Below are 60,948 nucleotides of genomic sequence, written 5' to 3' on the forward strand. Positions count from 1 at the left end.
TGAAAAATTACAGCACTATCCAGAGTGCTTTAGATGAGATTAGTAAAGGTCATGATGAGTATGCTGCAAAAGCTAATGGAATGGCATCAAAGATGGACAATTTTGATACTTTTTTTGGTCTAAAACTTGCATATCTCATATTTTCTGCTGCAGAACAGGTATCAATAAATATTCAAGCAAAGGATGTCACTGTACAAGAGGCAGTTCGTGGTGCTCAACTTCTCATAACGCATTTAAATTCCATGAGAAATGAAGCAAGGTTTAATAGTTTTTACAGTGAAGTGATGCGTGAAAGTGTCAATTTAACAGCAGAACCGACCCTTCCACGTCAAAGAAAAAGGCCTAGAAGAATTGATGATGGTGCAAGTTCCCACATTTATGAAACTCCAAAAGACAGACACCGTCGCATGTATTTTGAAGTAGCTGAAGCAACTGCTGGTGAAGTTGAAAGAAGGTTTATTCAAAAGGATCTAGGAATTGTAAATGAAATTGAATCGATTCTTATTGAATTTTCTAATGGTAATGCAGAAAAGAGTATCTCTCCAGATTTAGAGATGTATTTGAAGAATGATTTTGCATTTGAAAACTTGAAGACCCAACTGTCAATGCTACCAGATGCAATTAAAACAAGTTGTTTAGGCATAAAAAAGGTAACCAATGGGAGAACAATAGCAAGTGTAATGAACGAGAGTTCAATATACAAGGGCATGCTACGAGAGGTTGATAAACTTTTAAAATTGTATCTAACATTTCCAGTGACAACTTCTACTGCTGAACGCTCCTTTTCTTCCCTCAGACATGTGAAAACTTATCTCAGAAGTACTATGACAAGTTCCAGATTAAATAATTTGTTCCTATTATATATCCACAGAGACATTACAGATTCACTTGACTTGTGTAACTTAGCTAAGGACTTTGCATCTGCAAACAAACGTAGAATGTATTATTTTGGAAGGTTTTAATAATATTGTGTTGTGATTATATAGCTAAGTATTTTTATAGCTATAGCTATATATGTACATCTTATTTATGTACTTTTCTAATATAGGAAATTAATTCAAAAACATGCATGTTCACATGCATGGTATACATCATTGCTATCAGACTCTTTATTTAACCATGCCTGTAATCCGAAATAATGGTTAAATTTGCTTCCAGATTCAGTCTTATAACACTTATTTTTCAAAAATTTCCTGGGGGGGCATGCCCCCAGACCCCCCTAGAAGGAGAGCATGCTTTGCATGCTCTGAGTGCGCTTCGCGCACTATGCATGTTCCCACAAGTACATAACTTCACCCTCCCCTCTTATACCAGTACATGCATGCATGGGCCCCCCTCATATTTTTTGCCTTGCTACACCCCTGCAATCCATCCCCTTATCACTGTAAGCATAACGTGTTCATTCCTATACCACAAGTGGTTCGATTCTTTGCAGCAAAAATTTATAAAAGGAGGCAAACACTGTCCAGTGGCTCTTCCACTGCCTATCACTGTTATTTGCTGTTTCTGAGGTCTGGCAGTGGACCTTCTTTTGCCCTTTTTGTGCTACTATTTTGTTGGGTGAGGTCTAGGGGTACACCAGTTTTGTCCAAGTTGTAAATGGCTTCTGGGTGATTCCAAAATCACCTTTATCAAAAACCTGGTCAAAATAATTAGCCATGTTCTGTTCATTTATTGTGTCCATACTGATCCCTGCAGTGCAATCACCTGATCGCCAGCTCCATGAGAGATTTCTTTTCAAAAACTTCTGCCACCACCCATGAGTTACCCTGACAGCCCATGGAGACACATCCTCCTTTTGTTCCACATGCATCTCAATAATAGTTAGAACTTCATAATGAGTTTTACCATAGCCATTGTTTGCAGCACCAATCAAATGGCTCCTCTTACTCTGTTGCAGTTAAATACGGCTTTGGTCCTGGCTTAGTCCCATGCACAACTCATCCACTCAACCTATCCTTCAGAGTAGAACAAGGTGCACCATGCTTTGTAGCAGCTGCAGTAGGCTTAAGGTGATCACTTAAAACATCATCAATCATGCCTTGGATTTGCTGGTTTGTCCATTGCTTCTTCACAGTTTTGCAATTATTCTGTGGTGAACTGGAACTGGGTGTGGCTATGCCACTGGCCCCTGCCCTTGTTAAGCATGGGGTACATGAGGGACCTGCAGGGAATGGCATGTGTTATAACAAACTACACTGTACACATTCAAAATACAACAAACAATTTAACAACCAACCTTGTGTTGTCTAATCAAAAATAGAACAGTTCTAGGACAATTACTGTATAAATGGCAGAAACAATAAAGATAAGTATATAGCATGAGGGGAAATAGTATAGCAAACTTCTATATAGTTTACCGGATACCAAGCCTAAATATGGAGCCAATTGTAGATGTTGTGTTGGCCGATAAGATGTTGGTTGATATTTGATTGCTTATGCAAATAAGGCCATGTTAAATTAATCATATGTTTCATGGATTATTTACCCTCGTTGACTCAGCAGGTATGGAATTAATTTGAGCTACACCTAGCTGACTACTTTATTAGAGTATATATGAATGCTCTATTGGAGTATCTTGATCTTTTCAATAGACGATATGCACACTTTATTACTCGAACGAAAAATGGTCAATTAAGCGTAGACGGCGCAAAACTCGACAGTGCAAAAGAAGTGTATGGCAAGCGAGATGGCCTGTCCTTAGCTCGAGTGGTGAGTTATTGCTCGAGCCGCATTTGCTTCCCATACTTTTGTATGGTACTTCCGCTTTTAAGTTACCATCGAGTTTTGCACCGTCTACGCTTAATTGATCATTTTTTCGTTCAAGTAATAAAGTGTGCATATCATCTATTAAAGCCTTATCTGAAAATGAAGCGAGGAAACTATATTTCCCTGAATTCCTTTCTCTCTATTGCTATACCTATGACTGCTTGCACAGTATTCATGAGTCTATAGGTATACAGCCATTTTAACACTCTTTAAGAGATCACATGATTTATTTCTATTTTGGAAAACACTGCATCTGTGAAACATGAGATTAATTTGTTAAGGCCTAATAGTTGCTAAGCTATCTGTGAAGTTTCTGATTTTGTCTGTGGTATAAACATCATACAAACTATACGAAATGAATAATATAGAGCTTGAATCACACTTTAGCCTTTTCTAATTTCTGAGCAGGAAAAGTACTATGCAACAGCTAATGTTAGTGATGGTTAATATGCTTCAGAGTAGAACATCAGAGTGTTATAACTCCAATACCAAGCTGTTAGATAGTTCGGATAAAGGCTGCTGAGCTACGTATATTGTGCAAGCTTTTGAAAGTTATAATTTAATATTGGGTTACAATTGTACATATGTATAGACAATGGCTCAGGGTACAACTCCAGATATTGTACGAGGTCTTGTGTCTCTGCTGGTTATGAAAGTTTTTTTTTATGGTTAACGAATTCCCTTGTATGTAACATTGCAAGTCACTTAAAGTTTTGTATGCATATCAAGACTCACGGTAGTGAGTCGCGCAGCCAGTAAAGCAGAAACGCGCGCTGCAGACAATAAATGACGCGACCACTACGTGAGGATTTTACAGGAACGAACGTTGTCAAATTTGGCCTTCCTGTAACTCACCCGCCACTTACGCTATCCCTCTGAAACTCTAGAGTTGAACTCATCGTGTCACTAGTAACTACCACACAAGCAGTGAAGCAAATCCATGCCGATTGTTTCGTGATCGAGTTTGCCGGCATCAAAGGGGAAGTTTCATTTTTTATTATTATTATTTTTTTTATCGCATGCGGTTAGACCCCAGATTGTTGTTTTCCGAAATACTCGCTTGGCATGTAGTGCAATGTGTCTTTAAACTGTTCTAAAAGTTTCGTTCAGATTGAAACATATGTTTTCGAGAATGGCTAGTTTGAAATTTGAATTTAGTCGCCCCCACGTCATTTGCTCTCTATAAGAATTTTACTCGGAATTTAAAGAATGACGCAGAGCACAACTGCTGTCACTGGGTATTGATGAACTGGCGCTCTATGTAGTTAATCAGTGCATATAGCCACAAAGAAGTGTGCTGCCATAGATTATAGTCCACAGATATAATCTATGGTGCTGCATACCATCGTTCGTTTTTAAATTTGAATTAAGTCGCCCCCACCGTGACGTAATTTGTCCTCTAAGGGCGCGGCTTAAAGAATGACACAGAGTACAACTGCGGTTACCAGTTGTTGACACGAGCTGCGAGTAATTAGCACATGTAGCTAGCCAATTGTCACCATGCATTATTGCATTTTATAGCACCCCCACACAAAATCTACACATGTAATTACAACATACAGAGGACACATGAATACCAAACACTTTTCACAACAATAATGTAAGAATTGTACAATAATGACTGTAATATAACTGCTATGAAAATGTTTTCCAGTGGCCCGCCATGGTAGCAAGTCTCACATGACGGCATGTATATTCATCCAAACACAATGGGAGTAACAAGTAAGTACGATAACAAGTTGGTATGACTGCATTTGTAGAATCCAGATAAGTGGGTGTAGCTCCAGTATGTCTAAACAGTTAACAAACATTCCTGTTATAAATACGTGCTAGAGTTGCAATATAATAGTATAGTATTTAAATGCAACAATACATAGTCTCCATTGCATTACTATCAAACGACACTAAGTGGAGGATATTGTTGCATCTCTAGTATGTACACTCTATCAGTACAACCTGTCTTAATGGCCACCAGTATAGAAAGACAACCTGTCTTGAAAAGCCAATTCCAATTGAGAATTTATACACTGTTACCTGCTTATTGAGTGAAGGTGGCAATAAACAAGTTCCACCGTAATTTATACACGTGATCTGAACTGTATATTCTGTCAGTGGATGAGATCCTCTTGGCCAGGACAAAATGTGACCCAAATGTCCTGGATGATCCATACTCAACCCACTTATGACCCAGTGGCACAATGGAACTGAGTATAGAGAATTTATGTCTAAGATGTGTGGATGTGTGGACACATTACAACACATTACATGTACATACAAGACATGCTATGTACTGTTTTAGCATTTCAAGTCACCACATTATGTACGGACCAGTCAACAATGCTTCATAGTGCCCATCAGTAAACCTGAAGAAAAGTTACGAAAAATAAAAATTCACATAAGTACAATGAAACCTCATTAATATGGCCAGCTGTGGAACCAAAAAATTTGGCCTGAATAACAAGGTGGCCTTATGAATGAGGTCATAAAGTACTGCTTAGCTATATTTGGGATCTACTAGAGGTGGCCAATATAATGAGGTGGTCTTATTAAAGAGGTGGCCGCTAAGTGAGGTTTCACTGTACATACAGTTCACAATGGTGAACAATATTAATGGTTAACAATATTATACTGAAACCTGCAGGTCACTTCTTGCGGAAGATTGCTCTCTACACAAAATTACACATTCAGAGATTGTATTTAGATGGATGATACAGTAACGCATTGTGACTTCAATACTCGTGATGTGTCACTGCTAGGCAGCAACCATATACACGGCACTGCCAATGCACAACATCGCACTTGCTCGCGCACATAATTTTGCTCAAGATTTTATAAATTGATAATTAAGGGGTGTGGAAACTAGCTGTTCACTCGAAAGACTGTGTGACAGTTGTTTCCCTTCTGTACAAGTGGCCACCAAGACAGGTCCACTGTGGATGAAAGCCAGGCATTAGATATTTGGTATTTCATGTGTTGAAGGCATTCCAGGGCTTCCGGTAGTCTCAAATCTCACCACAGTTTAAGTCAGGCAGTGTTGTGGTCACCACTAAACCACTGAAATGCTGTGTTATGTTCATCTTATGCTTGGCTACTATATTGTAGAACTGAAATAGATACTCTGAAAAATATATCCTATGGATAATGACTTCATCACTTTCTTCATCAGGAGCTTATAAGGACCAATAGTGAAACTTTTTACATTTTAGGCTGACAGCCAACTGCCTAAGTCTGAAGCAGTGCCTTTGGTGCTCTAACAGATTGGCTGCCCCCTTGCTGCCAGCACTCACTGTCTCATACGCTGTCACACACTAAATCCATCTCTATAGCCAGTTAGAACAGCATGCTTCTTACCTTTTTAAAGGCCGCAAAATGCAGCCACCTCTTTAAAAAGCTAGGTCAGAAAATTTTGTCCCTACGGCATGAATAATGACCAGTTTTCACTGTACTATTAGTGATTAGTGATCATGGAGAATTATTTATTAAGATACTAAGATATACAAACGCTACCTCTAAATATAGCAGTAAATTTTTTACCCTGGTCCAATGTCTAATAATCGTGAGAGACTCTACTGTGACAAATACATGTTTATCATGATATGTGCTAATCACCTTTTTACAATTAAGTTTTACAACACAAATACATATATAGTTAAACTCACCAATTGTGACTAAATCCCTTCAACATGAAAAGACAAGTAATGAGACAACCTTGGAGACGACAGCCTCACAAGCCTATTCTGGTGTGCTTATTTAGTAGTAATATAAATTTTAAAGGCGTTTATTTACAACAGGACATAATTACGTGCCCCTCTATTGTCTCTGTACATACTTGCCTTTTCTTTACTATTCTCATTTCATTTCACAAGATCTCTTGGCAGGGGCGTAGCTTCTTCGCTTGAATTAGTCAATGCTTGCAGTAGATCGAGATACTCCCTCTAGAGCAGTCAACCACTCTAATAGAACAGTCACATTTCTACAAGTGCCATATTTTCATATTGTAAAGTCTGTAAGTAGCTACTAATTTAAACTATACAATCCAATGCTAAGCAGAAAATTGTAACTATGCTAAATATTGATTGCTGTGTTACAGCTATTTTGTGACTGCTCTAATAGAGTATCTTGATCGTTTTAATGCAGTACAAGATGAAAGGCAAAGTGTTATTAAGGGTTTACTAGTTAAAATGGGTGTTAGTTGGCTGCAGTTGCATGCCACTAACAGGGACGCCCAGAGAAATTAGGGGGCCCAGGGAAAAGAGTTAAAGAGGGGCCCAGGGGCAAGGAAGGGTCTACATCCTGACTGCTCTATTAGAGTATATCGATCTTTCTTTAAACAGGTATTCAAGGGGCTCCTTTCGGGCTGGGGCAGGGGGAAAATACCCCAGTTGCCCCCCCATGTGGGTGGCCCTGGCCACTAAAATTACAGTTATATTTTAATATTCTGTCACTGTAATCTGGGGTTTCTGTCAAAACCATGGAAACTCACCTACTGTTATCAACAGTGCATTGCTTATTCTAACAAAAAGTATTGAAATCACATCCAAAAACAGCTTATAGCTGTAAAAAAAGTGTGCGTCCAAGTAAAGCAGAGTTAACTGCGACAAAAAGTAATGATATCATAATGCGGCCATGTGCGAGGTGTGCAAGTTGTAAAATTAATATTAGCTAATCAGATAATACAATGTTATTGTTAAAGTGTTAATGAGAACTATGTGATGCTGCTAGTTTTTAAGTGTGTGAGCCTCTTCATAAATGCCACACAAATTTAATTCTCAATAAAGCAATGTGTATAGATTCTCTGATAGCAATGAATAGTTTGAGTTTGGCCGCCTTTCCTGTATACGGCAATGCTACGAACAAAGGAAAGGTGGCCAAACTCAAACTATTTATTGCTATCAGAGAATCTATACACATTGCTTTATTGAGAATTAAATTTGTGTGGCATTTATGAAGATGCTCACACACTTAAAAACTAGCAGCATCACATAGTTCTCATTAACACTTTAACAATAACATTGTATTATCTGATTAACTAATATTAATTTTACAACTTGTACACCTCGCACATGGCTGCATTATGATATCATTACTTTTTGTCGCAGTTAACTCTGCTTTACTTGGACGTGCACTTTTTTTACAGCTATAAGCTGTTTTTGGATGGGTATGTATTTACACCTTTACATTCACTTTACAGGCAATACGTTCAGCCAGTAGAGGTGAAGACCCAAAGGCACTGATGATTGGAGCAATCATAGCAATAGTACCTAGCATCTTTGTTGGTATCCCTCTGACTTGGGTAACTGTTGTGTTAATATATAGTCGGTGTTGAACTGACAATTGATTGACGGTAGTGATGTTTGACTGTAGTGATGTTTAATTTTATGCTATTTTTTGTAGTACGAGGTAATTTTAGGGTATTCCTTGTAAGTACAGGCATAAACATGAAGTAGAAATTTTATAGTCAGTAGTGAACTCACAATTGGATGATCATGGTGACTGTAGTTATGTTTTAGATTTATGCAATTTGTAATACGGAGTATGTGTTTTATGCTAATCCTTGTGTATACAGGCATGAACATACAAATTAAATTTGTTCCTTACCTCTGCACTGTTGTTGGACAGTGATAGGAAGTGATCGACAATCATCTACAGCTGCACAAAATTAATCCATTCCCTTAGTTTATTATCATGAGCGTGCATGTATATTATAGCGTAATCTAGATGGATAGTTTTAACAGCATAATTAGCAGAAAATTTACATGCATTTTTCATTCTTCATTACAATTATAATTACCTACAACTTTACTACCCGGTAATGTAAAATGTGTTTCATTATGTTTACTTCGATGAAATATTTTAAAAACTGCATATGAAAACAGTTTCATTGAATGTTCATTACTCATGAAAAATGTATGAACTAATTTTCATTATGTACAACAAGTTTCCAGTATTCAGTTTATGGTTTAGTGTATCAGTGTTATCCAAGTATTTGTATTATGTGGCTTCTGCATAGTTGGGGTTCACAACCAGATATATACTGCCAGTTGACTGTAGCTTAAATCTGAATTGTTCCAGGGCTGTTGTCTTTAACAGAAACATCTTCAATGTCAGTAACTTCATGTGTATATGTGTAACAGTAGTTAAGACCACATAAACTTAAATTATTAGTTTCTCATCCCCAACTCACATTGTCATTTTCCTTACCGCATCAGCATTTTCGTATCACTGGTGGCTGAAAGCAACCTTGTTTTGCTATTAGCTAGAGCAGGCTAACACAGTTGCAATTAGAATCATGTGAGCTATATAGAAAAATAGAATAAAACCTGCCCAGCATTGCTATATTGCACATTGGAGAATGAGAAACTATACCTGTAATATCTTAGTAAAACCATATTTTGCTCACTATCATTTGCTTTATCAACAAGAAGCAGTAGAGAAGAATCTAATACCTCAGTCCTCCTACAATTTAAATCATGATAACTAGTGTTTAAATTCTGATGTCAAAAAACTAAGCCATTACAATACTAATAAAGCTGAATAGTGCTGTCTGCATTCTTTCCTTTTAACAATGTTAACTCAGCAACTAAAGTATGCACACATTGACATGACATTAAATTTCATATTCATCATCCGGCAACTCCAAGTTTGGTATTATAAATTGCTATATGTACAGTGCCACAAAAACAGGAGTGTTGAGACAAAACTTTTACAAACTGTTACGTAGAAGTTGTTAACTGATTAAATGTTCAAGGTCAGCGTTAAATAGATTTGCAGCTGTCTGTTGGTATGTACAGTTGGCTAGTCAAATCGTGTTTCATAATCATGATGTCCTGCAAGGGTGATGGTCCTAATTCGTGTTAAGTTCAATTTTTTAAAATGTTGTTTAGCAAAAAAGCTTCACAACAGAAAAAAAGTGTGTATCAAAGGTTCTGAAAAATAAGGAAAAAAAAAGTGCTTGAAGGGTGGCTAATTTTTTTGTGGTACCTTTTGCTCTGATTTTAACATGTTTTAGTGCTAGTAATACCGCTCCATCTTGCACAAAATATAAAATCACTTTCTGTGTGGTTATCTATAAACGAAAGCATCTGTACAATGGCTATACCTCCTTAGGGAGGCATAGCGGTTCAAATCAGTGATCATTAGTGAGATCTGCAATGCTGCTATACTCAACATAGCGGTCATTAGTGATGTGTGTTGAGTTAATATTACCTCTCTTATGTTTCACTGTGTAGTTATTACCTTGCTTTACTGCTAAAGATAATAAGTAGGATATAGAACAGGAGTGTAGGTAGCTATATAGCTGCACCCATAACACTAGTCATACGTATGTGTACCAGTATTTATATAATACAGTTTCATGCTTGACTTTGTCACTGGTTCACACTGGAACTAAGTAGCTATACTGATCGAGTGCACTAGGGCGATAAAGTTCTGTATGTATAGGACAGGTATGACTTTCTTTTTCACTGTGTTTAGCAGCTTTCATGCCATGCACCATTTTTTGCCATTGTGTGCCTATACCTTTTTCATAGTTTATAGTGTTTCTTTTGTACTTGCTTGCAATAAATGTCACTGAGTAATAGCATGCTTCACAGCATGTTAATAGACAAGATGTACAGCAGGGTACACATATAGACTAGCTATATAGACAACACATGAGATCTAGAATGATATACTGCGCCAGTAGTGTGCCCTCAGCTGCAGCCATTTAGAACTAGTTTTAGATCCTTATCATTATACTGATACATGCTTATAGTGATTTTGTCACTAAAAGTCACAGGTATACTATAGTTTGCATCTGTGGTCAACACATTGTAGCTTTGCTAGTGCTATATTTAGCTCTGCTGTGCATCCACATCATTCAGTAGTGTAAGAATCATTATGGTATTTGTGACCATCTCCACATTCTTACAACCTTGCTATACTTTAATCATAACCATGCAACTTTGGGAGCATGCCATTTTTTAACTACAACCAACATGCATGACCATATAGCTTTATTCGTACACAGACAAGCCTGCATGTCTAATGATGAAATATCTGTGTAATAATATTATGAACTTGGACATGAAATTGCAATTAATACTGAGGCAAACAGATGGCTATATGAAGCATTTAACATGTAGACAGTTAGCTACAGCTATATACAGTAAAATAACTAGCACTGCATGCAGTATTGCAGTTTATAATATTATATAGATTTTTCATCATTAGACAGGCAGACTGTGTTATGGTCATACATGTTTGTTGTAGTTAAAAATGGCAAGCTCTATTTAAAGTCGGTTATGAATTAAAGTATAGCAAGGTTTCTGAGGTCATTTCCAGAAACTGCTCTGCCTCAAGCAAGATAGGATATAAACCCTCAGGCAGTCACTCTAATAGAGCAGTACAGTCACTCTATGACAATAGTTGAGTATATTATAGTATTTAACTGCTGAAAGTGCTCTCAAAGTTAGCTTCAGAGGTCATACTTCTAACAATTTTCCTGCCACAATAAAGGAAGAATGGTGCGTTTTGGTGATTTTATGTTTCAGATCCCCCATGCACCCACATTGTAATGTCTCACAAAATTTGGTTAAAATGCAAGTTCTCACCATCATCTCAATGCTTAATGATAGTGTGAGAGTAATAAATTAACTTGCTTACATAGCAGATGAAGGCCTAGATGGGCTAAATTAAGGCAGGTCTTTTGCCTACAGATTATATTATTGAAGCTACAGAAGAAAAGATTGGACAAGAAGCTATTTTTTGTGATAGTGTTGGTTACACCACCAGTGTGCAGGCTTATCATGTTCAACAAACTACGTAAATAAAGCCTTTTTTGTCCCCAGTGTCGTCTTACTGTCTCAAATGCTAGAGTTGAAGTGTCAGATGTTGCTCCTAAATGACAGAAGTATAAAGTTACTGAAATCAGCATTTTCACCCAAATCCCAGAAGTCTCTTATATTTATACATCTGCACAGATACATGTCTAAGTAATGGTGTAGCATTATTCATAGTAAATGTGACCCGGTCTGTAAAAAGAGGTCTTACAGCCTTTCCAAATAATAGTCAAGTTAGACTAATCACAATTCCTCATGTTTTCAACCTATCACCTTCATATTACACCAAGCCATAGTGCTATGTTAGGGGTATAAGGGTCAAGGGCGGATTTAGGGGGATGCTTGGGGGGCTGAAGCACCTCCCTCCAAAATATTACAATGAGCAAGCTAGGAAGCTTCCAGAAGCTGTAGTACAGGTGCAGTTGCATTTTATACACATGTATGGGTAATGAAAAGATGGAAAGCGCAAGGGGAATAGCTAACCTTATCCAAGAATTACTAAGAGGGGTTCAAGATTATACTTTTGGAGTAAGTTTTACGTTAGAAGCTGCTAAAATCAAAATACTCTAATAGAACAGTCAACTACTCTAATAGAACATCCAGCATTAGAATTAGAATTTTCAAGAAGTTACCTTAGTTTAAGCTGAAATTAAACCTATTCTTCTAGACCTGTGCACTGCTACCCTCACCATTGTACCAAACATCCTGCCATATACCAATCACTTTAGGTGAAAGATTTATACCTTTAATCAAGAGTACATAATATATATATTATGAACTCTTGCTTTAATGTATGTACTACATTGTATAATCATCATTACTTGAAAATCTATTCTGAAAACAACCTTTTCTGTCAAATAGTTTAAGCGTTTTCAGGCTTTGCTACAAACTTGATTCTTTGGTTAAAATGCTTCTCTTGCAAGTAAAACAATAGTTTTATATAATAGTGAATTTCTTAGCATTTATAACGTTCACAAGGCTGTGACATCTGAGAGCTATTTGTTTTCATTTCCCTTACTTGATCAAATCCCATGCTACATTTATCATTGTTGTGTGCTAAAAAGGGGTTAGTTTTGGCCATAAACTAGTTGTATTTGTAGACTAGTTACAAAACAATTATGGTGATGGATGAATCCATAATTTTAAAAGCAACCTGCACCGCAGATCTAGAACAGTGGCTATATTGAATCCTGTGTTTTTATTTAAAATTAGTTAAATTATGTCCAACTGAACTCATTCATCTTGTACCCAAATTTGGTTTAAAATAGCTTCTAGATTCAATCTTGTGATAGTTATTTTCCAAAAATTTCCAGGGAAGTATGCCACCAGAGCCCCCTAGCTGGAGAATTTTATACATGCTGAGTGCACGTGCACCCCACACACTGGTGAGTCTACTTGCCCTTTCCACTCACACTTACCCTCTCTACTGTTTGGACAGCTAGTGTAGTTTGAGCCATGAGACTGTAAATTATGCTATGCTTCAAAACACTAAATTTGATCATGTGCAGCTGATACCCATACATTTCCACTAGTTCTTTAAGATGTTAGACTAAGATTGAATTTTATCTACTGGCTGTGCCCTTTGATTGTATCACATAAACAAAGTAACATCATTTTCACTCAAAATTACTACCAAATTCAACCTCGGTAGGCCAAATTATCAAAATTTTCCTGTGGGGGCATGCCCCCAGACCCTCCTAGATAGAGCATGCTCCACATGCTGAGTGTGCTTCTCACACTAGTTGTATCAACTTTCTTTCCACATATATAAATGTCCATGTTAGCACCCCCCCCTTCTGAAATCCTAGATCAGCCCCTGAATAAGGGGACCAAATTTCAGGGTGATGTCACATTCATAAGTCAAGTTACAGGTTGCCAAGTATGTGCAATTGATCTATAAGACCCCTTTTTGCAGACTGGTTCACAAATGCATTGTGTATATGCATAAATATGTTGCAACCATTATTCGGTTACAAAACAAATAACACAATCATTGAATTAAGTTATGCAAATACATTGATTGTAGTATATAGCAATGACAGTTTAAGTGTTTTTCGTAGTAGATGGAAAGTCACTAACATGTACACTCTCACTCTTGGGTACAATACGCATCCTCATACAGGTATTGGGTGCACATAGCAGGCAAATCACTCACTGCCTTACTATAACATGTACACGTATTCATTCACATGACAAATGGGTGCAATAATATAATACACATATCATTTTTTAAAAATGATAATTTCACAATACACATGATATCAAGCTGATCATCCATTTTGGTTTAATCACCATGTAGAGAGATCAGCTAGAAGAAATCACCATGTAGAGAGTTCAGCTGCAAAAAAATCACATGTAGAGAGTTCAGCTATGAACAGATCACCTGCATTGGCATAGCAATCGGGGGGCTGCCCCCTGATTTATCATTTTAAGTTGTAAAAAGCTTGAGCTATCCTAATAGAACTGCATGTCAGTTATTTCAATAGAACAGTCAGTATCCCCCAGAACTGATCTTTGAGCTAAAATTTCACAACTCCCTGTGGGGCATGCCCCCAGTCCCCAGAGAGAGCATGCTTCACTGTGCTTTGCACTCTGACTTAGCTTTCACATCCATCTGGATCAGAGAACCCCTGTCTAAGAATATCTCTAGTCTGTTCCTCTGTTATACATCAGTCTGCAGTTAAGACACCTATAGTTCCCCTATTTTACTACCAACTCAGCAGTTATATATACCACTGACTTTTAGGAAAAATAGCAGCTTAGTTATTGTGACACAAAATTTCAATAACAAATGAAATACAGTTTTCATTCAGTGTATCAGCACTATGGAGCACAGCCTACAATCAGTTTGTTTATACAAAATTATTACACTGTTGTAATAATACATAATATGGTCTGCATGTAGCTATAGCTACAGTAGTACAGTTTAAAAAGTTCAAGTAGCTATACTGGTATGCCTCTGAAAGACAGGCAGCACCTTCCGCGCATGTTCTTACCTATATCAGTGACAGTAAAGGAGTACACTGAATCTGGTGAATAAATTTGCCATCAGACCAAATACCGGCATCAGCGTAGCTATATCAAATGGATGGGGTGATCAATGACGGACGAAATGTTTAAGATTGTAACTAATGCAATTGAGTCAGCATGCAGATATTGTATTCTAGTATTGAAGGCTGCAGCACATGTTGCTGCAGACCTTCAGTGCTGGTCACTGTAAAGCATTAATACAATACAATACAATATAAAATCTGGTATGTAATGGAGTGCACTTTATGGGGCATTTGAGTTAAATCTCTCCACCCACCTCCCCCCCTCACCTCCTTATGCATAGACTGAGGAGCCATATGCCTTATCAGGCTAACATCAATTAATTTAACTATGTAGCTAACCAAGGTAGGAAAATATGCATAGTATTATTATTATTGGTAATACTGTGCAGACCTCTACTAGAGTATAGTGCATAGGTTACAACATACATACATAAATACAAGTTAAATAATTGCTAGTTTTTGTTTGAACTGATCATTATCATTGGAGTCATGATGATGAGTACTGCCATCCACTGCTGAAACCAAAGTCTAAGCAAATGTCAAAGTATATAGCTCAGGCTGCCCGGCTATGTGGCCCAGCACCGTACCTTCGTGTGTGCTAAACGCCTGAATAATTATCGTGTTGGTGTTTAAGCCTTTAAACGGCTTCACAATCATCTGCAATGGCCATAAATCAACAATGAGACCATGCTTTCCCCAACCACCTCAGGCTGGGGGTCACTCAGTGGACCCATATCAAGAAGTTTGCGGAAATTTGCTACGTTTTTGCTCCAGCCTCACCGATTTGTTCACTATAAAGTGGATAAATTCTATTGTACAGACACTTTATACTCACGTATCTTTTCACTCCAAATACGTATTTCAGATTCGCAAGTAGCATGAGAAAGAGCAACTCATGGTGAACAGAATGATACTAAATGAAGCTCGGTACACAAAAAACCCGCTCGTCATTTTGACAATACAGGAACACAATTGGTTTCAATACATTTCCTATGGGGCATTTTCACTATTCTTATAGATTCGATCATATCTCGTGACATGTTTGGATTTTTCAGGATTCGCTGCTAGATTCTGGTAGCCTATTCTTGAGCGTTTCTAACAAGCCATAGTGAGCACTTCCAGCGTAAAGTATATCTCGTCAAAACGATGCTAAAGTCGGAGGTAAAATATGCGGGCGATTCGGAGCGAGATTAAAGCTGTGTTTTGGCACGGAGTTCGTCGAGTTAGGTTTGACAAGCAACGCACGGCCAATCTTTAACTATAAATAACTTCCCACACTTAATCCAGTGCTTTAAAACTATTTTATTAATGAAACACTGTATGTGTGCAAAAGTTCTAGTACACCAATACATGTGTCATGAACTGGCACTATGGAAGAATAGCCAATCTTTGACGCTCAGTGCAGTAGAAATGTCCCAAAACCTATAAAATGAAAAATCAGCAACAGTAAAGCCTTTAATAAATGAAATATAGCAAGTTGAATCAATTACAGCTGCTTAATTGCTTTGATCTTGATTGGACAAATCACCTAATTAGTCATGTCAGCTGGCCTGAAAGTTCCGTTTTTGAGCAAAACTTCTTCATATGTCTAGCTGTACAACTTAGCATGCCGGTTTGTGCCCTTCCCCTTGCCAGCTTCGGCTCCAGCCGTGGCCATCATGATGGAGGTGGGAGTTTCTAAAGTGGTAGATTCCCTACTCTCTGTGCAGGTTTGTAAGCACGAGCCAGCACCCCACTCCACCCTTCACACATTCACATCAACAACTTTCCGTGCACGTGGGACAGACCCGCCCTACACATGTGGTGCACACTAGTGGCAGGATTGATTGACTGCATGATTCCAGGACAGACCATTGAGTGCCTATAGGTGAGTCTTGAGGTGAGTTCAGATCATTTAGTCAGTTTTCTTCGTGCGAGCACGCTATATACTGATGCTCAGCTACCGCCATGCCTGCCTACATGTAATGTGCTTTTTTGCAAGTTAGTCAGTGTAGTCGCATGAGTCCGAGGTATACGTAATTGTATGTTGTGTTTTGAACATGTTTACTCCCCCCGTGGTAGCTACTGGTGCTATAATTAAAGTGGGTGATAATCTATGGTGTCACGTAGGTACCGGTACGCGGCACTGTCAGTAAGTAGATCTATCATGTATTGTAGTGAGATCTGCGACCGCTGTCAAAGTCTTGACCAGCTGAAATTTCGCTTTGATCTGTGACTACATAGGTGTCTATTATCTATGGTGACTAAGAGCCTTTCTCAATGTTTGACCGGTGACCTAGCGACGATATTTCGTACTTTTCGATTGTGGGTCGGAAATTTTTGACCGTTGACTTAATTGGCACGAATTTGGTGGCCTTGACCTTTGACTTAAACTGATATACAAATCTGGCGACAACAGTTGACTCCAACTTTCGTTCAATTGCACTCACATCAGTAGTGGGGAAGCTGCTGCACCAGAAAAATCATCAGTCGTCGTCTTGAAGCATACCTAAGAGCGATGTTTTGAATCCTAGTGTCCAATAGGGATTTGTTACTGGCTTGCCAGGTGTTTTTGAACATATTTATGTTGTCTCTGCAATTATGCAGGATGCCTCTGATGACGACATTTCTTCACTTAGAGATGCTTTTGGATCTGTGTCACACCACTTGATTTTTGACAAGTTACATGCTATTAAAGTGCCACTGCCCTTTATTCAGTCCTTCTACTCAGGACTATCAGTCATCATAACTAGTAAGAATTAATTGGCAAACAGAACCAATACCATTCAGGAGAGGTGTTTTCCAAGGGGATACTTTATCCCCTGTAATATTTCTACTTGCCTTTAACCCTTTACTCAAATTAGCTGAATTATTAAACCATCCGTATGGCTACTTTTTAAACTTCCAATCGAGGGATCAGAGAAACTCCCTCTTTTAGACTCCTACACATATGTGAAGTGGACTGAAGCCAGTGATGAACCTCCTGGGTGGTACAGGACACGTGTAGACGAATATTTTTTTGGAAAAGTCCTGTAAGATTGTTTATGATGACCAACTGCAAGACAAATTCCTTATTTCAGTAGTTGTTTCCCTTTGTGAAATTGAATGGAAATCCTGTTCTAAGAGAGCTAGGAAGTTTGTGCCCATTGATAGAGATCTCTTCTCTACTAAACCTGATTGAAAACTTTCTCTAAAGTTTGTCGATTCAAAGGAACATTCTCTCAAGGGATATGCTGACGATGTTGCCTCGCTCTCAAGTGATATTGATGTTTACAAATCTGTGCTGCAATCATTGGATATTAGAGCTGCGGATATTGATCTATGTTTCAAGTCCTCAAAATGTATCTCATTTTTGTTTGATGGCTCCAAACTCTTACTTCAAGGGATACCTTTGTCCAAGGGATCAACACAATCAATCACTGCCTAATTTTTGGAAAGCTTATTGATGTGTCCTTATGTGCAACCAAGAAGGCTGCAGGTAAGTGTTTGACTGATTTGCTAACTGCAACCGACTTACTTCCTATACGTGGTGAATATAAACTCTGGATTTACAGGAACTATGTCATCTCAATACTGCGATTCCATTTGTTTGTAGATGCAGTTTCAAGCTGGACTATTTCAAGGTTAGAGTCCATTGCCACTTGTTTCCTCAAGAAATGGCTTAAGTTTCCCCATAGTACTTCTAGAGTTATACTATACTGCACAGGGGTTTGTTGTCCCAGTATTACTCATGTATCCAGGGAGGAAAAGCTCAGTCTGCTGTCCTATGTCAGTGCTACTTCTGACCCTAGTCTTCAGGAGTTAGGCCTACAGCTACACCTTGGGAATGTTGCTTTGCAGATTAACGGAAATGAATACTCCATCTGGCCAATGCACGGAAGCAGCTATCTGTTTTACCATCTGCTCGTTCCCTGTATTTAAAAGCTAAAACTCAACTTACACAGTACAATAAATCTCAATGTGAAAATTACTTGCAAACACTCACTGTCCAATCCAAGTTTGGTAGCTCTGCTGAATTGGAAAGCCCCTGCAAGACTTGGAATAGGCTACTGGCTGGGTTTCATCCTGGCCAACTACCATTTCTCTTACGTGCCGCTTCTGATACACTCCCCACTGCCATAAATCTGTGGAGGTGGTCAATACAATGTGATGCAAAATGTTTATTATGTGAGTCCTCAAGACCCACGATAGCACATGTCTTGAATGGTTGCCCTGTTGCATTAAATCAGCAGCATTACACTTATCATCATAACCAGGTGCTCTCTGCTCTAGCCTCTATGCTTACTAAGGATTTTGCTGACTGCCCATCTATTCAAGTGTTTGCTGACTTGCATAACCACCGGGCCTGTGAAGCACCTCAAGCTACCATTCCAACTTCAATTCTGATAACTCCATCTCGCCCTGATGTTGTTGTGTACAATTCACAAGTCCATTCTGTTGCTATGTTGGAATTGACCTGTCCACTAGATTCTGTCCATCATTTAGAACCAGCACAGAATAGAAAGCAATCAAAAGTTGAATATTTACAATTATTGGCAGAATGTGACAGATTAAATATCTCCAGTTATTATGAAACTCGAAATTTCAACACTTGGCCATTACCAACCAGCCTCCATTGGAAACTACTTTAATTTCATCAAATGTTCCAACCCTACCATAACTATCCCCAAATCTTTTGTAAGGAAATGTTTAGATGATGCTGCCTACCAAAGTATTCTAGCCTCTGAGAGGGTATTTTTGGCTAGGAATAATAAAGAGTGGCTGGATGTGACTAGTATTAACTAATTTATATAGCTCCTTTTTATTTTATTTTTATATTCATACCCTTGCCATGCCCACGCAGGTTCTTCCTTAGGATCATACACTTGGTCGTATGTGACCGAGAACTATCATACTTTCTGTAATTTATGTACTTTCATCATTTCATAATTGATGGTTTTCTTTTGATCGCGGTCACAGATCTACCTACAGTGAGTGCCTGTATGCCACCCCCTTGCACTGACTTGCAGGCACCCTTGCCCAGATTTTATTGAAGTTGAGAGTTGTCTTAGCTGGTAGAGGTAGGAAAGAGCTGACAGTGTTATTGTCTAGCTTGTACAGTGTGCAAGTAATCAATAAGCTTATGAGTAGCTAATAGCTCTTGTGCATCTAGTTGTGCACTCAGTTGTATGAGGTACCATTGTATTTGGTAATCCCAGTCAGTTGAGTATAGGATGATCTGGAGTTTTTAAACACTGTGGCTTACATGCTATACTGTAGTACACCTGTGCATAATAGCTACATATAGTACATACTGCACATTCCAATGTTGTATGTATAGGAGATGATAGTTTAGGGTTTGCTCCGTTGAATAACTATCATCTACTAATCACATGTCCCGTAGGAAGAACATGATTACTTTAGCTTTTTTTCTTTGAAAAGTTATTTCAACAGGGAGACAATATCACCAAAGCTGTTTTCAGCTGTGCCCTGAGCAAAAAAAAAGCATGCATACATACATACATATTACAAATTGAAACATGGCTAAATAATTCATTTTAAAACTAAAGTAATCCTACTCCAGTTAATAAGGTGGAAGGCTGTTCCAAATGGCTGTGCCACAATAATACAAACTTCTCTTTCCAAAGTTCAAATGTACACCGGGAACATATAGATGGTGAGTATTGCACCCTTCACAGCTTGTGACGCTCAGCTAAAGTAAGTTTAAACTCAGAAGAACAAGTGGTGTCAATTGACGATATACAATGTGAGTGAACTCTTTTTAGTCTTTTCAGATGGCCACTATTAGTGGGAACCCACACAACATCACAGTAACCAATTGTTGACTAAATGTGTGCCAGATATAAAATCTAGAGGTAAGTGGTTTGAGGTGATTGATAGAGTACAAATTGCCATGAACTCTCCATAAAACGTACTCAATTCCAAGTTAAATACTGGTCAATATGCACCTCCAGATATTTTCCAGTAGAAACTTGCCTTAATGCAACATTATCAAATGATAAGTGCAGTGTTCTGGTGACATTATCAAATGATAAGTACAGTGTTCTGGTGACATTAAATAACCATACATGTGGCTTGGAACACTTAACTCTAATTTGTTGGAAACAAGCCAGACAAAAAGCTGTGTAAGAGCACATTGAAGAATGTGCTCCAGTTGTCCAAAATCATAAACACATTAGGTATTCCAACATCCAAGATTTTTTAAAATAAAAAATTCTCCCAAAAGCCTGGCACAGAATAACAACTGGAGCACATTCTTTGTTTAACTTTGGATGGATTGCATCATCATTCAAGCTCCTCAGATAGGGGTGAAAATCATTATGGTGGTTGTCCATATGCTGATTGTCCATATGCTGATCATATAGTGGAAATGTTAATTTTATCATGTGTGTTGCATCTACAGTACATAAGCAAGTTTTGTTTCATTTTGCAATCTTTCAAAGCCTTGTAGAAATTTCAAAAAATGTACTGTCAGATGGATGGCATTCACTAATGCTTATACTTTAAAGTAGTTACGTAGCTATTGATTGAATTGGCGATTTTCAGCTCAACAACTATATTTTGTGATGGTTGTGTCACCAACTCAAACACAATAAACCAATTCAAAGTCAGCGTAACAATGGTGTTATTGAAACCACAACTCCACCTAGCCATCATTGTGACACCTTGTTGTTTACCTTTATAAATTGCTATATAAATATTAACTTTTTTTACTAACTCGAATGAGATAGATGGGTAGCTAGCAACAGACTATTTTATTGACAAGTGTGCAGTAGGTGAAACATATTTGCTTACCACGATGCATACAAAGATTGCTGAGACAAAGATTGCTGAGATCCAATAAACTTTGAAACTACTCTCATTACATGCAGCTAGAAGTAACTGCAGTTTCAGGTTGCTAGATGGCTTCCCAATTCAAACTGTATGGGAAGCCCCAGAGAAAAAAAATGTGCCTTTTTCAGTTTAAAGCAAGGTATATGCCAAAGTAACCAATTCTGACCCAACAAAAGTATAATTTATATCAACAATCAATACTCATCTATTGAGCATATAAATATCCATTTTCCCAAAATTTAAAAATTGGGCTGGATGCCTATTACACTGTACAGTATAATTATGTTTTCACCACTTGCTATTAAATAGCCAACTTTAAAATTGGTGCAGTCACATTATGCCACAGTCCTAGGGTGAGTTGCTGGCAATAATGATACGTAGTAAAAGTAAGCTCCCATAATTATTTTCTCTTCTGAATAGCAGTAGCTACGTATGGCTGAATTCATGCCAGATATTATGGTGATAGACAGGGTAACATTGAAATCTGATTGGCAATGTATAGAGATTTAGTTCACGTTAATAAATAATTTGTGAATAGTGAAAGAGTGTTATTTGTGATTATCAGTTTCAATAACATATTGCATGCCTGAGTGACTGCAAGGCCATGTGGCTAGCCACCCATCCACTCCCCTTGGATCAGTTCCTTTGACATAATTATAACCTAGACATTGATGATGCATCCACACTGATTTGAGTTCTCATTCCTTGAGTAGTTTGAGGTGTGATAGTAGGATTGGTATAGGGATTAGCCATAATCTGTTGCTATGCCTATATCAGTGTATAGTAAAAAAATAGGACAGTCATGGAACCCTACATGAGCTACTATATATTTATTATCAGATTTTTGATTTGTAAAAAAATGTTATTTCTGTAAGTTCTTGCTGAATGTGTACATTAAACAATTAGCTAGCTATACAGCTAATTGCAATTACAATTTGACAGAATTATAAAACAATATTTTCTGTGTAGCAGTACAGTTACTACAGTATGTGTTCAGCCTAAATATGTATATACATATACTGTATATACTCTATAAATTGTATTGTAAATTTTGAATCTGTAAGCTTCAAAATGCTGGAAACATTTTACATGTCTTCATGAAGTAACTGCAATAATATGAGCTTGCTTAATTATTTTCACTCATGTATTGCTATATGCAGCTTATAACCCCACATTTAGGATGACTGATATTGCAGAGACTATTCCACTACTTTCTGCTGATGAAGCAAACAATGAAGATGGTGAACAAAGTATGGTTTCAATGATCAAGAAAACTATTGGTGTTATCTTGCACATGCAATTTCCATACAGCCATGTTGCGCCAAGTCACTGATTTTGAAGGTGGTTCATCTAATCCTTCTGATTTCAACACTGTTATAGATGACATGCCAAATTATCGACCTGTTCAACCACCGTCTTATAATCAACTACCAAGAACTGCTCCGACTTACTCTCATGGTTCGAGTCATGGTACGAATATCCAGTACCCTCAGGTTAACAGTAGCAACCACCAATTGCAAGCTGTCATTACAAACCAGGTATTAAAGTCTTATAATCTAAGCATACATGCCCATACTAAAATTGATTAGCTGAATGTGCAAGCTGTGACTGTATAATATATGCAGTAGTTGATAATATTTATAGTCTAAAAACTCTTTATTAACTTTTATACTGCTATGTTACATTGTATGACAATATTTCAACACTTTATTTATTTCATCACCTAGGTGATATACGGAATAGTATGATGGAAACAATTATATACATTTTTAACCTTTGGCAGGTTTACGTAAAGGTGTCACTCCCACAAAAATAAAAACTAAATGGCTACACATATGTATATACTGCACTGATTTTATTGCTAAGTCTATACCTTGCTTTTATGGCCATGTCTCAGGCCAAAAAAAGACATTCCATTGTCTTTATTTAGAAAATACTGTCTCTACTAGTATACATAGATTAAAACAGCTACGTATGTATACTTTCCTGTTTGACTACATATAGCAGAGCTCCTGCAAGCTGAAAGTTGCTTACCAATTCCTCCTTTAAAGTCCACAACATTTTTCATGGTAAATGAGTAATGGTTGCTAGCCTTATGAAGCTTGATCCCTTTATGAGTTACTACCGGTAGTATTTCTATATAGATCTACACAGTATACAGTATATAGACAGGCATTACAGTTATACATACATGTATAAAAGTACTTGTATATATACATTTAAATATTACCTCTCAATAGCCAACCACAGGTGGTGTACAACAGGAGACTGATGCCACAGCATCATATTATTCTACTAATGTGAGAGCATGTCTTGTTTTCCTCTTTGTGTGGTCCTGCCTTACGTGTCTATTATGTTGGCCACTGGCAATCACATCCTGCTGCCTAACTGGATATGTAAGTGTGTATCATATACATTACATGTAACCATGCAGGGGCATAGGGAGGGGGGTTAAAATGATTTCAGGAAACACCCTTCACTAAAGTTTCAGCAGGAACCTAAAACACCGATTAAGTTTGGCAACACAAAAGTGAGTGAGTAACAACATGCAGTACAGCACAACAATTTATAGCAACATAAAACTTAGAACCCGATACTGGTAACTTGTCTTTCTCCCTGACTATGCTCCTAGCTTACTATGTTATTGTACTGCTGTTTGTGTAATGTCCTGATTAGAGCAAATATCTGATTTAGGACAGGAATGAAGGTGGAATTTAACTACCAAAGTTTTGGTGGTATAGGTTTTGTGCTTATATTATACATCTGGTCAGTGATTATTACCATGACTGATTAATGTATAATGTTGTACATGGTCTCAAACTTTGCTGCAACAGTACGGGCTTTAGTGCAACATAATACAATGAAACATCAAATGTAGGTCAAACGTATAATAGCTGCTACAAAGAATCAGCTGGTTTGATGTCAATGGCTTTGGAGGAACTAAAACCTCCAACCTTTGATCCAGTGTTGTAAATTAGTACATGTTGTGTGATTTTATGCATACACAGATTCCTGTGGCATATAATTAAAGTACATTGAGTGTGATTAACTGGAGGTCAATATATGTACTTTAGACAGGCTGGTTTATTTATACTATGTAGTTGAAATTTTCACCTTTTAAGTTAACCAAAAACATTGCTGAAAAGCTGATCATTTCAAGTTTTATGGGTTTTTTGAACTCTTGTCCCTATGTGTATGTCAGATATTCTAACATAAAAAATCACAATAGCTATAGGTGGAGTGCTACACCCTGTATGCCAGTAAAATGATGACATATTACAGCTGAAAATAGATTGGTATATCTGTAGTTGAATGCAAACTAATGCCATCAGTGGATATATCCTATACTAAAAGATTAATAATTCAATTGCAAAATTGTATTTACTGTAATAGGGGAAGTGAACCTTGTATATGGAATAGGTGAACCTGTTCAGGGGCTTCCAGTATAGCACTGCTCTACTCACAATTATTTGATGTGGTAAAAAGAATGAATATAATTAAATAATCAACTTTAATTTTCGCAGCAAATCAAAAGTTTTACTGCTGTACTTTATTATGCTGGGGAAAGTACTGTTGTTATAATGTATGGTCCTTTGATTAATTCCTTCTAAACTGTTATTAATGTGCTTTGCACCTGTTTGATCAAACGTATGTATACATTATATATGTACTAGTACCAGTACCTGCTGTATCATGCAGGTCAGTTTCTATACATGGCCAGTTGTAGCCTGTGTCACCAAATTACACAAAGATGCACTCATCACCTATTATTAAATACATTGTATAATACACACTAGTGATGTGCAATAAACCGAAAAATTATCCACATTACAATAATTTTTCCAACACTGATATCGTATCGAATCTCATAACCTATATCAATATTACTGTAAATACACACACACACATACGCATGCACGCACATACACATGCATGCGCATGCCCAGACACACACGCACATAAATTATTTCTCTCTACAGGCACTACGTACCATCAGTAGAGATGAAGACCCAAATGCACTGATGATTGGAGCAATCATAACAATAGCAATTAGTGTGGTTGTTGGAGTCCCTCTGACTGCAGTGATTGTAATACAGGCAGTGAATGGTGGTGACATATGTTTTATTTTTTACTGTGTTTAAAGCTAACAATCCATTGTGCATGTATTTTGTATCATTTTTACAGTAAACTGTGTATACAGAATTACATAATTTTTTTGTAAGATGTCACAGTTTCATAAATAGAATAACTGCACTAGATTAGTTCCAGAACTTGCTAACATGAGTCAAGACTACGACAGCTTGGTCTCCATTCCTTGTACTCAGAAGCTATGAATACAAGGTGATTTAATTGTCACATACTTTAGTGATGTAAATTTTTCTTCCTTTATCCTGAACAAAAACTTACCGACATGACTTTTAACCATTTGCACATTTGCAACTAAGAAATATAAACTTTTTTGAATTGTGTGATTGACCCTTAGAATACTCCAGATTATGTTGTAACTGCTATCAATCCCAATAATTTTAAGAATAAAACTGCATAATTGATAACTGTTGGACTGCTGGAACTGGATATAGACACAATCAAAGGCCTGTACGTCATATTTAATTGTATGTAATGTCCATTGACATAATTATACTGTAGGCAGTGGAACTCCCTCACCACATTTATTTGTCAATGTTTGTAGATTGAGACACTCTAATTGAGTAGTCAACTTACTTTAGAACAAGTCAGATTTTATATCCCTTAAAAACTGTATGTAATATTAAATTCTTGGAAAAAATAGTTTTCATTTAAAGTATTGGTGCATGATTCTATACTGTTTACAATACATGCTCTAATTAAACTTTCCTTAAGTCTTGGTTTGGTATCTTGTAGTGTATTTACACTAACCCAATTTTATAGCAGCAATGCACATATTTTCTACATGGCTGTGAAGTAAAGTTTCTTGTTAAAGTACTTGTATATGTATATCTGTTGATTTTCTATATAATTATAGTGTTGATATGATACATACTGTGTGTATAGTAGTTACACTCGTATGTTGCGTTTGTGTAACCACTGATGCCATGCATGTAATTTTTGTCACTGTAATGTACTACCAAAACAGAATTATGTTTTGGCCTTTGAAGTTGGTATTTGAGAATCACAGCTTTATTATCTTACTGAGTGTACGCATATCAAGTGTGGCTTGTCTTATAGGCAACAATATAAATTTTAAAACATCGGGAGTCCATTACCACTGATCATGTAACAACACTGCTCAGTATAGCCAACACAATCATTCTTATATGGTTGAATCCTACGGCTTTTGAATTTTTCATCTTCATGTAGTACAAAACTATACTCGCTACCTAAACATTTTAATTATTCACAAAAGGTTAACTGAAATGACCATACACGAATTGCAATAAGTTGATCATTTAATTCACACATTAGCCGAGTGACCATAATTATTTTGGAAAACCATCCTTTTCCTCACATGGCAAAATTTGTAGAAAAACTCGATTGAAAATTTTAGCAATTGTCTTAAAATATAATATTTCTGCACATTTGGGTAAAGCGACTATTAAATTCTTGCTGTGAAGTTTCACACCCATACCTTCTTTTAGCTAGGAGATATGGACGATTATATCACACCAGTAGCTAGTAATTTCACATGTGTGAGGCACCAATAAACTTACAAATTGGGTGTTTTTTTCAGGTTCTGGAATGGTTAATCTAAGTTTTGAGACAATGATATATACATGCCATTTAATTACAGAAAAGTACAAAGAGTACTTGACTCCAGAGGGACCTGGACCACCCAGGCCCAGGACTGAGCATCAATACTTTAATAGAGCAGTCAAGATCAAGATACATATGCTAATGGAGTAGTCACAGTATTCAGAGAAGCAATGTATCGAGCTACGTATGTGTAGTTATAAATAAGGACATATAGCTAGTTGGTGGGAGGGCAGTTATTGTCACATGTGTCAGCAGGTAGTTACTTGTTTTTTGGTCTTCAGCTTACAGCTAGGCCCTGGCATCACCAAAGTCTGGCTACGCCTCTACTTGATCAACTGTCAGAAATCTCTTTATGTATTTTAGGTGGTAGAAATTAAAGCATTCGTCAACAAAAGTGATTTGTCACCACTTGCTCCACTTAATCACTCACAAAACTCAATGTATTACTGTAAAACTTGGTTTGTAATGTATTTGATAGTATATCTATTTTGACACAAGATAGATAAGCACACAATGCCTCAATTGAGCTATAAAATGGAAAATTGACCAATATATAAATAAGTCATGCGCCCTGTAGAGAGTTCAGCTACAAACAAGTCACTGTGTGGAAAACGATGGTTTACCAAAATTATGGTAATTCATTCCCTAGTGGTTTGCATGCTTGTTGGGTTCATTTAAACCAGACTTCAGGAAAGCAATAGACCATATTCCAAATGACATCATACGAATTTTCTATTTGGGGGGACTCTTATATTTTCGAGTATTATGACCAATGGCAATTGAGGTTGATATTGAGGCTAACAAACAAGATATTGAGGCGAAACTACCAGGTTTAGTTATTACAGCAAAGAAACAATAGTATTTCTTCTAAACTTTGTCTAACCCAGCATTAGAGAATAGATTTTATACCCTTATAACTGTACCTGTTACTTTTAGGTCAATATCTTCTTCCAGGATTGAATAGTGATTTGAATCTTTTAAAGCCCCATTGGAACTCTCACTCGAAATTGTTAGAATACCCCAAATAGCCACAGCCATTTTATTTTGTGACGTCATTTGGAATACAGTCTATAGTGTACCCAGAAAGGAGGTGCACCAGGTAGTAATATACCACTTTGACACCCCAGATCAAAGGAAACCACAGGGTTATATATCACATTTTCAGCTATAAGTCACTAAGTCTAAGTCCTTGCAATTAGGTTAGGTAATCCTAAGGCTGCAGCACATGTTGCTGTCAGACCTTCAGTGCTGGTCACTGTAAAGTGTTAATAACAATAACATATTGCCCTGACCAGGGCGATATCGCCCTGTGGTTAGGGCAATATCATGATATAGCCCTGACCACAACTACCTTTGATGCTGAGGCAGCTACAAAGCATCAGTTCCCTTTGATTATTTATAGAGATGCTTAAAGTTTTGCATTGTGGGTTTGAGTTAAACATGCTGGTTTAGTTAGGGACATTGTTGTGAAGCAAAAGGAGTCAGCATTGCATAGTTCAGTTACTAAGCATCACTAAATAATCATTTTTTGCAATGTGGGGATTGTTTTTCTACAGAGTACATTTCAATTGCATGAAAAGATGCCAAAAACATTCACGACCTATATGTCTAAGTGTTTATTTTAGTACCTTAGGTTAATTTATTCATCCACAAAGTGGTTATTTGGTTTAAAATGGTATCACTACAACCAGTGAAACCCACAATCATTTCTTTTTTGTGCCCACAATTTAAACTCACAATCGATGTTTGCAAACCTCTGTAGTGGTGAATGCAGGTTTGTCTTCCTTCACCTATTAGGTGAGCATACCAGAGTGGTATATACTACTTATACCATGACCACTCGGGATTTGCCTGATATATATCCCCGCACCCTCGGGCCACACATGGCCATGGTATAACTATTAAATATAATCTGGGTGGAGCCCCCAGAAGCTATAGATATGGATTTTGTACACAGATGTCTATAGAGTGTCAATACTTTCTGAGTGAATGCATGATATTCATTAAAAATGACTGGATCAATGATTTCTATGAGTAGTATGACCCTGCATGCTGCAGTAATGTGTGTTGTAGGACAGCCAGTCATTATCAGCCACTGTTCTTTATAAAAACTTTCGACTTCATCAACACAGTGTACGGCACTTCAGATCCGCATTAAAATACACATAACACATCCAATGTTATGAAATTAAATCTGGTATCGCTCATGTAGTATGCGACAAATACTTATGACTTAATTTGTTACTTAAATTGTGTTTTTAATTCTCTTGCAAGACATGGACTTGATTTTAACATATTACTCATAGTCTCCTAGTAATTAAATGGATCACATGCACAGTAGCCTGAGCCTATTATGCTTTCAAATTTGCCAAATTCTTGCTGTTTATGTGTATTTATTTATTATACAGTATGTGATATCAACTAAAGATAAAAGTTTTACAGCTGTCATTGATGAAATGCATCAATCAAAACAACTGCTTAGCTGTAAATATACATGTATTTACTGAGTTTCATATGAATAAGAATCTTTCATTAGAATTTGTACCCCTTGAGTCCTCAAGGATATCCTTGGCCAATAATTCTTGTAATATACCCGACAGCTTTTGATTATTCTAACCACCCATTATTCTTCAAATTATGCCAGCATAATAAGGCTCAGGCCTACTTGAAAGATTAATAACATAAATTATCTATGTTGCATGAGATAATTGTTCTGAGAGTATTTACATGACTGTTCTATTACTGTAACTTTTGATATTGTTTCTTTGATTTGAGTGTGGAGAAGGAAGAACATGCTGTCTCTACCTCTTATTTGAACATCATTAATATTGGCATGTTAAAACATTGTGAATGACTCTAGTGTGTACTGTGTTAGTAGTGTAAAGTTGAGGGGAGTAGGCTCGAGTCTATTATTCTCCAAAATTTGCCTATTATGATTTTCCCAATTTTCTCCCTATTATGCTTGTTTTTATGCTTTTCAGAAATGCATTATGCTTTTATTTTGTGTTTTTCTATGTATTTAGGAATGTTCTTTATGTAAATGGAGAAGTGTCATGTATTTCAGAGTTCATAGGCATATTAGAGCAGGATTCTGGGGGCACGTCTATATAATCCCTCAGAAGCTATATACACCTTTCATTGTCTAATACCTTTGTAGTTTTGCATGCAAATAATAAATTTGTGACCGGGCCTGCAAAAATAGGGCATGTGGGCACATAAAAATTGCCTACATTTTCAAACTGTGGTGTGCCGTAACTTTGTACTCCATTACTTCATGGCCATGAAATTTTCACCACTTTTTAAACATTTCTTTGGCTATAAGATACAAGTTACAGAATGAAAATATTTTATCCCATTACTGAAATATGATATATTATTTGGTGGGGTGTAATTTTTGCCCACATTCCCTATATTTGCAGGCCCGGTCAAATATAATATTATTAATTATGCATTGTTTCTGATTGATCTTCTGAGTTGTAGCAGTTGGTATTTCAAGGACAGCAACTGCTCAGTATATTATGTAACTTGTATTTGCAGCACCATTCCAAAACATATTAGTCTCCTGGGGATAAACACTTAAATGGTTCTCATTCTCTCTGTTGCATGTAATGACTGTTCTATTAGAGAATCTCGATCTTTTTGAAATATTTTCCTATTAACACCAGATCTGACTATTTTCAATGCCCAGACATTCACTAGCTATTTGACTTACACTAACCTTTAAAAATATCATCACTCATCAGAGCATCTCAGTTCCAATCGAGCTTCCAATAATCATAATCATCATAATTATCACATTCGTTTTATTCAAAATCAGACAATGATACACGTTGTAAATATGCCTCTCAGCTAAACCGCTTTGTCGTGGCTTAGTGCTAGTTGGCACGTGACTGCATATGACCTATAAAACTGAAACCCACAACGAAAAGCATTCATTTCGTCCAGCGGTGTAAGCTTGTAGTAGTGCATTATTCTACTCTATGTCAGGAATCATTTCACCATCTAAAACAGGTTAGCCCTTGACTTTGTGACTGTTATAGCAGAAGTTATATTTATTGTGGCGGAAATTTGCCCATTATGCTCCTAATTATGCTCTATTATGCCAGCATTATGCCATTTATGCTTTTCCTCCCCTCTTCGTATGCCAAAAATTATGCTGGCATAATCGACGCAAGCCTTGAGGGGAGTGCACTTACACTCTGTACACACTACACACTACTGCAGAATTTTACATGGCTGTTAAATATATGTAGCTAAGAGTCACGCATGATTGAGTTAAAATGGTTGATGTTAGCAAATTACATGTAGTACATTATGAGACACAAAATCAAGAATGGAATACTGACGCGAAAGAGGGTAAATGTTTTTTGGCTGTTCCAGAATAGGTATAGCATACATACATACATATTGGGTGGCTCAGGCTTAATACATAAATTTGCTTTCTATCATAAAGCAGTGGCATATACATCATGTACTCGCTAGTTTGGTAATTTAGAACCGCTACACAACATGTTGCTCATCAGCTCACACTAAGGATAACAATTATTACAAAGTATTTTCCTAGAATTGTATATACCATAAGAACAACAGGTATAAACTGTAAATCCTGGTGATCAAACTTATGTTTTTCACTTCACTAAAAACTATATATACTAGCTTCAATGCCCAGCTTTAACCAAGTCTCAAAACTGCTTTACATCATGCAGTTATGGTGTACCATATCACATGATGCCTGCAGGTGTTCAACAGCTACTCAGAGCAATTAAAGATGTGGGCTGGATTAAAGTTAGCTTTTGTACATACTTACACAATACTAACCGTGTTATTTTTGCCAATGTTTTCTTTCCAACTATATAGTTGATGGACAGAGATGGGGTTATCCAAGGGATTTTCTCTACGAGTAAGTCGATTGTGTACAAATAATAGGAGACAATAAATAGAAGTGAGATCACGTGATTATAAAAAAAAACCGTGCAGCATTGGTGACAAGGAGTCCTTGCAAGGAGTGAAGGACAAGAAGTGGTATTAACTCTTCCAGTATAGTGGGACGGACAGTTATCATTTGGATTAAGATGTGTAACTATCAGTGTGGTGAAAACTCGGCATTAGCACCCACCTAGCCGTGTAGATACTACTTAGAGATAGTTTAAATGGTATGGAGTACTTATTCAGTTAGCAATTGTTTCCTTTTTTTGTTTCTAGGTGGAAAAGTCAGTGGCATTGGCAGGGCATGGTCATCACGTGATACAACACGAAAAGCGCCTTGTGCTTTAATTCAGGATTCTTCCTAGTCTAGTATTACGACGAGGTGTAAGGAATAAGGAGGCTAATAGCTAGCTAGTGTTCACTTAGAGTAAGGTTACAGTACATTAGTCATCTTGCATACAGTAGTGTAGGTATACATAGTGATGCATACACATTTTTAAAATGTTGTGCTGATGTCCATATGAAGATGGGCATGTGTATGTGTGTTGCATGGTTGAATGGCTTGCCCGCCTGATGCCCTGGCATGGCAAAAAGTGTGGCTATGCCACTGATGTTCAAATGTGCAATTTCCTTATCCGGCTCCACAATATTGTTGATTTTTCTTTTACAGAGTACAAGCTAATCCTACGCTTAAGTTGTTTTGTCATTACTAATACCGCAATCATCCTGTTTACCCCATATTTGGTGCCACCATTTGACAGGAGACTCAAACAATACTCCATTCACACATGGCTATAGTACAGGTATAATAACTATATTGCAGGATGCAATTTCCTGTTTGTGTACTGAATAGCTATAGCTAGTTTCATCTTTCAGTGCCAAGAAGTTGCCATGGTCTTGGCAAAAAGGGGTACTCCCCTCCTAAGTCTATGAGATCAAAAGTATAGGTCACATTAGTCCTTAGCTAGCTACTTGCATGTTTCACACACACAAAACAATGTAAAATACTGTACAGCCTTCTAGCTTCCTAGTGCAGTGTTTAATAGTGTGGTATCATTAATATAAAGCAAAAACTCTTTGGTGAAGTTATTAAAGGGAGCCTTTATTGTATAATCTTTCCGGGCACTCTGGCACGCCTCCTGTAAAATAAAATAATAGCTATGCTGTTGTAGGCATGTAGCTAGCAATCTTTCTGCAAAAGTTGTACAATGTTGAAGAGTGATTTTTGCTATTAGATTACAATGGCTATCTAGGTCATATTGCCACCTCCCCCCCGGGGCAATGTTCGCATATATCTGCCCCCATACATGTGACTAGTATGTTCCGAACCACCTACTTGTAGTGTTAATTGATTACAAGGTTTAAAGCAGCATCAGTTTAGTGGCCTTACAAGCAGAATTGATTGATTCTGATTTCACGCTGGGAAGGACGCTCGACTACATAATTATACTGAGGACAAGATGAGTCCCTGAGACGCCTTGGCCACATTATGTTGTATGCACCGTGCTGCCGTTTGAACTTGTGGGGGAACGCAATTTAGTTATGTCGCAGTAGAATTCCTCGGCTTATTGGAGCTGTTTGGAATCAATCAGTCAATCAATTGAAATGGCAAATGATAAGGAGTGTATGGCTCCTGCTAGTGTCCATGCCCACGTCCTTTCTTTATAATAGTTAGCAGTCAGAGTTTGCTAAAAATGAAAAGTAGATTTTTCTGAAGAGAATTAACAACCAGATGATTAAAGGTATCAACAACAGACACGTGTGATTTGGCTCCATTACAAGTTCAGGAAAGGGTACGTACGTAGCTTTAATATGCTTCCCCATAGGAAATGTACAGTAAAAATTTAGATTCAGCATAAATATTGTGTTGGGACGACTCGAGAATTTGAACAAAAATATTTTGAAATATTTTTAGTGGGTCAAGCAGTGCTACAAATGAGCCAGATTTCAAGATTGTGTGTAATTACATCCATGAGTTATTAAATATTTCTGACGGTACTATAGCCATATGCTTACCTGCATTCACAGTACGTTATAGATTCAACTGACTCCAAACACTTCAAAGTAATTTTATGCATTAAAAAAAATCATACAGTACGATAGTACTGAATAATAGGGACCACAAAAGTGTGGGCGTGGCCCATGAAAAAAACATCACCCAAAAACCAGCCTTGCTTTTCCCAGGTGACGATGAGGCAGTATTGGCTAGGTAAAACCAAACCTTAAGATTGACCCGAAATGCTTTCGACTAGGGCTGGGATGAATACAGAAATTTACCTTCGAATATTCGCTAATAAAATGTTCGAACATTCGAAGCTTCGGTGTTAGCTTTCAAGTTACAGGCTTTCTTGTGTTTATTCACATATTTCTTAGGTTTTACCTTTCTAAACTTATTTAAGCATTTGGAAAGTGCATAGCGGCAGCACTGAATGATGCAATCGATCAATTGCAAATGGGTGTGTCCGCTATACTGTAATCTTGCACAGGTAAACACCAACTAATGGCTAAAAGTATGCTTACCATGCATTATCTATCACTTTATAAGGTGTTTTAAGGCTGCAACTATGGTAGCAAGCTGAACTGCAATGGTTTAAAAATGGGCATGGCAGATGAAGATGGATCGCGAAGATACAAACATTGATCACGCAAGAGGAATAAGCAGCTGCAATAAAGATAACGATGTTTATTTGTAATTCTTTCGTAGACTATGAGTGCATTACGAAGCTTCGAAGGATACTTTTATAATTTTAAGTTTACTTAACCTTCGAACCCACGAAGCATTTGAAGCTTCGTACCAGCCCTACTTTCGACAAGTTGCTATGGAATTTAAAAAAATTATGTAATGGAATTTTCTAGTGACTGACTGACTGACTGACTGAGTAACTGACTGATGCCTTCAGACAAGCATAACTCTATAATGGCTAAGGCTACACGCTTGATTTTTTCACTGTTCAACGTTGTGTTGGTATAGAACTACACACAAGTTCGGTTTCAACTCTGTAGGATGTGTACAAACTAACATACACACAGACAAACTTGCACATACACACATAGTGAACTACATACAGCATACACAATATACAGACTGACATACCTGTCCTTGACTAGAATTTTTTTGCAACCTACACGTAATGCAATCTAAAAAACAACAGTAGTAAAACAGAAGATTTGTACATACCGTATATATGCACGTGTATACTGGGCCGTGTATACACTATATACTACACTATATATGAGCAGAAATTTTTGGAGTAAAATTAAAATTGGTGATTTGGAAGGCACTTAACAAAATCATCACATTAAAATCTTGCCATATTTTATTAGTATCACAGGCTTTAGCCTTCTCACAGGACAGGTACCCTAGTGGGATGGCATAACCATTTGCTGGTGAGAAGTCAATGTTTAAGTGCAGGTTGAATACAGAGAAGATATCAGATCCAAGCTGTTGTGGTTCCCTTGGCTCATGCCTAGACTGGGGATCAAGTCACTACTGGGTCTGGGATTTATTTCTGCATTCTACATATTTAGTTATATGTTTCTGACTCCCTGTATCACAGGCTTTAACTTCTCACAGGTTCCTAGTGGGATAGCATTCACAGAATTAGCAGTGTTTCTATATTTTAGTCAATTGAACAGGCACAAGATCAAGCAAGAAACTGATCGCAGGTTAACGTTCTACACTTTTGCTAGAAGGAAACAAAGATACATACAGTGGAGATATCTTGCACAGATAATGTGCCCAACCACTTCGTTTCCTTGTGGCTATGGATTGAGTAAATCTCTGTCCTACATTTTACACAAGAGTCTCTCAAGAATGTGGGCCAGTACATAGGCAACAAGGTAAGCGTCTATACATCATTGTAAACGAGAAGCCACATAGCTACACCAAATATCCTCCTCACCAACATTTCTGCTTTTACAGTAGCACCATGTACTATGACATATACGTACATGCACACAGCACTATACACAGAGTCATAGGGATAATTCATCACCATAAGTAATATCATGCCAAAATTATAGACAGGAAATGTTTCATCAAGAAAGGTAGTAGAGAATAAGGAAACAAAGTGACCCAATCAAACACCAATTATGGTACCCATCTGCACAAAAACTCTACTGAGCACACAAGCATGACATAGTGGGATATTAAAGAGATCACTGACCAATGGTTCTATGTAGACCTCAAATCGTTGCTATAATTTCTTCCCACAGCATTACACTGCACACATGTCACAGTATATAAAGTGGATAAGTGGAGCAAAAAGATCAAGTACAATCACCTTAATACTTAGCCTAATGTAGATGTACAGGTGTATGACTAAAGCTTTTGTCTCCCCTTTCCTCAGATAGAGTCGAGTGATCGTTAAATTAATTTTTTCACGGCTTAATGGCAAAATTATCGCAAATGTTATAATTTTGTATGCATGTACGTATTCTGTTATAAAATCATCAAGCATGTATAGATCCGTGTATTTTGGGGCCAATTATAAGTCTAATATTACAAACGGTAAAGTAAATAGGCGCTTCGCGCGCTGCGCGCGCGAAGCGCCTATTTACTTTACCGTTTGGTCACTAGGACATTAGGCAATTGGAATTCGCAAATTCCAATTGCTTAAGTTTCAATGCTCAAAGTTTAAGAATTTATAAACACTGCTGACCTGGTTTGTTAACACGTCGAGGCGTTAATTTCCTCTGTTCCTGACATGGCAAATAATTAAAAATTTTGCGTTCATTCAGTACGCACGTGATGTAGTGGTACCAGGCTCTGTCCAGAACTCAAGTCTACCCCCAAGGAATGGTCAGCACACAGAGAAAACTGCTCAAACGGACTAAAGGTAAGTAGGATAAGTAGATACACACGTTGAGATTATATGTGACTGGATCTACGAAAACCGTTCTTATCGCCCAAGACAGGAAGTTTGATTTTTTCACACAAACACAAAGCTTAATGAATGCACTATCAAGTTTCACTGCCACAGTCGACCAGAGTGAAGTGGTCTGCTTTTGCTGGCTGCTTTTTCAGAGCACAGTGGCGAGCCGTACGAGTGATCTGGGGTCTTGATGGAGCCCTGGCCAACCAGGTGATGGCTGTGTGTGGCTGTACAGCTCCGTGGTGTTGGACAATGACTTGTGCTGTAAATTTCCTTTCATTTTAGCCAGTTCTGAGCCCTGAGTGGCCTATAACTTGGCCCAGTTCATCCCAGCACGTTTCTTTTCAATTTTTGAACACCATCTTGCCCGCCTTCCAGGGCCCCCGCCTCCCACCCTTCTGGATCTCGCCCGCGTTCCAGGGCCCCCGCCTCCCACCCTTCTGGATCTCGCCCGCCTTCCAGGGCCCCCGCCTCCCACCCTTCTGGATCTCGCCTGATACAGACAACCTCGGTTTAAAAACTATCTAAAATGGCGGGAAACTTAGCTGCTGATTACTTCTTCAGTGGATGATCAGGAAGGTAAGAAATTGCTGTGAAACGTGTGAAAATTTTGTATGCGTACCTACCACCATTGGCCAGCTACAACACACTGAATGTTTAAAACCGACGTTTCTCGATACTTTTAAATGGGCGATAAGACCGGTTTTCCCAGAGACAGTCACATATTGTTTTGAAAGGCTAGTGTGGTACCAGACTACTTTCTCTAAATAAAATGCACCAGTTGGCATGGCTATGGTAGTCTTGCGTAGACCAGACAGAATTGTTTCTTAGTGTGTGAGTGCGGAATAAGTGGCCAATCAGCACTCACCATAGAGCTGGTGAAACGTTACACAGAAATTCTATGGGAAGTGTACTAGATCACTTATTCCCCACCCACACACAAAAGAAGAAAGTCGGTCTGATCTTAGCTATATTATACTGAGTGATGTTGAATTGGGCTCCTTCACCCCATTGGTATTCCCTACTTTTTGGGGGAATGGGAGGTGCGGCTATTATTGCTTACAAGACGTTAGCATTTCTGCCTGCTGCTTAGAAAGACCAGTAGTGTAGTGTCCTGGATTAGATGCTCCACCAGTTTTTCTTTACTGTAACCCTGCCAGTCCAGTTACTATCGCAGCACTTGACCTTGCAATGTGTGAGGGTCAGGTGCATGCTTCCATCACATGTACTTCAATTGCTGTTTCTTGTTTATTTACTTGTTATATTTCAAAAAAAAAATCGCACAAAAAATAAATCCAGTAGTATTGGCTACCAGCTTTTTTAAAAATGTGGGTTGTGGAGTAGAAAGAGCAATAAATGCATTGTATACAAACTGGTTAAACCTCTACCTTATCCCATCACCATTGTATGGCATGCGTATGGGTTTAAGTCTCCACAAAGGACTCGACTGTATTGTTATTAGAAGTAGACAGCATGTCTATACTACCTACTGTCAAGGAGGTGTCACTCTAATGTATCCTGTATTGTACGATCTTCATCCTTTAAACAAGGGATTTTTGGCATAGGACAGTACAAGCATCATTTCAAGTAGCACTTTTACATTCCATAATTGTAACGTGATCTTGGAAACCTACCTTTTTGGTTTATTTTCTGTTTAATAGCTTAAATGAGGTATTGGGTGCTTATCTATCTTGTGTTAAAATTTTAGTTTAATATCCTGAAACGTGGCTGGTTTACTGTCCGGTACATTACAAACTAGTGCATTAAGGTTTGTGAGTGATTAAGGGTGACAAGTGGTGTTTACCAATAATTCCATACATGGTCTGATATAATCACTGAAGCTCCTAGGAAAAAGAAGCTTTGGGTGGGAAACTTTACAGCACGAAAGTTTAATAGTTGCTTTTATCCAAACAAATTGAAATTTTCATTTAAGTTTTTGCTGTATGTAGAAGTCAAGGGTCAAGGTATACTCTTGGTAAGAAATCCAACTTTTGTGGATCGTCAACCACCCTGAGATCATAAGGCAGGCAATGTACTAGAGCAGACGCCTCATTCCTTATACAGACACCTTATAAATTTGTTTTTCATGGCCAACATCAAAGGTGGGGGTATTACTACTAGGTATAGCCTAAATATTTCTTTTCAAGGTTAACCCTTAAATCTGCTTTTCGAAAATGCATGTTTACACAATATGGACTCGCATGGTGACACTAGGTGAGATAACTTAATTCTTACAGCCTACAAACACACATAGATTTAAAAAGTGAGTCCACTGGGCTACTTGGAGGAGCACTGTGACTACAGTGGCTTACTTATTATGAAGTGATGAATATCGACAAGTCAAGTCTCCGTGTTTCATAATTCTTGCCACATGCTTACTTTTGATTGTGGGATTACTCATGTAAATCATATATTGCCTGATACAAAAATTCACGACAAGTCCAATGGAAGTCACTGCAAGGTGATAGGAGCAACTACCATCGAGTCATCGACCATTTTATAGAGGTATGTAATAAAAGGTTTGCATGTTCCCTACCAGAAAGTTATTTTCATGGCCTCACCATGTAACATTAGGGTAAAACTCTAGGTATCATTTTAATCCTTGTTCCATCACAAGTAGAATAATGTAAATCGCATAGCCATAGAATGGATGCTTCAAAAGTTACAGCGCTCTATGCAAGGCATGCGTATTTATTAAGTTTAAATCCAGTTTTCTTGATTATGCAGGTTTAAGGGTTAAGTGTTGCTAAAGGTAAAATTTTCACAAATACAGTGGAACCTGTCTATAATGGTCACCTTGGGACCAGATATATCTGGCCTTTATATACAGGTGGCTGTTATAGAGAAAACCTGCATAAGGTGGTCAGCAACATTTTAGTGGCTATGACCGTTATAAATGAGTAATTATTATAAAGAGGTTCGCGCCAACCGCAATGTAGTAATATTTTAGTACAGAAATGGCAAGGTGAGCCTGTTATGGATGTTGGTTATAGCTATTGAATACGATTAAGCAATGAAGACTGATAGATTATATAGTATTCATTGAAAGGCAGGAAGTGTGATAATTGCGCATTAATTGAAATGATGCCAGGTGCCAGGCAATTTGCTTAACAAGCCACCATAAAAGGTAGCGACCGCTATACGAAGAAGAAAGTTATGTATACAGTGATTCATGGGCAAATTCTTGGTTGGCCGTTATACGCGTTAGACAGGTGACCGCTTAATGCAGACCACAATCCATACATTTGTATTGGAAATTATTTGGGACCTCGTGACCATGGCCGTTATACAAAGGTGACCGCTTAATCCAGGTGACCGTAACACAGGTTCCACTGTACTACCCAACACTGCACAATCAGCAAAAAAAAGTTTCCCCTCAAAATATTTAGGCTATACGGTATATGCAGTGTAATGCACTTGATTTATATTTTTGTAGCCAGATGATAGAGCACTGGTATCACATACCCGAGAAAAATTCTAAGTGTAAGTTTTTTTAACTGTTAAATGAAAGTATGAATATACTCATTTGATAGTTGTTCTCCACACTACATAATGCCCTTGACTTCTCTACTACTCTAGATCTTTTGTGTCACAAATTCTATTTGTATATTGTATCATTGTCAAGTTTCATGGTAGTGAATTATTCTTCCCTAAGATTGGCCATGCATTGTGACATATTTAGTGCATGCTTGTAAGTTTAAACTCAGTGTGCTCCTGTACAAGTCCGTCCCGTCCAGTTATTTAATGAGCTTTATCCACAATTACATCATAGCACAAAAATGGCAATAAGAGTGGGGATTGTTTGTACAGATAGCCATTAGAAGGGATAACTTTTGAGATTTTCCTCGTTAAGAAAGTGAGAGAAATCTCTGGTAAGACTTGTTTGTTAACTGTCTTTCTATGTAGAAGCATGCACAGTTGCTCTTCTCGAACACTCCAGATCTGGTTTTGAAAATAAAACCAGAGTTAGGTAAATATCTAAAAGTGTGAAAATGCATTCCCCAACAGAATTTTCTCCTGCTGTCTTCATGGCAAACATCTCAAAAGCTTATCCCTTCCAATGGCTCTGTACAAAGTACCCCCACTTGTAATTGTGAATGAAACTCTTTTGGGACCTTTGAAATGTAGCCCACCTAACTGTGCTAGTGATGACGTGGTATAACAGGAAGAGTAAAATTAATGCTAGATGGCATGTTATGCACAGAAGTATCTTCTAAACTGTTTTATAGTTTAACTATCATGTTTTTTCTCACCAATCATCTCAACAAAGCCTCAAAGCTGCTCTTCATTTTCATTCACGTTCGTAAAGGACATACCCACTTTCAACTCAAAGGGATAAGCTATTCCTGGAAGTCTACAAGGCCTGTACCAATGTTTTTCAGTTATTAAATGCCTGTAAAACTTGAAGAGAAAGTAAATCAAAAAGTCTAAGGAGAGTCGTGTCACCCATGTTTCAGCCTGCCAGAAAGAAATCACAAAGTTTACTCGTAACTGTTTATTACAAACTTCATTTCGCTTTTCTTACGTACAAGCTGCTTTTATCATTTAACGATTTTGCTCACGTAGGTGCGTATGGACCAACATAGATAAGTAGATAGGCATGCACACACACACGCACACGCACGCACACAATGACCCACACACACTGCACACACACACACTGCACTACACACACACGCACACACACACACACTGCACTACACACACACACACACACATGCACACTACACACACACCACCACACACACACATACACACATACTACACAAATACACACACATACACATGCTACACACTACACAGAGACACACACGCACACACACACACACACACACACACACACACACACACTAATTCACACATACTGCACTACACACAGAAACACACACACTGCATACACACATACACACGTACTACACAAATACACACTACACCACACACGCTCTACACACTACACACACATGCTACGCACTACAAAGAGACACACAGACACACACTGCACTACATACAGGTACACACACACACACACACACACACACACACACACACACACACACACACACACACACACACACACACACACACACACACACACACTGCACTCACCACACACATACTACACACACACGTACACTGCACACACACACACACACACTCTACACACATACCTTACACACAGACTTTCCACATACTACACAGAGACACACGTGCGCACACTACACTAAGGCATGCACACGAACACTACACACATACCACACACTACACACACACACTACACACATACCCTACACATACATGCTACACACACACACACACTACACATGCACACACGCTATAGTAGTGTCATGTAGTTTAGCAACAGTAGACACATGTACACAGAGACACATGTAGTCATAATGTAATGCTGCTACATGTGTCTCTGTATGTGATACATGGATACACGTGTCTCTCACTACATGTTTCTCTGTGTAGTGTCATGTACTATAGTAGTGTCTATAGTTTGCATACTGCAGTTTCACACCCATCCCAGAGTCTAATTTTCATTACATCTCTTTTTTACAGACATGCTACTGGACACCCAAGGATTACATGTTACTGCTGGTGAGTGTACTTATATGCTATACACATTTATTGGGTTTGACAAATCCGACATGAAGCAAGGCCATTTGGTCTTTAGCAACTTTTTGGTCTCATTCAAAACTCTGTGGAAGTGAAACAATATACAGTCACTGTAACGGATTGCATTTTAAAATGTATATCCTACAGTATGATAATACTGTATAGTTCTGCAACCTCTCTCCATGAGACTTGGACAGTTCTCCTGTGGTTTATTGAAGCTCAAGCTCCTGAGTAGTGCACAGGCATCCCAGCTCTGGTTTACTGGGTGGCAAGCATTGTATCTGTGCTTCACATGGCTCTTCTTTTTTTTTGCTTTGTTAGTGTGTGCATATGCGTATGTGCGTGTTGGATAATGTAGTCCAAAAGTATGTGTGTGCATGTGCTTTCTCCATTTTCCGTTTTGTTATATCACGTTCAACTCTAACTTTGTAGGTGTGCTATAAGAATCTGGAGATGTATGTGTTATAGAGAAGACACCAAGGAACAAGATGGTCGATTCGAACCATGCTAGACACAGTGTAGTGTTTCTCAATGTAAGCTACATTCTGTTCTGTGTTGCTGCTTATTATCATGTGTACTGCAGGTCATCAATACTCTTGAGAACTGTTTCCTAATACTGCTAAAGGATATTGTGACAAACTTGACTTTTCACGTGTAATGTGTGCTATGAAATAGTGTTGTATAGTTCATTCAGAGCTTTGTTAAGAATTCCAATTTATACTTACGGTTTGTTACTGGGGTTTTGCATAATATGGAGCTACACCGTTCAAACTCTTGATAATGTACCCAATGATGACACTACTACCTAAGATGACACTACTAGCTACTGTACACCATGTAGGGTGATATAAGGGTGTTTGAGTAGGTGGGGCACCACTTTTGGCTGAATAATGCAAAAAAAAAAATTGCAAACTCAATCTTGATGAAACAAAAGGTAGAAACATGCGACACTTGGTGTTTATTTATAATGGCAATTCAGGTTAACTTTTTCCGTATTGAGTGCCTCTAAATAATCATTGTTGTGTTTAGCTTTGTTTATGTGTCTCTGTAGCTACCTTGGAAACATTCTTAAACTGTATTATGAAGGTGCTTATTGATCAGTGTATTAGGTCCCTATTACCTCTGAGATAGGATAACCTCCTTGTAACAGTAAAATATCAACAAACTTGTAATTGGTTGGTCCCAAAGTGTCTGTTAAATTAATATAATATTAATTATATAGAGGTTATACTGTAATGTCACTATTGCTGCCAAACATGACACCACTAGTTACACACTGTAGAATGATAATGTCACTATATAGTTAGCCAACATGACACTATTATAGTTGCACACTGTAGTGTGATAATGTCACTATAACAATAGTTACCTAACATGACACTACTAGCTATGCACTGTTTGGTAATAATGTCACTACATGACACTACTACTTACACACTGTAGGGTGATAATGTCACTACAAGACACTACTAGTTACACACTGTAGCATAACACTACTAGTTACACACTGTAGGGTGATGATGTCACTACAAGACACTACTAGTTACACACTGTAGGGTGATAATGTCACTACATGACACTACTACCTACACACTGAAGGGTGATGATGTCACTACTAGCTACACACTGTAGCATGACACTACTAGTACCACACTGTAGGGTGATAATGTCACTACAAGACACTACTAGCTACACACTGTAGCATGACACTACTAGTTACACACTGTAGGGTGATGATGTCACTTCATGACACTACTAGTTACACACTGTAGGGTGATGATGTCACTACAAGACACTACTAGTTACACACTGTAGGGTGATAATGTCACTACATGACACTACTACCTACACACTGAAGGGTGATGATGTCACTACTAGCTACACACTGTAGCATGACACTACTAGTACCACACTGTAGGGTGATAATGTCACTACAAGACACTACTAGCTACACACTGTAACATATATGACACTACTAGTTACACACTGTAGGGTGATAATGTCACTACAAGACACTACTAGCTACACACTGTAGCATGACACTACTAGTTACACACTGTAGGATGATAATGTCACTACAAGACACTACTCGTTACACACTGTAGGGTGATAATGTCTCTACATGACATTACTACCCCTACACACTGAAGGGTGATGATGTCACTGCAAGACACTACTAGCTACACACTGTAGGGTGATGATGTCACTACAAGACACTACTAGTTACACACTGTAGGGTGATAATGTCACTACAAGACACTACTAGCTACACACTGTAGCATGACACTACTAGTTACACACTGTAGGATGATAATGTCACTACAAGACACTACTAGCTACACACTGTAGCATAACACTACTAGTTACACACTGTAGGGTGATGATGTCACTTCATGACACTACTAGTTACAAACTGTAGGGTGATGATGTCACTACATGCCACTAATAATTACACACTGTAGGGTGATCATTTCACTATACTATAGTTACCCAACATGACACTACTAGCTACACACTGTAGGGCGATGATGTCACTACATGACACTACTAGTTACACACTGTAGGGTGATGATGTCACTACATGCCACTAATAATTACACACTGTAGGGTGATCATTTCACTATACTATAGTTACCCAACATGACACTACTAGCTACACGCTGTAGAGTGATGATGTCAATACATGGCACTACTAGCTACATGCTGTAGAGTGATGATGTCAATACATGGCACTACTAGCTACACACTGTAGGGTGATGATGTCACTATAACAATAGTTACCCAACCTGACACTACTAGTTATTATACACACTGTAGGGTGATGATGTTACTACATGAGAATACTAGTTACACACTGTAGGGTGATGATGTCACCATTTGACACTACTAGCTACACACTGTAGGGTGATAATGTCACTACATGACGCTACTCAGTAGTTACACACTGTAGTATGATGATGTCACTACATGACACTACTAGTTACACACAGTAGAGTGATAATGTCACTACATGACACTACTAGTTACACACTGTAGGGTGATGATGTCACTACATGACACTACTAGTTACACACTGTAGGGTGATGATGTCACTACATGACACTAATAATTACACACTGTAGGGTGATCATTTCACTATACTATAGTTACCCAACATGACACTACTAGCTACACGCTGTAGAGTGATGATGTCAATACATGGCACTACTAGCTACACACTGTAGGGTGATGATGTCACTATAACAATAGTTACCCAACATGACACTACTAGTTATTATACACACTGTAGGGTGATGATGTTACTACATGAGAATACTAGTTACACACTGTAGGGTGATGATGTCACCATTTGACACTACTAGCTACACACTGTAGGGTGATAATGTCACTACATGACGCTACTCAGTAGTTACACACTGTAGTATGATGATGTCACTACATGACACTACTAGTTACACACAGTAGAGTGATAATGTCACTACATGACACTACTAGTTACACACTGTAGGGTGATGATGTCACTACATGACACTACTAGTTACACACTGTAGGGTGATGATGTCACTACATGACACTAATAATTACACACTGTAGGGTGATCATTTCACTATACTATAGTTACCCAACATGACACTACTAGCTACACGCTGTAGAGTGATGATGTCAATACATGGCACTACTAGCTACACACTGTAGGGTGATGATGTCACTATAACAATAGTTACCCAACATGACACTACTAGTTATTATACACACTGTAGGGTGATGATGTTACTACATGAGACTACTAGTTACACACTGTAGGGTGATGATGTCACCATTTGACACTACTAGCTACACACTGTAGGGTGATAATGTCACTACATGACGCTACTCAGTAGTTACACACTGTAGTATGATGATGTCACTACATGACACTACTAGTTACACACAGTAGAGTGATAATGTCACTACATGACACTACTAGTTACAAACTGTAGAGTGATGATGTAACTACACAACACTACTAGTTACACACTGTAGAGTGACGATGTCACTATACTATAGTTACCCAACATGACACTACTAGCTACACAATGTAGGGTGATAATCTCACAGCATGGCAATACAGCTAATACTAGTTACACACTGTATGGTGATGTAATGTCCCAACATGCCACAATAACTAGTGTCATATATGTTGGGTACGTAACAATATAGTGACATCATCACCCTACAGTGTGTAGCAAGTAGTGTGTTGTAGTGACATCATCATCCTACAGTGTGTAACTATTAGTGTCATGTAGTGACATTGTCACCCTACAGTGTGTAACTAGTAGTGTCATGCTACAGTGTGTAGCTAGTAGTGTCTTGTAGTGACATCATCACCCTACAATACAGTGTGTAAGTAGTAGTGTCATGTAGTGACACTATCACCCTACAGTGTGTAACTAGTAGTGTCATGTAGTGGCATCATCACCCTACAATGTGTAACTAGTAATGTCATGTAGTGGCATCATCACCCTACAGTGTGTAACTAATAGTGTCATGCTACAGTGTGTAGCTAGGAGTGTCTTGTAGTGACATCATCAACCTACAGTGTGTAACTAGTAGTGTCATGTAGTGACATCATCACCCTACAGTGTGTAACTAGTAGTGTTATGCTACAGTGTGTAGCTAGTAGTGTCTTGTAGTGACATCATCACCCTACAGTTTGTAACTAGTAGTGTCATGTAGTGACATCATCATCCTACAGTGTGTAACTAGTAGTGTCATGCTACAGTGTGTAGCTAGTAGTGTCTTGTAGTTACATTATCACCCTACAGTGTGTAACTAGTAGTGTCATGCTACAGTGTGTAGCTAGTAGTGTCTTGTAGTGACATCATCACCCTTCAGTGTGTAGGTAGTAGTGTCATATAGTGACATTATCACCCTACAGTGTGTAACTAGTAGTGTCTTGTAGTGACATCATCACCCTACAGTGTGTAACTAGTAGTGTCTTGTAGTGACATTATCACCCTACAGTGTGGTACTAGTAGTGTCTGGTAGTGACATCATCACCCTGCAGTGTGTAACTAGTAGTGTTATGCTACAGTGTGTAACTAGTATTGTCATGTAGTGACATTATCACCCTACAGTGTGTAACTAGTAGTGTCTTGTAGTGACATCATCACCCTACAGTGTGTAACTAGTAGTGTTATGCTACAGTGTGTAACTAGTAGTGTCTTGTAGTGACATTATCACCCTACAGTGTGTAAGTAGTAGTGTCATGTAGTGACATTATTACCAAACAGTGCATAGCTAGTAGTGTCATGTTAGGTAACTATTGTTATAGTGACATTATCACACTACAGTGTGCAACTATAATAGTGTCATGTTGGCTAACTATATAGTGACATTATCATTCTACAGTGTGTAACTAGTGGTGTCATGTTTGGCAGCAATAGTGACATTACAGTATAACCTCTATATAATTAATATTATATTAATTTAACAGACACTTTGGGACCAACCAATTGCAAGTTTGTTGATATTTTACTGTTACAAGGAGGTTATCCTATCTCAGAGGTAATAGGGACCTAATACACTGATCAATAAGCACCTTCATAATACAGTTTAAGAATGTTTCCAAGGTAGCTACAGAGACACATAAACAAAGCTAAACACAACAATGATTATTTAGAGGCACTCAATACGGAAAAAGTTAACCTGAATTGCCATTATAAATAAACACCAAGTGTCGCATGTTTCTACCTTTTGTTTCATCAAGATTGAGTTGCAATTTTTTTTTTGCATAATTCAGCCAAAAGTGGTGCCCCACCTACTCAAACACCCTTATATCACCCTACATGGTGTACAGTAGCTAGTAGTGTCATCTTAGGTAGTAGTGTCATCATTGGGTACATTATCAAGAGTTTGAACGGTGTAGCTCCATATTATGCAAAACCCCAGTAACAAACCGTAAGTATAAATTGGAATTCTTAACAAAGCTCTGAATGAACTATATAACACTATTTCATAGCACACATTACACGTGAAAAGTCAAGTTTGTCACAATATCCTTTAGCAGTATTAGGAAACAGTTCTCAAGAGTATTGATGACCTGCAGTACACATGATAATAAGCAGCAACACAGAACAGAATGTAGCTTACATTGAGAAACACTACACTGTGTCTAGCATGGTTCGAATCGACCATCTTGTTCCTTGGTGTCTTCTCTATAACACATACATCTCCAGATTCTTATAGCACACCTACAAAGTTAGAGTTGAACGTGATATAACAAAACGGAAAATGGAGAAAGCACATGCACACACATACTTTTGGACTACATTATCCAACACGCACACACGCACATCAACAAAGCAAAAAAAAAGCAGAGCCATGTGAAGCACAGCTACAATACTTGCCACCCAGTAAACCAGAGCTGGGATGCCTGTGCACTACTCAGGAGCTTGAGCTTCAATAAACCACAGGAGAAATGTCCGAGTCTCATGGAGAGAGGTTGCAGAACTATACAGTATTATCATACTATAGGATATACATTTTAAAATGCAATCCGTTACAGTGACTGTATATTGTTTCACTTCCACAGAGTTTCGAATGAGACCAAAAAGCTGCTAAAGACCAAATGGCCTTGCTTCATGTCGGATTTGTCAAACCCAATAAATGTGTATAGCGTATAAGTACACTCACCAGCAGTAACATGTAATTCTTGGGTGTCCAGTAGCATGTCTGTAAAAAAGAGATGTAATAAAAATTAGACTCTGGGATGGGTGTGAAACTGCAGTATGCAAACTACAGACACTACTATAGTACATGACACTACGCAGAGAAACATGTAGTGAGAGACATGTGTATCCATGTATCACATACACAGAGACACATGTAGCAGCATTACATTATGACTACATGTGTCTCTGTGTACATGTGTCTACTGTTGCTAAACTACATGACACTACTATAGCGTGTGTGGTGTGTGCGTGTGTGTGTGTAGCATGTATGTGTAGGGTATGTTTGTAGTGTGTGTGTGTGTGTAGTGTGTGGTATGTGTGTAGTGTTCGTGTGCATGCCTTAGTGTAGTGTGTGCGTGTGTGTCTCTGTGTAGTATGTAGAAAGTCTGTGTGTAAAGTATGTGTGTAGAGTGTGTGTGTGTGCAGTGTACGTGTGTGTGTAGTATGTGTGTGGTGAGTGCAGTGTGTGTGTGTGTGTGTGTGTGTGTGTGTGTGTGTGTGTGTGTGTGTGTGTGTGTGTGCGCGTGTGTGTCTCTGTGTAGTGTGTAGCAAGTGCATGTGTGTGTGTGTGATGGTCTGTGTGTAGTGTGCATGTGTGTGTGTAGTGTGTGTGTGTGTGTGTAGTGCAGTGTGTGTGTGTGTGCGTGTGTGTGTGTGCAGTGTGTGTGGGTCACTGTGTGTGTGTGTGTGCGTGTGTGTGTGCATGCCTATCTACTTATCTATGTTGGTCCATACGCACCAACGTGAGCAAAATCGTTAAATGATAAAAGCAGCTTGTACGTAAGAAAAGCGAAATGAAGTTTGTAATAAACAGTTACGAGTAAACTTTGTGATTTCTTTCTGGCAGGCTGAAACATGGGTGACACGACTCTCCTTAGACTTTTTGATTTACTTTCTCTTCAAGTTTTACAGGCATTTAATAACTGAAAAACATTGGTACAGGCCTTGTAGACTTCCAGGAATAGCTTATCCCTTTGAGTTGAAAGTGGGTATGTCCCTTACGAACGTGAATGAAAATGAAGAGCAGCTTTGAGGCTTTGTTGAGAGGATTGGCGAGAAAAAACAAGATAGTTAAACTATAAAACAGTTTAGAAGATACTTCTGTGCATAACATGCCATCTAGCATTAATTTTACTCTTCCTGTTATACCACGTCATCACTAGCACAGTTAGGTGGGCTACATTTCAAAGGTCCCAAAAGAGTTTCATTCACAATTACAAGTGGGGGTACTTTGTACAGAGCCATTGGAAGGGATAAGCTTTTGAGATGTTTGCCATGAAGACAGCAGGAGAAAATTCTGTCGGGGAATGCATTTTCACACTTTTAGATACTTACCTAGCTCTGGTTTTATTTTCAAAACCAGATCTGGAGTGTTCGAGAAGAGCAACTGTGCATGCTTCTACATAGAAAGATAGTTAACAAACAAGTCTTACCAGAGATTTCTCTCACTTTCTTAACGAGGAAAATCTCAAAAGTTATCCCTTCTAATGGCTATCTGTACAAACAATCCCCACTCTTATTGCCATTTTTGTGCTATGATGCAATTGTGGATAAAGCTCATTAAATAACTGGACGGGACGGACTTGTACAGGAGCACACTGAGTTTAAACTTACAAGCATGCACTAAATATGTCACAATGCATGGCCAATCTTAGGGAAGAATAATTCACTACCATGAAACTTGACAATGATACAATATACAAATAGAATTTGTGACACAAAAGATCTAGAGTAGTAGAGAAGTCAAGGGCATTATGTAGTGTGGAGAACAACTATCAAATGAGTATATTCATACTTTCATTTAACAGTTAAAAAAACTTACAATTAGAATTTTTCCTGGGTATGTGATACCAGTGCTCTATCATCTGGCTACAAAAAAATAAATCAAGTGCATTACACTGCATATACCGTATTGCCTAAATATTTCAAGGGGAAACTTTTTTTTTTGCTGATTGTGCAGTGTTGGGGGGGGGGGGTTATCAGCAAAATTTTATCCTTGAAATATTTAGACCTCCCATAGAGAGTAATACATTTGGGTAGTACAGTAGAACCTGTGTTACGGTCACCTGGATTAAGCGGTCACCTTTGTATAACGGCCATGGTCATGAGGTCCCAAATATTTTCCAATACAAATGTATGCATTGTGGTCTGCATTAAGCGGTCACCTGTCTAACGCGTATAACGGCCAACCAAGAATTTGCCCATGAATCACTGTATACATAACTTTCTTCTTCGTATAGCGGTCGCTACCTTTTATGGTGGCTTGTTAAGCAAATTTCCTGGCACCATGGCATCATTTCAATTAATGCGCGATTATCACACTTCCTGCCTTTCAATGAATACTATATAATCTATCAGTCTTCATTGCTTAATCGTATTCAATAGCTATAACCAACATCCATAACAGGCTCACCTTGCCATTTCTGTACTAAAATATTACTACATTGCGGTTGGCGCGAGCCTCTTTATAATAATTACTCATTTATAACGGTCATAGCCACTAAAATGTTGCTGACCACCTTATGCAGGTTTTCTCTATAACAGCCACCTGTATATGTGGCCCGGTCTGCGAAAAGGGGTCTTATAGCCTTTCCAAATAGTCAAGTTTGACTAACCGTAACTCCTCATGTTTTCAATGTATCACTTTCATACTACACCAAGCGATAGTGCTATATTAGGGGTATAAGGGGATCTAATTTCAAGGTGATACCACATTTACAAGTCAAGTTACAGGTAGTCAAGTACATGTAATTGAAAAGGCTATAAGACCCCTTTTCGCAGACCGGGTCACATATAAAGGCCAGATATATCTGGTCCCAAGGTGACCATTATAGACAGGTTCCACTGTATTTGTGAAAATTTTACCTTTAGCAACACTTAACCCTTAAACCTGCATAATCAAGAAAACTGGATTTAAACTTAATAAATACGCATGCCTTGCATAGAGCACTGTAACTTTTGAAGCATCCATTCTATGGCTATGCGATTTACATTATTCTACTTGTGATGGAACAAGGATTAAAATGATACCTAGAGTTTTACCCTAATGTTACATGGTGAGGCCATGAAAATAACTTTCTGGTAGGGAACCTGCAAACTTTTTATTACATACCTCTATAAAATGGTCGATGACTCGATGGTAGTTGCTCCTATCACCTTGCAGTGACTTCCATTGGACTTGTCGTGACCCTTGACTTCTACATACAGCAAAAACTTAAATGAAAATTTCAACAATTTGTTTGGATAAAAGCAACTATTAAACTTTCGTGCTGTAAAGTTTCCCACCCAAAGCTTCTTTTTCCTAGGAGCTTCAGTGATTATATCAGACCATGTATGGAATTATTGGTAAACACCACTTGTCACCCTTAATCACTCACAAACCTTAATGCACTAGTTTGTAATGTACCGGACAGTAAACCAGCCACGTTTCAGGATATTAAACTAAAATTTTAACACAAGATAGATAAGCACCCAATACCTCATTTAAGCTATTAAACAGAAAATAAACCAAAAAGGTAGGTTTCCAAGATCACGTTACAATTATGGAATGTAAAAGTGCTACTTGAAATGATGCTTGTACTGTCCTATGCCAAAAATCCCTTGTTTAAAGGATGAAGATCGTACAATACAGGATACATTAGAGTGACACCTCCTTGACAGTAGGTAGTATAGACATGCTGTCTACTTCTAATAACAATACAGTCGAGTCCTTTGTGGAGACTTAAACCCATACGCATGCCATACAATGGTGATGGGATAAGGTAGAGGTTTAACCAGTTTGTATACAATGCATTTATTGCTCTTTCTACTCCACAACCCACATTTTTAAAAAAGTTGGTAGCCAATACTACTGGATTTATTTTTTTGCGCAATTTTTTTTTTGAAATATAACAAGTAAATAAACAAGAAACATCAATTGAAGTACATGTGATGGAAGCATGCACCTGACCCTCACACATTGCAAGGTCAAGTGCTGCGATAGTAACTGGACTGGCAGGGTTACAATAAAGAAAAACTGGTGGAGCATCTAATCCAGGACACTACACTACTGGTCTTTCTAAGCAGCAGGCAGAAATGCTAACGTCTTGTAAGCAATACTAGCCGCACCTCCCATTCCCCCAAAAAGTAGGGAATACCAATGGGGTGAAGGAGCCCATTTCAACATCACTCACTATAATATAGCTAAGATCAGACCGACTTTCTTCTTTTGTGTGTGGGTGGGGAATAAGTGATCTAGTACACTTCCCATAGAATTTCTGTGTAACGTTTCACCAGCTCTATGGTGGGTGCTGATTGGCCACTTATTCCGCACTCACACACTAAGAAAAAATTCTGTCTGGTCTACGCAAGACTACCATAGCCACGCCAACTGGTGCATTTTATTTAGAGAAAGTAGTCTGGTACCACACTAGCCTTTCAAAACAATATAATCTCAACGTGTGTATCTACTTATCCTACTTACCTTTAGTCCGTTTGAGCAGTTTTCTCTGTGTGCTGACCACTCCTTGGGGGTAGACTTGAGTTCTGGACAGAGCCTGGTACCACTACATCACGTGCGTACTGAATGAACGCAAACTTTTTAATTATTTGCCATGTCAGGAACAGAGGAAATTAACGCCTCGACGTGTTAACAAACCAGGTCAGCAGTGTTTATAAATTCTTAAACTTTGAGCATTGAAACTTATGCAATTGGAATTTGCGAATTCCAATTGCCTAATGTCCTAGTGACCAAACGGTAAAGTAAATAGGCGCTTCGCGCGCGCAGCGCGCGAAGCGCCTATTTACTTTACCGTTTGTAATATTAGACTTATAATTGGCCCCAAAATACACGGATCTGTATATGTTTGAACACTAAGAACAATAGCACCAAATAAAGTACTTGTGTATGGTATATAAGATTAGTTAGTGTACGACTATTTCTTATCTTTATCAATAAACAGGTACAGGTACTTGACACACATCTTTACTAAGTGTTATATCAGTACACTGTCCAACACTACCATACAGTCCTGTACATACATATAGATGTACCACCATTTGTGGATTGGAATTTTCAAAAGGGAAATTGAATGTAGGAACTAACAAACTAAATCTAATTTTCTATGCAAAATTCATGTATCTATACATCCAACCATTGTATTAACATACCTAGATATTGTACACATCCTTATACACCCACAAATATATTGGAGACATCTTAGGATCTGGAATTCAGATCACACAATGACCCTAGTACTTTTGAACTCAGCATACTTTACAAGCACCAATATTTCACTGATGTGTATTTGATAGTACAATAATAAGACCACCCATGGGACCCGCAATATATGGCCTCATACAGTATCAAGGTGGCCTTAAAGGCCTACCTGCAAATGCCAGTTTCATTGCCTGTGATTTCTACCAGGGTCTTGACGGGGCATATAAAATACAGAAGCATAACTGACTGGTATCATACCAAAATGTGTTGGAGCAACTGACAGAGGTTCAACCTTTTTAACAATCATTCGTACATTGTAAATGGAACCAAATACCATATAGACAAATGCTGACAATGTTCGACATGCAGCTACCAAGAACTTGTGAAACCTGATGTGCCTTATTGTATAAATGAAGATTTAACTTTACTTTAACACAGAAAAATACAAATGTGTAGTGAACTGTGTTATCCATCTTGAGTATCATCACAGGTCATACTGAAGGCTAAAAATATACCTAAATATCTTTTTGATACTATGTATATACTAACTCAGCCATAATCTAAAACTGATAATATTATCATATCAAACCTCCAAATAAAAACCACAACTTTTATTCAGAGGCTGTGACGTCCACTTTACTATACACAAGCCACTGCTATTAAAATAACTTCTCAACAGAATGCATGGTAAAGATTATGCTCACAATAATTGCATCGCTGTATTTATCAATTCTAAGAGAAATTCTTGACAATACCAACCATCTTGATGGATAATGGTAATTACACTCATCACCCATTAGAGTAGCTGTTGTGCAATTAACTTCCACAGTGATATCAAACAAGTGTTCCACTACAATCTAGTAGTGAATATTAACATCACTAACAGAACACTACTGAGAGGACAGAACATGTAGTCACCTGTTAGTGGGTGTCAAAATGGAGATGTGAGAATGTGCTTACTCAGCAAGTAAAGGTAAACCACTGAGCACTTTTAGTAAAAATTTTCCAATTATTCAGGCATCTAAAACCTTTTGTGCTAAAATATACTTCTTTAGAGTGGGTGTTTCAAAGGTGCTGCTCAGGTTTAACTCGCACATTGCCTGGGAAATATCATAGGAAAGGGTTTGCTCATGGCTTTGTGGCCCAGTCATTTCAGATACAAAACGTTTTACTTGATATATTGAGTGGCACAGAGCTTTACATTGAAGGCTTTAGTTTTAGTTTACAGGTACAGCTAGGCTCGATGTAGTTGCTAAGTTTCGACTAGCCACTATATTCTATGATGAATGATCACTGAGATAACCTCTAGCCACAACACTCTGAATGTTTAAAACCAGCGTTTCTCGATACTTTTAAATGGGCGATAAGACCGGTTTTCCCAGAGATATGCATAATGTAGTGTTTGTTTCTTTAGTTAAGAAAGCCACACAAAGTGGCAGATGTCTGAAAGAAGGAAGCCCCTCTGTTTAATCGCTATTAAGTGAGGAGTTGCATATAATCTATATTGAATGCCATACCACTGATTTCTTTCACAGGAATGAGTGTTTAATACTACTAGTAAGTGGTATTGACCTGGCTCCTGAATAAAAAATTACAATGCATTCAGCCCCATAGCTCTTGCAGTGAAGATGATATGGACAGATTTCAAAGGGCATGCATTCAGAGCCACTAAGTGGCTTAGTGAACAACAAAGGGTAACCACTGTGATTACACTACAAACTATACAGAAGGAATGGACAAAATTAATGTGGAAATATCACACCTTAACTGGAAATTCTAAAGGAAGTAGGGCACTCACTTATCCACATAATTATTCTTTCCAATGATGCACATTTAAGAAGTTCACAGGTACACACAGCCAAATAGCCCATTACCTACACAATGTATACTTGTCAGGTAGACAAATTGATACACAAGATTTTCCTTAGCAGTTACCAGATAGAAACCTTGACCATATGACAATGGTGGGAGTACCCTCAATACAATCACCTATACACTACAAGTTGTGTTGTACTATTAACAATGTATAGTAGTAGTACAGGTGGGGGAGCTGTGAACACTTTAGGTGGGTGAAATGATAATAGATGTGATGTACCTGTAGGCTGAAGTCTTGTAGTAGCTTGACTAGAGAATCCCTTAAGTGTGGTATCTCAACTTGACTGGGAATTTGCTGTGGGTGACAATAATCTGTGTAACACATAGAGACACAAGTGCAGGTATACTCATAACACGCATGCACATACACACACGCGCACGTACACACGCGTGCGCGTGCGCACACACACGCATGCATATATACACATGTACATATGCATACCTGTACATGTATGCATGTAAACACACAAGTACACAGTCTTACCTCTATCAGTTTAGTAGGATCAATGTGAGTACCAACATTGTTCAATAAACCAGTAATAAACTCTGAAAATAAACATAGTGATAAATTTTGCATTTACGACTTCATATTATAAAAAACTGTCACACAACTTTCATCATCTGGTGCTTACTTCAGGCAAGAGTTCATAATATATATCAGTGTATATATTATGAACTCTTGCTTCAAGTGACCCATACACACTTCAACGATTATTCAACACCACACACAATTAACACTACAAAGCTTTACAACTACTAAACAATTCTAGTCAACTAATTAGTTTATCATTCCACACATTATACTAAAGTATCAGATGACAGAGAACCCTACAACTATACAATTATGCATGCGTACCTAGTCTACAGTATCCAAACAAACTTAGGTAATTGAGGGATTGGAAGAGACGGCCATTAACTTTTCCAATATCACCATTTCTGTATTACTAAACCCACGGATCTTTGGCTGCTGTTCAATTTATTCCACATATGTGCTTGAGAAGAATCATCCATATATTTAAGCATGGACATCAAGGCTTCATTAGTCCATTACATACATACAGAGTGTTGTTCATGTATTTGAAGTGCAATTATCTACTGTATTTGAATGTGCAACAATATCACACTAAACAAGTGGATCACCAGATGCAGAATTAATGCTAAATCTAATTTCTTTCATAGAAAATGATTTAGTCAAATACATTTTCAAAACCTAACTAACTTTAACTGCATTGTTCTAGTGGCATACTACTGTAGTGGGAGAGTGTCAGTTCTGTTAGGGCTCTCTGTGTCTAATTGAAAAGCTAGAATCACAAATTGTTGTATCAAATACACTCTACTCACTAGGCTTCGTTCTTGAATACTTGATCAAGTCTTCCCACAAATCTTCATCATCTTGCTCCATAGCAAATTGGATAGCCTACAGTGTTGATATAACATATTTGTGTACACATACAAACACAGTTGTCATACATAAACATTACTATCCCAGCTTGAAATATATTACATGCATGTACCATATGACCTCCATAGTGCATGTAACATACATGGAACATGTAAAATATTTCGAGCTTACATATGTACAACAATAGGTTCCTTCTAGGAAGAATGTGATTTCAACCCTCTACAGTTCTTTTGGGCCACCTGTTACCCATATGACATGTAGGAGCCAAACAGACTGCAGCTACCACATATATCCCTCCTACTCAATACATATGTATGTTTGTACGTACATATGTATGTATGCACGCATGTATTGTATGGATAAGCATACAATGTACACACATTTCTATTGTGACTATTAAAGCTTGATACACTAGGGTGTTCCTCTTTGGATTCACCTTATTAACATCTTGTAAACGTTCTGTAATCAGTTTCAGAGCTTCTTGTATATTACCCATACGACCTGTGTATACCAAACAGGTACATAAACACATACAGTGCTCACATGGTTTAGCTGACCTAATAAAAATATCATCTCCTCCACAAGTTGGAACTGATCACACACATCAAGTGCCTACAGGTAAACACAATGTAACAAGACTCTGTTTACATAGTAAGATAAATACTACTGTGTACATCTGTGAAAATAATGTAGAGCAATTAAACTGGCAAATATGCTACCAAAAGTTGAGACCTTGACTATAGTTGATTAATAGTCTAAAGCCGAGAATAAGGTCTAAGTGTGGTATCCATAATGTGCTATTTAAACACATCCATGTGTGTGTGTGTGTGTGTACAAAACTAATGTCTTAATACATCATGTTTATATAGGGTACTCAAACAAAGCAATCAACTATATATGCATACAACCACAGCCTACGTATATGCAAGCACAAACCTTTTGTAGAGGAATATCGTTACACAGTCTCAGAAATGGTAGGAGCTTGTCCTTATCAAATTTGGCGTACAACTCCACTTGCATCTCATGATACTCACTACCACATTTGCTGTCCTCTTGGAATAACGCATCTAAATACTATCCAGCATATCACATGAGTAGATGTGGTGTAGTGTTAGGAGAGATGTAACTTATGAAGGTAGTCCGGTCTGCCCTGGGTCTCCAATTCCTTGACAACTTTAGATGGCTGAGTACAACAGGATGTACAGTACACAAACATCAACTACTCAACACAGGTGTACAAGTTGGTACACAAACTAGCATGTACAGTACCATAAACATACAAAATTAGTATACACACATGCACACACACCCACAAAACTACATACTGACATGTATGACAAGTATAGTGTTGTTCGCAAAACAAAAAAAAAAACAAAAACAAATTCATTGTACTAACCAAAATGGTCTCTCGTTTTAAGACAAGGATTTTCACAGTTTGCTGGATAAAGAAATAGCATACACCGCGTATTACACTGTATGCATTTCAACAACAAAAACACGTACACGCATGCAATGCACTAACATGAACTGCACACACTAAAGCATTTCTTGTACTAAATACCTCTACATCCAGTTCTAACAAGTTCATCAGGTTATTCAACAAGGCATGCCACAGATTGTGCCTCTTGATCAGTTCAAACACATCAGTGTGTTTTAACCTGTAGCAACATTACATGTACACATATTGGTATAACAGTACTAGTTGGATCATGCATTTTCTGTCATTTGAGCTTGGGAATTAAACAGAAAATAAGCTCCTGCTGGTATGATGTAATGAAGATGACACATATACGTACGTATATAGGTTTAGTAATTAAGTATTTGAATCAAGCTAAGTGCTGTGCTATTGTTTTTGTATTGTTCTGTGTGTTTAATATGTCAACCAAGCCTGCATGATGCTCCCACTACAGTGAAACAAGTTGATGACCTGCTTACCGAGCTCCGCCAATTGTGAGCTGATCTGCAGCACAAGATCCACCAGTTTCACCAGCAAGGTGTCACTGCAGGGCAGGATGATGCAGCACAACTAGTCATCCATCTCTGCCTTGATCAACCGCTTCTCATCCTTGCTGTCACTAGCCAGGTTGTCACTCTTGTAGGCTTCCACCACTACCCAGCCAAACTCTGAGTGGTCTGTAATCTTTAATATCAGCTTTCGTCTATTGGCGACGGTTCTTATACCTGTTCTTAGCTCTTTCTGAAATGGCCTCTCCGCCTTGATCAGCCTCTTCTCATCCTCGTTGTCACTAGCCAGGTTGTCACTCTTGCAGGCTTCCACCACTACCCAGCCAAACTCTGAGTGGTCTGTAATCTTTATCAGCTTTTGTCTATTGGCGACAGTTCTTATACCTGCTCTTAGCCCCTTCTGAAATGGTTCAATTGTTTTGCTTGTGTGTTCATTACCTGGGAGCTTTGTGGATTCAGCCAAAATGATCACTGTTAAATTGATACTGGCTTTGTGGCCCTACAGGTGGGCTATACCCCACTTCTATGAATACCGGATGCGGTGCACGAAACCCTCCGCTTGCAAGATCCCCACCCAACTGGTCCAGTCATTCTGTCACCAATTAGATTCCAAAGGGACGCACTATTGGACCATGCTTCAGATGTGCTGGGTAGGGCCACTTGCAGAGCAACTGCACTAAGATGCCTAAGATGCATCCTTTTGATTTATATGCACAAGTATGAGAAATGCATCTTGCATGATGAGTGTAACTGTTGACCAGCTCCAGTTGGCGTGGGTTCACAGGTAGATGATTTTATGGCTGTGGACCAAGCCAGTGAGTCTTGGGAATTGGAGCTTGAGTTCAGAACTGCCCCAATACTTGGTGGGAAAGTTATTGATGTCCAAGGTAGGTTAAAGAGATATTTGAAATTTTGGTCAGTTACCTAAGATTTAGATGGAATCTTGTTTACCCCTGTGCTGTTTGCCGATGTGGACAGGCAATGGGGTCCTCGCATGATCAGCAGATAATAATAATAAACAGCTTGACCATCTATAGGTACTGGAGCTCTATTACTGAAGCAGTAGATGATTTCTTGTGCAGCTGGAAGGATGAGGTTAATTGTTGCCTCACAATTCAACTAATCCCTAGGGTTATCCAACATGCTAGGGAAACCCAAGCCCATGGTATGCCAGCCATCTGCACCATTTTGGC

The 60,948-nt window shown here is 38.1% G+C and overlaps 3 protein-coding genes, 2 long non-coding RNA genes and 1 pseudogene across 7 annotated transcripts in view; 4 read left to right on the forward strand and 2 right to left on the reverse strand.

Annotated features, from left to right (window-relative positions):
• LOC136249329 (zinc finger MYM-type protein 1-like) overlaps positions 1–1,317 on the forward strand; it is a 1,988-nt pseudogene extending 671 nt beyond the window's left edge.
• LOC136249334 (uncharacterized) overlaps positions 1–8,372 on the forward strand; it is a 21,529-nt gene extending 13,157 nt beyond the window's left edge. The window contains exon 5 of the mRNA XM_066041291.1: positions 7,961–8,372. Within this exon, the coding sequence (XP_065897363.1) occupies positions 7,961–8,095 (135 nt within the window). The 3' untranslated portion in view covers positions 8,096–8,372. The remainder of the gene's footprint in view (positions 1–7,960) is intronic.
• An 8,025-nt stretch (positions 8,373–16,397) lies between these two features.
• On the forward strand, positions 16,398–25,717 carry LOC136251720 (uncharacterized). Of its 2 annotated transcripts, none has more exons than XM_066044151.1 (5): positions 16,398–16,508; positions 22,634–22,704; positions 22,766–22,992; positions 23,695–23,850; positions 25,435–25,717. In XM_066044151.1, exons 2-5 carry the CDS (start codon positions 22,635–22,637, stop codon positions 25,594–25,596), a joined length of 615 nt encoding a protein of 204 aa, XP_065900223.1. In that variant the 5' UTR covers positions 16,398–16,508; position 22,634; the 3' UTR covers positions 25,597–25,717. The 2 variants fall into 2 exon arrangements, with proteins under 2 accessions (XP_065900223.1, XP_065900222.1); XM_066044150.1 differs by having other exon boundaries at positions 16,399–16,520.
• A 9,393-nt stretch (positions 25,718–35,110) lies between these two features.
• Positions 35,111–58,889, reverse strand: LOC136251721 (vacuolar protein sorting-associated protein 41 homolog). Its single transcript, XM_066044152.1, has 7 exons — positions 58,727–58,889; positions 58,348–58,402; positions 58,227–58,291; positions 57,730–57,805; positions 56,873–56,934; positions 56,609–56,683; positions 35,111–35,248 (listed from the first exon to the last, which is right to left on the reverse strand). Exons 1-7 carry the CDS (start codon positions 58,808–58,810, stop codon positions 35,126–35,128), a joined length of 540 nt encoding a protein of 179 aa, XP_065900224.1. The 5' UTR covers positions 58,811–58,889; the 3' UTR covers positions 35,111–35,125.
• LOC136249335 (uncharacterized) lies at positions 36,684–43,327 on the forward strand. Its single transcript, XR_010698162.1, has 5 exons — positions 36,684–36,948; positions 40,421–40,467; positions 42,547–42,585; positions 43,036–43,136; positions 43,187–43,327. It is a non-coding gene; the product is annotated as an uncharacterized lncRNA (long non-coding RNA).
• LOC136249336 (uncharacterized) lies at positions 48,545–54,074 on the reverse strand. Of its 2 annotated transcripts, XR_010698163.1 has the most exons (6): positions 53,779–54,074; positions 52,429–52,513; positions 51,139–51,185; positions 49,279–49,317; positions 48,736–48,836; positions 48,545–48,685 (listed from the first exon to the last, which is right to left on the reverse strand). It is a non-coding gene; the product is annotated as an uncharacterized lncRNA (long non-coding RNA). The 2 variants fall into 2 exon arrangements; XR_010698164.1 differs by lacking the exons at positions 51,139–51,185; positions 52,429–52,513 and having other exon boundaries at positions 53,779–54,069.
• Positions 58,890–60,948: the final 2,059 nt, after the last annotated feature.

This window comes from Dysidea avara, chromosome 3 (genome assembly GCF_963678975.1).
Source record: "Dysidea avara chromosome 3, odDysAvar1.4, whole genome shotgun sequence".
Classification (NCBI taxonomy): Eukaryota; Metazoa; Porifera; class Demospongiae; order Dictyoceratida; family Dysideidae; genus Dysidea; species Dysidea avara.

What these genes read in the sequence shown, in the direction of transcription:
- LOC136251720 (XM_066044151.1), top strand. Translation starts at nt 22,635, where the DNA reads ATGACTGATATTGCAGAGACTATTCCACTACTTTCTGCTGATGAAGCA. An exon ending in CAATGAAGATGGTGAACAAA is followed by an intron (nt 22,705 to 22,765) that starts GTATGGTTTCAA and finishes ATTTCCATACAG; the next exon opens with CCATGTTGCGCCAAGTCACT. An exon ending in CCTGCTGCCTAACTGGATAT is followed by an intron (nt 23,851 to 25,434) that starts GTAAGTGTGTAT and finishes TTCTCTCTACAG; the next exon opens with GCACTACGTACCATCAGTAG.
- LOC136251721 (XM_066044152.1), bottom strand. Translation starts at nt 58,810, where the DNA reads ATGCAAGTGGAGTTGTACGCCAAATTTGATAAGGACAAGCTCCTACCA. An exon ending in ACGATATTCCTCTACAAAAG is followed by an intron (nt 58,403 to 58,726) that starts GTTTGTGCTTGC and finishes GTTTACCTGTAG; the next exon opens with GCACTTGATGTGTGTGATCA. An exon ending in GGAGATGATATTTTTATTAG is followed by an intron (nt 58,292 to 58,347) that starts GTCAGCTAAACC and finishes TGGTATACACAG; the next exon opens with GTCGTATGGGTAATATACAA.